This window comes from Melozone crissalis, unplaced genomic scaffold, assembly GCF_028551555.1.
Source record: "Melozone crissalis strain CALT ecotype California unplaced genomic scaffold, PUWL_Pcris_2 ptg000027l_1, whole genome shotgun sequence".
NCBI classification, from domain to species: Eukaryota; Metazoa; Chordata; class Aves; order Passeriformes; family Passerellidae; genus Melozone; species Melozone crissalis.
In genome coordinates, this window is record NW_026535805.1 from 3,912,388 (window position 1) to 3,984,476 (window position 72,089).

The 72,089-nt window shown below is 38.8% G+C and overlaps 1 protein-coding gene across 1 annotated transcript; it reads right to left on the reverse strand.

Annotated features, from left to right (window-relative positions):
• Positions 1-20,678: 20,678 nt before the first annotated feature.
• Positions 20,679-54,385, reverse strand: CENPF (centromere protein F). Its single transcript, XM_054280140.1, has 19 exons — positions 54,224-54,385; positions 52,694-52,890; positions 51,275-51,390; positions 50,169-50,260; positions 47,536-47,803; positions 45,828-46,030; positions 42,956-43,081; positions 41,195-41,323; positions 39,788-39,910; positions 37,049-37,184; positions 33,120-36,565; positions 30,315-32,612; positions 29,626-29,766; positions 28,427-28,603; positions 27,523-27,684; positions 26,065-26,251; positions 24,883-25,362; positions 23,394-23,587; positions 20,679-20,880 (listed from the first exon to the last, which is right to left on the reverse strand). The coding sequence occupies exons 1-19, from the start codon at positions 54,383-54,385 to the stop codon at positions 20,680-20,682; spliced, it is 8,838 nt and encodes a 2,945-aa protein (XP_054136115.1). The 3' UTR covers position 20,679.
• Between the last annotated feature and the right edge of the window lie 17,704 nt (positions 54,386-72,089).

The following is a 72,089-nucleotide window of genomic DNA, read 5'->3' on the forward strand; positions in this document are numbered from 1 at the left end:
CCCATCAACATAAACTTCCTCAGAGCTGTGCATGGAAGGAACACAGCAGGTAAAAAGAGTTGAAAATTTTGGTCATGTATCGTTCTTGTTTGCCTGGTTAAAAGTAAGGTTCTGTCAAAGAATGGTGAGTTGTGAGAAGCTTTGCAGTACACATAAATATGCCCCTGTGCGCTTCTCTAGTCTTGGGTAACACATATCTACTTCCAACCTCTGTATTTTCTTCTTATTATTTTATAATACTTAATATATAATATATTACATATTAAATTCTACAATATGCTATATAGCAGTAATGATTATAAGAATAAGTGTTTTTATTTCCACTCTCACTTGCATATTTTCAGGAAGATCAGAAGGTCATGAAATCACCTAATGGTTTGGGTTGACAGACATCTTAAAGATCCTCTGGTTCCAATCCCCCTGCCATTGCCAGGGACACCTTGCATTAGATCAGGTGCTCAGAGCCCCACCCATCCTGGCCTTGGACACTTCAGATGTGGGTCATCCACAGCTTCTGTGCCAGTACCAAAGGGCTGAGTCTGTTTCTGTTCATTTTGTGTGTGGGGGTCTAACAAGAGAGTCACTCTACTCTTCTCAGGCTGAGTCTGACCAGTGCAGAATGAGGACTTTGTTGGGATTGTGCCTGCACAGACCACAGTGCAGCCTGACTTTGGTAACTCAGCTCTTAGTATGTAGACTTGAATCCTTACTCAAATGTCTCAGCTCTTCTGTTTTGACCTGTCTCAGCTTCTGTCTAAGATAGGGGAAAGGATGCACAGGGTGGGAACAAAATGTTACCATGCTCTTTTATCCCTCCAGTAGCTCATTACTGACTTTGTGAGGGATGTAAAGGAGTCCTGGCTCATACTGATTTCAAATTCAGATGCGTGCTGAGCATAGAAGCAGCAGGAGCCAACTGTAAAGGGTAAAATGATTGTCTTCTCTGATTGCTGCTTCTAGGAGGAGACAGAATAGTCTTTAGTGGCCAAAAATAATAATGAAGAGTGATACTCTATGACCTGATCATTGACTTAACAGGAACAGACTGTATTTTCATATTTACATGTACAGACAAAGACCAGCAGAAAAGAGACAAATTCAAACCCTTGATAAATACAAGAAGGATCTTGTATGTGATCTTCCTGCCTCACCAGTCAAGTGCAGAAGTATTTCTCCAAACCAGCAGAAGGTATGCGATGTTCTGACAGTGTAAGACCTGTCACAGAGGTGGCATTGAGCCACATGAAAAAGCCCATTTTCCCCTTAGTTAGCCGTGCTCTGTGGTGTGGGGAGTGCCTGTAGCACAGCAGTTATGTGCAGGTTTGTTCAGTGTGGCTTTTTATAATCTAGTCAAGCAGAGATAATATTTGGCTCTCAGTTTTGCTACCTGGCACCTGTCCTCCCACTGAATTGTTTCTGTCCCTACATGGCCTACAGTGACAGGTATCCATGTTATGCTGTGTGTATGTGACTAAAATGTGTTCAAGAGAACACAGTGTTTTCAAGAGAATGATATTCCAATATTTTTCTATGTATTCCCACGCTTTGTGTTGTTTTACAGTATTCCCTGAATTTTAGAACATTAGTTATTGGTAAAACCAAGACCCTAAAATAATTAATCCTATTTCTAGATATTCTGCCAGAGACCAGAAACTGGAAAACCCCATATTAATGTGAGTAAACATGTTCTTCACCAAATTCTGCCAGTGGACTTCATCTCAACAAATTCTTGCAAAACATTTCATCCTACCACAGTCCAGTGTCTCTCTCAGGCAGAAATTCCTCAGCAGACTACATTTAGGTTGTAAGACTTTCTATAATTTGAGAATCATAGTGGATTTACCATTAGATTTCCAATGATATTGTTTACAAACATCATCCAGTTCAAACATGCATTATTATTTTTTTTTTGTGAAATCTTTCTCCCAGTGAGATGAATAGCAATAGATCACAATTTCACCTGGGGTATTTGTGAGGAAAGCAGTGGCTCTGTTTGACTTCAAACTCATGAGATGATGCCGTGCTCACACCTGCACAGGCACACAAGGAGAGAGACTGCCATTGAGCCATCAGTTCCATAGGCAATAATACACAATGCCCCAGGAAGAAAAAATCTCCTGTTCTCCTTCTGTCAGCCCTGGCAAGGAAAATGAGATTTTTGTATTTTCCCAAGACTACTTGTTATTAGAAACCTCAGCTTAGTAAAGAGAAGAAGGGAAAGGAAACGAGGTAAAGGACTGGTTAATTAGCTCAAGCACAGTGGCAGGATGGCTTTACAGACTAACCAGCAGCAGTGGTTCCCAGAACTGATCAAGTCAGTTACACTTCTTAAAAACAATCGAGCCACCTTGAAAACAGGTTCTTAAAATTCTTCCTGTGTGAGCTACTTTGTTGGAAATAGTGTCTGTAGCAAATTTTTGTGTAATTTTTCTGTCAGTTTTGTTCTTTAACTTTCAGATCTGGGCACTGTTGGAAAATGGTCACCCCCTGTCTGGTCAGAGCAACTATCCCAGGACAAAGAGAGAGCAGCCCCTCTCTATATCATGTCAGAAGTTCACTTCAAGGACTCTGAGGCTGGCTCCTGCTGCAAGGAAGGCTGTCCCAAATCCTGCTCTGTGTGCTTTGTCTCACACCAGTTCACAGTCCTGGTGCCCACAGATCATCTCCTTCACCCTTCCTGCAGCCTCACATGCCTTTGGGCAGTCACAACAGGAGGAAGGCATTTCAAAGCTCTGTTCATAGAGCCTACTCTGGAACCTTCTTGACAAACACGCAACTTACTTCACAGAAAAGAAGCAGTGTTTTACCCTTGAAGACATCACATCTACCTTTTCTTGTAAAATATAGGTATTATAATCCTCCTTCCAGAAAAAGGAGCTCCTCCCCGGGCAGACCATCAATTAAATCAGCAGGCACCAACAGCAAAGAGAGAGGCTTACACAGGTGCTGACATCAATGCTAAAAGTTACACAATTTTGGTTTCAAACACAATTTGAATTATAACTGTTTCTCACTGAACTTTTAATCTTTCAGATTTTTAGAGGATGCACATATAAGACCACATTCTGCTCGTTTTCCTCAGCAGCCAGTTGAGGTTAGTGTAAAGAAAAAAGGGCACAAAACACTAGTCATACACAAAAGCTGTCCTGGTTATGTTGAAATGAAATGGATAATGGAGTCAGTGGCTTTGGGGAATCTTTGTTAAGAGCAAAACCAAAATACTCAACTGTCTTATGAGAAGTGACTAAGGTTGTTATTGAGAAATCCAGCATGCAGGGCCAGACAGGGTCAACAGGCATCAGTGAATAAAACAGGAGCAGGTAGAGTAACTGATCTCTCTGAGAAACACAAATGAGACACTGTGATGTGGAAAACAGTGTATCCCAACACAAATCTGCTCTTCTGAGAGCAGACCTCTTTCCTACTTGACTGAACTCTTGATTTTTGGTTGGTTTACAGCCTTTCATTCCATCCAAATAGTAACTTGGAGCCCAGAAATGTCCAGACAAAGCGCTATTCACTCTGACTACAGTCACATGTCATGCAAGATTTTGTCTGGAAATTGCACTCCGTTAGTCATCTGGATTTTCAAGATGAATGGTGAATTGATTTAGGAAATTTTACTGCACTTAAAAATAAGGGTTGCTTAACAATAGCCAAAGCCATGCATGATAGAGGAGTTTTGTATAATTTCTTGATGCCTCTTTACAGCAGCCATGCTGAATTTCTACACAGCTCAGCCAAGGAACCACAGGCATGATATGTGATAGCCTTGTGCTTGATTGTACTATTTCAGTCCTTGTTCCAGCCACCAAAACCTTCATTAACAATGTGAGCTGGACAAGCTCCTACTTTCATTTGATGACCTGATCTGATTTTCTATGTCCTCTTTCAAAAACATAAATGTATTTTGCATGTCCTTCTGAATAAAATGCTGTTGTATTTGTATGGAATCTGTAAAGATTTTCAATTTTGACAGAAATTCTGATTTTCTTTGTATTTGCTTCCTTTCTCTCAGGTTATAGAAGCTGATTTCCATTTCTGCTAACATGAACCTACCCAATAATAATACTTGTTCATTATTTTCATGAGTGATTGACATCCAAGACATTTATTTCACATGAGCTGGAATGTGATATAGTTGTGGTTTTGATATGTTGTGGAATCAGATTATTTCCCCTGGTACTCTGAATGGAAATAAATAATGATAATCCAAAGATAATCAAACAGATTATTTACTTTTTTCTCCTTTTCATTTTTGTGGCAGAAACATGAATTGTGGAGTCATGATTCTGAAATGCCACTTTCTCCAGGATTACAACTTGAAGAAGTGTAAGTCAAATGTTTGTTTGTCCCTTTTAACTATTTCTAAGCTTCATATCAAAATATTAAAGTAGAAATCTAGTGGAAAATTGAAAACATGACACAAGAGCCTATTACCAATGGCTGCATGCAGAGAGTAGAGGGATTCTATAGGGAATAAAGGATTCAGCTACTTGCTTGGGAAATGTGGGATCAGAAAGTTGGAAGAGCTTTTCTGGGTCATGCTCTTACTGTATTAGTCTTAACATATTTAGCTTGCCTTTTACTGTAGGCAAGCTAAATATGTTAAGACTAATAAATAAACAATATTAAAATTATCTTCTGGTACCTTTGTTCACTGGAAACATTTTTAACTGATTATTCACAAAAGGCATAGATCTTTTAGATTAATGAAATTAATGGATTGGAGTATTTTGGGAGTTGATCAACAGACTTGTCAAAATCAGTCATTTTAAAACTTATAAGACTGATTGGTAAAAATGAAGACTAGTAAATAGATTAAGCACTCTTGTTTAATTACTCTAAAACCAAAGCCTCTTTAGTTGGTATTGTAAAATCTTGTTTGTATTCTGTGTATGTTTAAGAAAGACACTGACAATTTGAGTGTTTACAGAGAGAAGACGAGTACCTTTGTTTTCTCCAGGATCTTACAAATGATATTTTGATTAGAAGTTGTTACCAAAAAGAGTAAGTGCTTTGACTTTAATATTTAATTCTTTGAGAAACAAAATTTTGACAAATCAGTGTAAAGGATTGATGGTTTTAATGACAGCAAAGTGTAACTGATTCAGTTTAATTGGATGAACACTTTTGTGACTGCACTGTATGGGAGTCATGATCTAAATTGAGTAGCTGAACAGAAAATAATCTCAGCCAGCCTCATATTTCCCACTGACATCTAGTAGAAACATGGAAATATCATATTTGCTGACCCTGTTCTCAAGCTCATTCCTTTTTACAGGATGGTGATGGATTTTATTGTTACAACTGTCTCATTCCAGCTCCCAGCCAAACTTGAGCTAGCAACCCATGGAGTCTTCTCCAGCAAAGTTCATCAGAGCAAGAGTCTGTGTTTAGAGTTCTTCCTCCCTCCTATCAAAGCAAAATAAATAAATGCAGTGATTGCTTTCTTTAGGATATGTGCAGTCTCAAGTTAATGATCCACACAGATGTCAGAGCCAAACACACCCCATGCTGCTGGTGTCTAAATGCAGCAACTTTTTCTGGGCTCATGTTTTGTACATTCTAAGAGTAAGTCAACACATTTCTAATATTTAGAGAGCTGTGATAAACCACAGAGCCCTTTACAGCCCTGCTAAAAGTGACAAAACTGGGCGCCCCTTTCCTAAGCAAATTCTTGCCTGCATCTGAACTGGAAGGAACTCCTCCTCTGATAGAGGATTTTATCTCAATGTTTAAGATTTTAAGTAGTTGATGCTAGAAGGGTGCCACCTCTCCCAAATCAATTCACCTCAGACTGACACCAAGGTATTTCTTTTTCAATTTAGAGGATTTGAGTTAAAATTCTTAATCCCCTTAAAAAAAAAAAAAAAAAAAAAAAAAGTGGCCAATGACACAAGTTGTTAGTTTGTTTTCTGAGTAATCAGTTTAAGGTAGGCATTCCCCTCCTTCCTTCTAGGTATTTTAGTTTTCAGACAAACAGAAGGTCCAGATTAGAAGTGAATTTTCTGGATTCACTAGGAGGAACACTAGCAGATTTGAAAGACACCAATTCATTTACACTGAAAAGATCACAAAGCATGGGGCCAGCCCATAGATACAGCAAAAAAGTTAAGGGTCTGTGTGTTTGTGTCCCTGCTCAGGCCTGCAGGGTGAGAGGACTACTCTGCTGGCTTTAGAGAGAGATGGTTTAGATGCTGTGTACTGCTCCCTCAAAAATAAAGTTTAGTTAAAATATGTGAAAAATCATCCATTGCTGTTCTCAGGTTGCCTCTAATAACAGAACTTACTTGCTCTGCAGAAGAAAAGTGAACAATCAATAATATCCTTTCATTTTAAAGCACAAGATTAATTTCTATATAGGTTATATGTCTAACTAAGAAAGAGACACAACTAGTGACCTTAGCTATCCTGTAGGATTAATATTATAGATACATTTTAAAGTTTCCATTTATTTAGGCCAGCATTCTACAGATAAATCATGAATGCCCTATCAATTCTAATATACAGTATAAAACCAAACCAGCTCTGCTGAGCCCTCCAGCTCATTGCAGACATTGCTGAAAATGCAACCATTGGGTTAGATTTAATTATTATTGCAGAACCTGGAGACCTAATTTCCCTAGTCAGATAGGTCTTTATTTTTACCAGTTCACACATCTTTTGCTCATAGCTGATCATGGCTCTAAAAAAGTTATTGAGAGAACTTTCTGAAGACATCTCCCTTTCCCTAGTATACCTATTAAACAAACTATGAGCATGGAAGTCCAACCTTCAGTGTTTCCTTAAGAAGTTACTGAAAAGGAGACCCAAGAACAAACAGATCGTGCAAATGACCTTCAGAGTCTAAAAAGTGGTGGCTAGGGGCAATTCCAAAGCCCTCTTTGAGTAGCACCACATATTGAACAAAGGAACAAGAGCTATAAATGAATCTAGGAGGCTGCTTGCAGGAGTGCCCAGCACCCCAGTACCCCCAGCATTCTCACTCAGTCAGTGTGGTGGGACAGAACTTGGCAGCAGCAAGAGAGACTTAGGCCCCACCAAAACACAGAGAGGGACTATTACATTGTGATGGGGAGCACCACTACTCCTATATTTTATTTAAGTAGAAAAAGAAATTAGAATTATATACACAAAAGTCTTTCCCTAACAAAGTTCCTGCCAAACAGCATGCACTTGGAATGACAATATCCAACAACCTTAAAAAGTTTGAGATTTTAGTTTTTAAATCTGCTTACAGGCAGATGGGGAGGGGAGGGAGAAAAATTGGAAGGTTGGGATGTATTTTAAGTGATCTGAAAAACAGGCTGAGTAGTCATTTTTCATTTTGAAAGTATATGGACCTTGAACAGTTGAGTTTTTTTGCACTGATGTTCCTTTTTATTTTTTTAAGGGCATTAGAAGATGTATTTCAAATGCACATTAAAAGTAAGAGGCATAACCTTGATGAGGTGAGCAAAAAAAATTCTAATATTAAATATTCTGTCACCTCCAGTGGAAATGCTGTACATCAATGCTGAGCAACAATTTATGGCAGATCAACTACCACACAATTTTAATAAAAAGCAAGGAGAAATTCCCCCTACCAAAGCAGAAGTAAGGATGTTTTCCATGAAGGGCTAGTAAAGAGAGATTTTTCTGTACATTTTTGTGTATTGCTCTAATAATGTTTCTAAAAGACAGATAATGTAGTTAGCATGCAGAATGGCTTTAATTACATAAAACCTGTTCACAAAGAACATTTGCTGCTGCACCTTTTTGCTGTGACTGCTATTTTCTGAAGTAGACCAGCAAAATAGGCTTGGAGGCTGTGACTAGATCCAGTAAGAAGACTTTGCAATTTAATAGCTTGAGTTTAGGAGTTTGGTCACCAGAACAAAATGTAAAACTCTAAGTCCACCATTAAGGCTCCCCAGGTGGTGCCTGCTGAGAATTATACATCTCAAAATACTTGTCTGGACATCTCCCACACTGGGAGGGAAGAGGCCTGTGGAGAAACAAAAAGAAATACCAAGCACAAATACACAGCCACAGTCCTGTCTCTCCTGTCTGCAAGTCTGGCTCCTTATCTAGGATGAGCAAAAGCACATTTTCCTGTGTTAATCCAGGGTTTAGGGTCCTCTCCTGAGAGCAGATTTTGTAACTTCCCTTTGGAAAAATTGGAAAGAAGACACTGTTTTCCTTATAGAAGTCATTCACAGAGAAAGTGGCTTTAGTGGCATTGCCATTGTCTTTGCTGTTACCCCAGTTTGGTTGAAGCACTTGCCCATGAAATGGGGAAGGCAGACTCCAAAAGGCTGAGAAGACCCAAATCCAGCACCTCAACTGAGCTTTTGAACTAATTCCTCTAGGTTAAACTGTAGGAGCAAAATGGGGGACACAAGCACTGCCAACTGAGACTGCAGCACTGATTTAAAAGGCTTCCCAATAACTGATAATGTAAATTCCTTCTTCTTTACAGACTCTGAATTAAAGGGAAAAAAAGAGATAAAAACACATTCCCAAGGGGCTGCTGCAGAGCTGTGGGCTCCACAGAGGGTGCAGAAGTTCATTCACAGCCTTCCTTGCATTGCCTGCTAATTGAATGGGCCCTGCCCAGTGCACAGGGCTTGGGGCTTTTTCATCCTGTGCTTCTCCCATGTCCCACAGGGACTGAGCCTGCTAATTCCAGCCTTGAGAGGGATCTGATGCTTGAGTTCCTCTCAAGATCTTACTTTAAAGGTCTCTGCACAAAAAGACATTTCGTTGGGTCAGATGATCCAAAGGTTTCATGGTCAAGGACTCAGAGATTGCATTCTAAAGCTCATATTGCTGCTGCAGCACAGTCAGGGGGGAACTTTTCTGAGAAACTGTCAGAGACTGGCTTTTAAACAAGCAACCTTGACTTATTTTTTTCTGCAAATTTTTAACCATTTAGAATTATACTTCCTTCAACACTAGGCATGTGGGAGTTGCACATGATTTGCACATTGAATAAACAAAAATCAAAGGAATTATAAAAATAATTAGAATGCAGAATGTTATTTTGTCTTTTAAAGTGCTACAGTTAGGGGAGAGGTGTTGTTGTAGTAACTGTTTAGTTGCTGAACTGACAGGCAGTAGGTGGAAAAAGTGTTTAGGGAATTATCTGAGTTGAAATTAGTGAAATTTAACTTGATTTTGTGGGGAAAAAATCAGCAGCTGCACCTCAATTTGAGAGGATATGTATTTTACATCTGACTAGAGGATGCTGAGCATATTTGTCAGGTCAGCTGTTGCCTTAGAGATAGAGCTGAGAAACCTTTAATAGGAAACTGAAGGTACATGATTGCTTCCAGAAGGATGAGTTTGTTAGCAGTGGCAGATTTCCACTATGTCCCACTGCAACATGTTTGATATCTAGGAACACATTGTTCTGCACCTGAGCTGAGCTTGAGAGTCTCCCCCTTCAAAAATACCGACTAAAAATTTTAAAGAAACTCAGAAAAGAGGAATAAAATTGGCTGAGAACTGATGTAAAGATTGTTGTTAATCAAATATTTGCATGTTTAGCCGTGCATCAGTGAAAGGAAAAAGAACCAAGCTACTTCTGTATAACAGAAGAACGCAGCACACACGGGAGAAGGAAGTGCTCTTTGGAAAGGTTAAATAAGAAGTGCAAGCATAACTTTCACCATGAGAATCTTGTGAGCAGTGACATTTATTAGACCAGGCACAGTTTCCACAAGAAAAGTAATGGAAGCTGAATCACTTTGAGGCTTTTAAAAGTGAACTGGCCAGTGATGGAAATGAATTTCATAGCGAGTGGACTTTTGTCCTACAAAAATATGTTTTTTATTTTGTTGTCTTCAAACCAAACTCTTTTTATTTCCTATCACTGCTTTCTGGACCAGACAGACAAAATACGAAGATGGAAACACATGCCAAGGTCCTTGCAATGTCTTTTTTTTAGCCACACTGGATGCCTCCCAAATTGTTATTTGGGTACTTCCTTCACTGGGCTCTGCTCTTCTGTGTACTTGCTATCCAAAACCAACACTCTCCCCTCCAAGTTCCTGCTGGCATTTGCTCCAGCACAGTGTCTGAGATCCGTTCCCTAAACAACCTCCACTTTGGTCTACTGCCTGCTAAACATCATGAGGGTGATTGAACCCACCCAGACATGTTGCCTGACCCACCATCCATGTTTCTCCACACACCATGTCCAAGCAATCCTCACCACTTGCTAGGGAATTCATTGCCCTAGTACCTGCAGCCTCTTCTCCAGCTTTCAGGAAGAGAGTAGCACCATTGCTTTTCCAGGGAAATGGTCACACACTCAATGGGATGTTACATGGGGACTGAGGGAAAGAAGAATGCAATTAGTTGCCTAATTCAATTAGGAAACCAAGACAGATAACTTTTTGTGCTTTAGAACATGCAATCTCAAACAGCATGCCCAGGAGAAAGCATGCACCAATGCTTCCAACAAAATTTTTTTCTGCTGTTCACAGTGTTCCACTGCCTCTGCAGACTGCATTCAGTGGTCTGCTCAGAAGTCTTCAGCTGAAGGCTCTTTTCACCCAGCCAGCTCTGGATATTCAAACATACTTTTATGATTGAGTATGACAAATTTTTTTCTACCATGCAAATTAAGAAACTGAAGAGTTTTTCCACAAATTTTCACAGAGGAAACAGGTTCCCCATTTTCTGTAGTAATGAAATGGTCTCCACACAAGAAAGCTTGTAAAAATTGTCTAGCCACTCAAATTGCTCAAATCCACCATCAGTTTTGTACCTTCAGAAGTGCAAGGATGACATATCTGCTGCAGAACCTGATCCATACTCAGATACATTTCGAGAAGCTATCAGTTCCATAAAAAATATTTCCTTGAAAAGAAAAAAATGCTGGTCCTTGCTAAGAGGTACAAGTAAAAGGGTAGCTCTGATAATCCAGGAAAGTGGAAAACGTATCTCCTGGGCTGGAAATAGCCACTGAGATGGGTCTGTAAGTGCATCATTTCAGGAAATTGATGGGAAACTAACACAGCACCTGCAGGGGTGAGGCATCCAGTGCCCATCAGTCTTCCAATGAGCAAACTGTTCCAAGTAAGTTATTTCTGGGAATTTTATCATATAAAACCAAAAGCTTCTGAAGACACAAAGTAATATCTTACACTTGTTTTATGCCTTTGCTTTTAGGAGGATCATAAAGTGTTCATTTTCAAAAAAATACAGTGTAATGACACCAAAAGTTTTATCTCAGGTGAGGGGAAGATGGAAGACATCTGATAAATGGCACCCTGCAGTGTTACCAAACATTTCAGGACAGGAACATAGAACAGCACAGGCAGCTGAACATCACAGTGGTGTGGAAGCTGAAAAGCCACTTTATTCAATAAAATAAAAAAATTCCTTTGATTATTGTGCAAGTCTGGCCTCGCTGATAAGACCTGGCAGAAAGTGTCATAGGGTCTTTCACAGCCATTAGAGGAAAGGTCTATTATTACATTTCTAAGGGAGAAAACCCCCTCTTTTTGATGTACCACACCTCAGCACTATCTTGAGTCACACTGAAGCAGACACAGGAGAAAGCAACCTCTGCTTAATCCCTGGCACGATCCCCTACAAGTCCTTGGCCCTTCCCTTCTCAGAGTGCCATACCCTTCCTACTTAGCCCTCGTGCCTCGTGGGATTGCCTAAGGAGGAGACACATCACTGAGGACTGTGGTTTGGGATGCTAATGCAATAATTAGCGGCTTAATCATCAAAGTGAAAAAGCAACTTGCAAACAGTCCCTTTCAGCCCCGTGCACTGTTACCATTTAAATACAGCATTTTGTAAGGGACCATAATTAGATACTGCACATGGGAAAGTTTTAAAACTAAACCAGTAAAAATGAAAATGACTGCTCTGAGATGAGCACAGGACCCAAGTTTATTCTTCTCACAACAGAAAATGTCAGTCATCTGGTATGTGGAAACTTTCTTCCAAACCAGTACTGACCCAATGGCCCCAGCACAGCCAGAAGGGGAAATGTCCTGCGAAACAAGTTCTCTTACCCATGTGACTTAAAGTAGGAATATTCTATCTTAGCAAAATTTTAGAAATTCCAGCATGAATAGTTAAATTTCAATTCCTTCAATTTCTTCTGAAGTTTCAACTGGATGTACTAATTTCACTGCCTGCTCTGGCCATTTATACAGCAGAGCTCATCCCATTTCAAGTGCACATTCAGTGGTGTGCCTGCAGGGGCAAACAAACTTCAAGTTACTCAAACCTATGTAAACCAGTTTCCAAACATGAAGACAACTGGAAAAATGGGACAAGTACCACCCAGACATGATCCATCTCACTATCAGAGGACACGTGTATGGTAGATTCTTCACACCTGCATTGGTTACTTTGGCCACTGAAACCAAGCCTAACCCAGACCATGATTTAGTTATAGGTCACCAAGCTTTAAAATGAGAGGGGAAACTCTCATAGGTAAAACACACTTTTGTAAAACTAACACTCACCGAGTTAAACACAGGATCCAATCAGCTAGCTCAGAACTGTGCAGGCCTAGCCACAAATTCTCACACTTCCTGGCCTTCCATAGCCTTGGATGCTATTCTGGATGTTTTCCTTTTGTTGAAGATTCACTTTAGCAGTCAAGTCAGCAAAACAGAACACAGAAGATATAAAATTGCCTTATAATATTTACAAAGAGCAGCCTTGCAGATAGGTTTGAATAACTTTTATATTAATTCAGAAATTTTTGTGACAATTTCTTTAGAGTCATGGAAGAGGTTTTAAAGTTGCTCTTTTCACTTTCTTGGGTATTTCTTAATGTCTATCATAATATATTAAGGGCATAAACTTTTCAATAGAAAAAAATGCTGAATACTGCAAATCCCATCAGTCAGTTTGACAAAGCATGTGCATGACGAAATCCACTGGATCCCTATCACAAGGAGTTTGCTCCATATTTTCTGAACACTAATATTCCAAGCTACAAAAGTGACTTATTTTGAAGCACTGGATGTTTTGTGCTTCCACCTCACGGAGAGTGTCCATTATCTTTAACATGTTTCAACAGAACAAGTAATTTTCTCTTAAAGTGGTCAAGATTGAATGCTTGTTGTAATAAACTTCAAATTGAACCAAAGTTTTAAAATTTTCCCAGTAAGCTCCTCAGAGTCTTCCCATTTTTCCCTTTCTGTGTGACAGCTTCCAGTCTCCATTCCATGCCATGAATACCCACAGGTCTTCCTCTGCAGAACAAGAGGCCATCGTGATTATTGTCTCTTACTAAAGCAAAGTTCAGTGAGGGTGCTCCAGGAATCCTAACTGATTAAACCGTAATCCATTTTCCCCTTGATTCATTCTGACAGTGATAGTAATAATTTTCTCAGTCTTGAGCAAGTCAAACCACACTGGTCAGATGCTGTCAGTCCATTCTGCAATCATCTGCCATTCAGAATCTACTCTTGTACTTTCCAAGATAGGGGAACTGTTTGCTTGCTTACTAGCTACCTGCAATCCAGACTGCTGACTGCACATTTCAGCACCACTTTCGCTTCTCCCAGTATGATTATACTGGATCACTGATGGTTTTTAATTCCAATAGTCTTGGTTCTTTGTAAGGCTGAAATAGAGAAACACATGGGGTCACAACAATATATGAAAAAGCACCTGGTTTTACTCAAATGAATTCTGGATCTTTAAGCTAGTGTCTCACCTATGAGGAACCTGAGCACATGGTAGGCATAACCTTGGGCTACATGCAGTCCCAAGCTATGATGTAGCAATCTTCCACATTATTCCCACACAGAAAAGGTTAATTTGCTGCTGCTTTATGCTGTGTGTTCCATGGAGCACTACTCCATGGGAGCTTATTATAGGCAGGTACTTCCCATAGAACATGCTCCACCAAAAGAAGTAAGGTAACTTACTCTTAAAGGTAAGAGCCAAGTGCTTTCTAGCAGTTACCTGCTCTGCAGGTGCCTAAGGCAGCCCTGTAAAGGCACAGAAGTACCACATGATGCTCAAACACTGCTCATGCTGCAACAGCTGTGACCTGGAAAAGAGGTTCTTGTTTCTAGCCTTTTCTGGTATTTAATGAATGGAATAGATGGAAACTGCATCTTTCAGAATGAGATTTTCCAGGAGAATTTAGCTAAAAGATAGATAATCTAGCAAAATGGAAGATAACTGCAAAATTCCTTGCAAATGGAAGACAAAGTCTCTGGGACTTGAGTGAGCTAGAGGAAATAAATGAATGAGGTAGTGGGGACAGAAGTGAAACACCTACTTAACTGAAACCTCATTTCAGTAGTTTGCTCCAGTTAATTAAGTATTGAGGAAAATGGATGCAGAAAGTACATTTTAAAGCAATCAAGTACTGCCAGAAATCAAGCCAGCAATTTGAAAAGAGAACAACACTGCTCTCTGGCATCTGACAAAATAAGATATTTGACAGGGAACAATATGTGCAGTACTGGTTAATTGGGAGGCGAGGAGAAGAATAATCATAGCTGCATTACTGAATTTATAGAAGTGTCTCCAGTGTACCACAGGGACGATGTGAATTTGTGGAATCCTCCTGCCTGCTACAGCAAGCCAGCAATCACTTACATTCCCATCAACATTTTTTTCAATGTACCCTAGACAGCAATGCAGAAATAGCAACTGTGGTGGCTGAGCCCAGGAGAATTGCCTTTAAAATGACTGTAAAATCCCCCACTTTCCTCTATTGATGAAGAGATATTAGATAAGAAACAAGTGGGGAAGAATTAACCCTTGCTCTCCTATGCTAAAGCTCATCAGAGCGGGGTACAACCCTTTCCCAGTTATTAGAGTATGGAATATGGCTATTCCAGCATCAGTTCTACAACAGGTTAGGTTGACTGTGTGTTTTTGCAAGGCATCATCTTTGGAGCAAAGACAAGACCTTAATTTCCCTCTCTTTTATTTCTAAGCTGTAGCCCAACACCATGGGAACTCAACCCATAAACTCAGCTACATTTTGGAAGCTCTGGCAGCACACTCAAGGCTGTATTTTCTTCCCTGCAGCTGGCTCACTCACCTTCCATTTTTAACATGCCATTTTGATCACATTTTAATGATGCTTTCAACACAAGAGTGCTGATTTGTCAAAGAAGTCAGCAATGGGGATGGAGACACCTGAACAAACCAATCATTTGATACCCTTCCCAATCATACTTGGAGCAGTGTAAGGGGATGTGCACTTGGTGGGAGATGATTATTTAGATGCTTTGATATAAACCAATATTTTCATGTGTCTCAGCAATAAATTTGCTGGCTTGAAAACAATATCAGGAGCCAGATACCAAACACTTATATAAAAAGAGAAGTAAAAGAGCAGCTAACCAAGTAAAACAAGCAGTGAAGAAAGTAGGAAATCTGGGAATCACAAAATAGATTCTTTCCTCTGTAATTTTTCACTAGAAATTGAAGAGAAGGAAAAATCCCAGAGGATGAAGTATCAGTCTTCTCCATTACTACTTTTAGCCTCCATGATTGGAATCTAAGGCAATTACGTTCATCCAAAGTTAAGTTAATCCAAACTCTGCTTCCCTCAGAACTAAAATCTTCAGTCCCTCAGCCTGGCAGTGTCTAAAACCACACATAAGTTTAAATATCAACAACTGTGCTGAAAACAGACTATTTTTCAATTTGAGGTCAAAAGAATACAGGATACTTCCCTTTCTCTACACTGAAAAAAAGGAATTGAAATCCTTTTGAAGTCCCCAACCACAATGAATAACTTCCAACTTCCCATTTTGCCTCTAGAAGAAAAAAATGAGTAGTCAGATGTGGATACACAGCCTTCATGAAAATGTGAATCTTCCTTCACAAGATCAAATGCATTTACACTGTATTTTATGTGGTACTCAGCAGGCCACCTAAATAAAGGAGCCCTGAAATAAAGGAACCTCTGTATCTAGCGCAGAGCAGATACTCACTAAGCTTCCATCTGTTTAATTTATGAAGCACAGTAGCAGAAAAGCAAAATACAAAGAGCTGCTGATTTTTCTATGCATCCATCAGACCTTTCACTGAAGTATTTCAACAGCTGTATTGTCAATAGAGATCGTGATTTGTCTGCTGTTAAAAAAGCTTCCAGGAATAAAACCATGCAAAAAGCCAAACAGATTTAGCTGTTACATAGCTACATCCTGTTTTTCTATGTTCCACAGAGTTTTTCTACACTGAAATAAGTGCTTGGGTGTGCATATAAGTATGTCAGAGAACATCCACACACACAAATATATATATAATATTTATATATTATATATACATCAATCTATCTATTATATATACATCCATCTATCTACTATGTGTACATCTATCTGTCTATCTATCTAATCTATTTACAGAGATCATCTCCTATCTCCTGGCCCTGGAACTATAGATAGACTAGTCCATATATCAAACAAGTTCACAACATTGCCTTTGAACAGTGCTATTGTAGTCTGCTTTCACCACAGTCCACCTTGCATCCACTTGTCAACATCATTAATTTCAAACAGCTGTTTTCAATTGCTGTTTTCTGCAGAAAATTGCTGGCAGCCTTTTGTAATTTATGGCTATTTAGGATAAGATAGCCAAAGCAGAGGGAGGCGGAATGATTTTAAGGGTTAGACAGCTGAAATCTCAAACGGCAAGAACAAGGCACCTGAAACTAATTCTGGGACAAATCAGGAGTGTTCTCCAGCACCTGGGCCACAGTGGCACTGGGGTTTTTTTTCCTACAGTGTTTACATTGTTCAGCAATGTTACCCTGTGTAAAGGGAACTTGTTTGGCATGTGTTGCATGGGGTGTTGCACACCCCATTAGATGTGTGTTGCACTTTTTTCTGTCATCACTTTCAAGGTTTTAGGGCACTATTTGTTTGTTGTCCAATACACACCTCTGAGACCAGGCACATTTGGATTCATCACTGGTATTTTTCTTCCTGCTTAAAAGTGTATTAATTTGCATCAACTATAGGGCACACCAAGAAAACTAGCTGGATAGTGAGAGTGTGATTCTTCTTTTAGCTCCATCTCTCCCTCCCACTGGCCATCACTGAATAAGCAGACTCCTCCAAGTGGTCCCAGTGAGATGACAAACATAGAACTGACAGCACTGTCCCCAAGGGTGGAAATGCAGGGCAGTGCAGAGAACTTGTGATCACCCCTGCAGCCAAGGGGGCTCCACAAATCAGGGCAGGATCTGATATTTAAATATTTTAAATTCTGACACCTGAGAGATCAGTTCAAGCATTGGCCCTTAATAATAAGAATCCAGGAAAAGCAGCCCACAAACAAATCTCCTCTTATGTTTTTCTTTCATTACTAGGTAAAAATGAGAAGAATAGTTCAAAGTCTGAAGAAAGAGTTGAACATCACAAACCACCCAGACCCTTCCATCACCTGTGTGAGAACATGGCAGAAGGATGCCAGCATTCCTGCAACGTGCTTTTAAATGTACAGCTCTGGGCATTTCAGGGAGCATGTCCATTTGGGACAGCAAACTAGATTTTACAGCAATCATAATGTAAACCTTGGGTAAAGAGGAAAATGAAGAAGAGATCCAGCTAATGCACCTTCCTGTGATGTAACACTGTATCACTATGGCAACAACCAAGTTAGCATGCTAAGAACAATAGCAGAGCACCAAAGACATTTTTGCAGGGACTTTTACAGTCAGAGTAGAAAGCCACATACAAGTGTCCTTTCATTCATTACAGAGAGATGACAAAACACTTCCTATGCAATCCTACTAGGAATCCTGATGAGGCACTCTGATTTTTTGTTCTGCGTGTTTGATATACATGTAGGTTGGAAATTACGTTCTTGATAGAGCTTTCCTGTGTGGATTGTGACCTGAAGTCTCATCAGTTTGCAAGGGAATGTAAAATATGAAGTCCCACTTTCAACAGATTCAGGCATTAATCAAAGACCTCTTTAAAATCTTAACCTACAGCAAAATACATACATACTAGTACTCCAGTACATACTAGTTGCTAAAAAATCCCCAGACATTGTAACATTTCAAAATGCAAACATCTCACACTTAAGGAAATATAAAGGTTTATAAAATACAAATGCAGGCATGTAGGAAAACATGTAACAACTAAAGTCTCAATGCATTCTTTTACTGATGATAGTCACTTCTTTCACTATAACATAGTTGTTCAAATTTGTCTGGTTAAGATTAGACAGCTTTCTAAAGATAGATGTTTTTTCCACACTCTTCTCCAAGTGGGATACTTTTCAAGGCATCAGATTAGAATAGAAAAACAGTGATTTGGCTAAATAAAACACCAGTTTTGTTTGGGTTTTTTCTATTATCGGCTACCAAAGCCTCTTCATACCCATGTTTCTATCTCAAGAGACTTAATTTTTTTTTAATTGCTAATTCCATAAATGATTCCTTTAAGATACAAAACTTGGTCTGAAACAATTTAGCTTTTATGAGTATAGTACATCTTATGTCAGGATACTTTGACAGTATCCTGATATAAGATGAGGTAATAAAATGCATCCTTTAAGATAGGTCCCTTTCAGTCTACAAGGATTGTTTTAATTACCTAACACTTGAGTTAACAAACAACTGGAGATGTTTAAGAAAAAGCCACAAGATCTATTGCTGTGACCCCAAGCCCTGGTATATCTAGTTACTGAAGGATAGTTTGTGTGGCAAGATTTTGATCTTTTGAATAAAGAAAAATATTTTCATTTGCCTGATTCTGTTACACATATTTGATACAAATGTTGAATTTCTTTCAAGACGTTTTGGTTAGACTGATGAGTAGATCATTTGTTCTCCTAAACTGACTGCATTCTAACAGACAGTACTGTAAGAAAGGCAGAATAATGGTGTGTATGTATATGTAAAAAAGAGAACTCTGCTTTGAGGGTGAAACTAACCATGAAGTAGAAGGTATCACTATATTTTTAAAGTTCAGCTTGAAACCTAAGTATTGTCTCTTAGTTTAAGGAATTTTTGTTCAAGATGCAGAAAACATTATTACACACTTTTGTTGAAAGAAGAAACAACATCTTTCTGACACAGTAACAACAACAATGTGAAAATGCCTCTCTGCTGTGTATCTTGGAGATTTAGGGCACTACTGCTCATGTTCAGGAGCTTGATTTCCCTAATACCTGGCCAGACCAGGTGAGCATAAGCAATATGAATTACCAGCAAGTCATTCTTCTTAGATAATGACTGATATTGATGTCACCTTTTTCTATAGTGCTAAATTGGTCTCTGCTGCTGAGCAAGCCCAGTTAGACCTTTGCAATCCACAAGCTGGGGTGAACATTTTTGTAATGAATCATTCTAAATTCAAGTGCACTGTCATGAACTGGCTGGAGTTATTTCTCTTGTATTGATGATACCAGAATCTTATATGCTATTTCCACAAAAGTCACTGTCTTTTGATATCTCAAAGATTTTTCCTGAATGAAAAGGAAGTAACTAGAGCATTCCACACACATTTCTTGACACCTGAATGTTTCCCAACACATCCATTCTCCTTACATCAGATACAGCTCTTCAATGATTTCCATAGAGACACATTTGAGGTTAAGCATTGTCAAAGTGAAGAGTAACCTGCAGCAGAGCAGCAGCCAGCCCCTGCTGGCAGAACAAAATTGTTATGAAAGGGTCCTTTCTGACCAGGTACAAAGTGCTCACCCCCATCTTGCTGAGGTTTACTGGCTGGCCAAGGGCCAGTTGCCAGATGTGCAGATCAAAATATGACCTTCAGCTAGGGAAGTACACTGTCAGATGCTTCATTTCAGGGAAACAGGCAGTCCTCTTTGGCTTTGTTTGAATCATGTCTCACGCCTATTGCAGTGTTATTCCATCAGGAAGAAGGGATACCAAGACACAGAACACAAGCTAGGCCTGTGCACTGGATGCGCTTTCTATCTGGTTCTATATTTTAGTGTTGCACTTAGAAAATAAGTCATTGTTTCATTTTGAATCATATAATAGTGTTTGCCACATTTTTCCTAGAAACTATAATTTTTAGATACTTAAGTAAGTTTATTTTCCATTAGTAAATCAACCATTGGTACACAATAAAAGCGACAACAATTAACCACATGGCAAAATGTGGCCACTTTTTCTATATTTTAATTTTTTTAACAGCTTTATAAAGAAGTATTTACAGAAAATTCTACAATTACATCTAAAAGGAGGTTGTAGCCAGGTGGGGGTTGGTCTCTTCTCAGTTAACCAGACACAGGACAAGAGGACACAGACTCAAGCTGCACCAGGGGAGGTTTAGGCTGGCCATTAAGAAGAAGATCTTTACAGAAAGAGTGATTGGGCATTGGAACAGGCTGCCCAGCGAGGTGGTGGAGTCACCATTCCTGAAGGGATTTAAGAAAAGACTAGATGTGACACTCAGTGCCATGGTCTGGTTGACAAAGTGATGTTAGGCCATAGGTTAGACTCAATGACCTCAAAGGTCTTTTCCAACCTAATTGATTCTGTGATTCCATAAAAAGATCAGTTATATCTGTTCACTATTATTTCAAAAGTTTGTGTGACTATTGCTATTAGTAAATACTCACAAGGAAGCTCTGAAGAACCTATACATCGTTATTCATTGGAGAAGAGAAAATGGTGCCCTTTGTATAGTCCTGGTATTTATTTTACAAACTGGTTTTGATCACCAGTTATTCTGAGTACTGACTAATTCAGATTTACTGCACCTTACAATTTTCTTTTTGCTCATCTTGTTCAGATAACCCTTGCTCATTTAGGGAATTTTTTGCTTTGTGCATCGTGCGACTCTCCCTAGTGTTATCAGAGAGAGGTTTTGGGGATTGTTTCTGCAGGCAAAGTGGTGACCTTGGTGTAGAATTCATTGGTGGAAAAGCTTGGGACCGCTGCTCATCATTTTCCTGTAACACAAACAAAAACATCCTTGTTTTACCGGTAATGGAAAACCATATTAGCTTTCCGCCTTGGGTTGAAAGGCTTGCTGCAAAAGACTAAATATTGGGAATTTGCAAAAGACAGACTTATTGGAAGCAGAAAAACATATTTTTAAGGCACTTATCATTCTGAATACACAACACAGGAAGGCTTGATAACTCTTGTTTTGTTGTGGTATGAGATGAAATATCTGCTACGCTGCTGGCAAGCTATTTTCCAGGAGCAGAAAACAGCTACACAAGGAACAGACAGTACTATTAAGCTGTTTACTAAAGTACCTGGTAGTGTGTATCAAGAGCTGTATTTAATTTTTTCTCTACATATTCTGCAAATGTAAAGCACAGGTGTCACTTTTTTGCTGACATCTGGGCAGAAACCACTGCTTTCACATTTTGACCGATGTGCAGTCAAAGCACTCAATTTAAATTCTACATTAAATTCACACAGAAAAGTGAATAAATTTGCATATGAACATGACAGGCACTTTTTAAGCACCTTGAGAAATTTGCAACAGTTTAAAACTAGGTATTTGAAATAAAGTAGATGCAAGTATCTGTCAAAGAGAAGGAAACAAGGTTTACTTCACTTTTAAAACAAGACACACCATTTGTATTAATATAAAGCATGAAACAACATGTTTTAGTGGTTTCAACAAATGATGAAACAATATGAGCAATTCCTCCAGAAATTCCCAATGCACATCATCTTGAAATAAAACCAATACACATTCAGCAGTGTCTGAGAGAAGGGCACAAATTCCTGGAACTGATGACTTTTGCATATTTACAGTTGGGGGGAACAAAACCAACACTGAAATGTTAATAACTGCAATCTAGCTGAAGGTGAGGAGTAGCCTGTCCTTGGACCTAGACAATACAAGTTTAGACAAAGAAGAGGAATGTTTGGGAAATCCCTCCTTCAGTTAAATGAGAAAATATTATTACTGATTAATTGTTTCTCGCTATAACCCTGACTATGGTCAGCAAGAGTCTACAACAAGCTTATACCATGCTGGCAGGTGATTACTACACAACTTTCTCTGACTGAGGCTTCCTTTCTTTTTTGCACTACTCAGATTCTTTACAAGCAACACCATTTGTTTCTAAGGTTATAGGGAAACAGACAGGAGTATAAATAAAATTTATTGGCATCATTTAATGAAACAGTAAGAAAACACAGACCTCCAGGCAATGTCTGTAAGAAGCAGCAACTCTTGGCAAGTGGGGTAATTATCACTTGAAACAACATACACAAATTCAGTGGACTCACTTTCACTGCAAAACACCAATTTTCTATTGCTGTATCTCCAAAAAATTATGGGTCTGATCTGATTTGTCTTCCCAATGGTGCTTTCTGGCCTCAAAAGCTATACATCCACTAAACTATGTGGCATTTGCCTTTACTTACTTTTGGTATCTCGCCACATAGTTTATGTGCGAGAACACAAAATAACTGGATTAAAAAAAAAAAAAAAAAGAAAAACCCAAAAAGCAATGTGCAAGATTCTGGTGATTGTCAAGAGAATACTTTTGTGCAACCTGGCAAACTGGAAGGATTTTTATCTACTGACATATTTCTGTGTAGCCCTCATACAAAGAGCTACCAATAACTACTCTTTTATTGCTCAACTTGAGATAACATGGTTACAAACTTTGGAGGAAGTTTTGGATGACAAAAGGTTCATTTCTGCCCTAAAGCTGGAACAATTTTCTATAAACTGCAAACTATTTGCATCATCTTAGAAAGAACACATTGCTCTGATATACTGTGAAACATTCAGCAATGTGTCTATTACTGAAAACACAAAGCTAACGTAAACTTCAGTTACTAACTTTTTTTTAATAACAGTCCACTTTCAAAACATAATTGTGTAGTATTTTTTTGTTTTGATAGCATCAAAATCTGGTAAGCATGACCAAGCTGGTCTAGTGGAAGGTGTCCCTGTCTGTGGCAGGGAGGTTGGAATTAGCTGATCTTTTAATGTCCCTTCCAACAAAACCCACTCTTTATAATCCAGATGTTCCCTATTTACACATTTAATAGTCTCCCTTATATCTGTAGTTATTCTAGAAATTCCAAGAAGAGCTGTTTGCAGCAAACTTCAAGATCAGACTCCTAAAGGTTAGTCTTTTTGCTGATTACTTTCTCTGCAACCTAAGAAGTCACAGTAAAAGGAATATCTGCTCTTTAATATCTGTTATAAGAAACTGAAAACATACCTGCATTGAATTTACATTTCCCACTGGTTATTCCTATGAGCTCACAAATAAAAGCATATGAACAATTTGCACATTGATACTATGGTAAGACCTACGTCATGTTTCAGTCATTCAGTATTTATGATCTTCTCTCCACTTTATTGTTGAGGAACATAAAGAATGCTATGTCCTCAAATTCACTTGGCAAGATGAATATATTTAGTGAATGCATTAAGTCTTCCCCATGACTTTCATACCCAGATAAAATTTTTCCAAGTTACCTTTTGTGGTTTGCTGCCACCAGGTGTCAAAGAGCAGCGCTCACCAAGATGGTCTGGTCTGCACTTCTGTGAGTCCTGTGCAGGCAAAGGCCTCTTCTCACATGAGGAAGCCACATGGGGACTGGATCTGAGGTGCAGTGTTGTTCTACGTAAAATGTAAGGGCTGACCTTGCCCCTGGGGATGTCAGCAAACCCTGAAAAATAAACAGCTTCTATAAAAACCTAAAGCAATCACACTTCCTCAAATGGATTTCTTTTTCCACAATAGGAATAAAATAGCTGATTGAAATAAATCATCTGTTCCATTGGAGAAAATGGAACAAAGAGATTGCTGAATAGATCTTGCATATTCCAAAATTCAAATGCAAAACTTGTGTATCACAGAAGAACCACTGAATTACAAGAGCAATTCTATAGAAAAAATAAAAAATCAAAAAAGTGTTTGGTCTTTTTCTTTACAAGTACATTATTATGTGGAGAGTAATTTCAAACTGAAAACCAGTACTAGTTAATTCCTGATACCATGGCATGATGCTCTTGATTTTTAATACTTTTCTCTGTGTAGAACTATTTATGTATAGACTGGTTATTATCTCTCTATCTAGCCTAGAAGACAAACATGAACTGGCACATATGTCCTCAGAACAGGCCTACTTTTAGAAGATCTAGTAATGCTGGTAAGAAAGTGAAATGCAAATAATGTTTAGCTTTAGAAATCCTGACTTCTGGGAGTGACCACCAAAGTTGAGGCTATTCAGTATCCCTATGGTTTGTCCTTTAATGACAGCAATTACATTAATTATAAAGGGCAGGTTAATGGGTAGTTGAACTCACAAGACATTTTTCAAGCCCTGATTCGTGCAGTCTTCTCAGTTACCCTCAGCTGCAGCAAACCCTTATATAGAGTACCAGGCTGCCTAATTTCATGGCATTCACAGCAGACAAAGTGAACTCTCATGAAGATAAGAGTTAATTAATTAATCTTCTCACAAAGATGAATGTCTTACTGCTGTGGGCAAGTCAGTTTCAACTCAGGGGATTTTAGTTGATTTAATGTTTTGCAAATTAACACACTTTAATTATTGGTATTGAAAGAAATAAAAGCCCACAAATAAGCAAACACTTGGAGAACACACATGGGCTTCCCTCCAGACATCACTCCTTCCCAGTTTCTGGTCTTCAGTTGCCTCCCTGCACACCACACCTGTGAGTGAGGTGATGGAAGCACAGGAGACTGCCAGGACCACTTAACTCTTAGCAGAATGGGAATTATTAATCCAACAGAAATGTATTCTGCTGGCTAACACTGGCACTCCACAAAAGCTAACTTGGCACCAACTGCCACATCTCTTATTGACTCCTTTCACCTTCCATCACTACCACCAAAAATGTTTGCCTGGTCACCAATTCAGAGTGAAAGCCATTCAACAAAAGAGAAAAGCACACCTGCTGTACTCAGAGAACATTTGTCTTTACAAGACATAAATACCTTTTTGCACTATTTCTGGAAGCCCATCCAGCTCACAGTCAGTGTTGTCCTGACCCTGCAGATTTTGAGAGATATCACACTTCCTTTTCTTTTTCAATGAAGTCACTGGAGCAGGAGATCTTGGTTCTCCATTGTCTTTCCTGCTGTCTTTACATCTTTGCCTTTTACTTGAAAGCTTAGTGGTACCTTCATCTGACCTTCTGTCTTTGACAGAGTGTTTGCTCTTTTGCGTTAATGACTTCTCTGAATTCAGCAAAGGAGTGCTGACAGCATCACTCGCTCGCTGTTTCAGCTGAGTACTCAACAAACTGACTTGTGTTTTTAGCATCTCATTTTCTTCCTCTAGTTTATGATATTTAACAATAAGAGAGCAGTATTTCTCCAAGTTCTCATTTGCTTCCCTGGTCTTCACTTCTGTAGATTCCTGCAATTCTTCCAATTTTAATTTAATTTCTTCTGTAATGGCATTATCATCAGCATCTTTTCAAAGAAAAACATGATTATTCATATAACTGACATAATAAAATAAGCATATGTAAGAATTTATAATGCAATGGTCACACATCTTTTAATTACACGTTTTGTAACACTGCAACTATAAAAAAAAAGACTGTGAAACAAATTCAGTTATATGATAGGCATAATAATGTCCCTGTTAAATAGAGCACAAATACATAAATTGTGAAAAGAATCCTGACCAATGCATGGGGAAACATTTTCCTTCTCATTTTGTAATTTCTGAACACTCCATTTGTACCCTTAACTTGCTTTAAGTATCATTTGCAATACAGTGCATCTCATGAGGTGAACTAAAATATTAAGAACAGAGCATGAGAATCAGAGGGGAAAGCTTGCTGGAAAATGATAAAAGAATTCACACACACAACTTCATAAGAAAAACATCCCTTTTCTTCCTCAAGTCACTTACACCAAAAATGTAACATTTAATAAATTTATTCAGAACCTAGTGTTGTTTCTGAGAAAAGAAACAACACCTTTAAGATAAAAAAGATTAGCTAGATTTTAAAAATGTTTGACATTTGCACTTGTAACTTTTTATGCTAGTTAAGAATCATGCTCTGTACTAGAGCTGCAAATGCAAGCAGACATTTTAGGGAACAAGAAAGTTTTACAGATTAATGCACCACTATGAAAGCATTAAGACAATCTAGATTCAGTTACCTTCTTTATTATGCTTCACCATAGCCACATTTTCCTTCTTTAGCAGCTCATCATGTTCAGCTAGTTGTTTCTGCAACTCTTCCTTTTCCTGTTCCAGCTGCTTGCAGGATTTCATCCACATCTGCACTTTACTGTGGGCATATTCATTTTCCTTCTTCAGCTGAATTATAATGTTACTATTATCAGCCTAAAAAATAAGAAATTCAGTTATTTCACCAAAACATAATTCCTCCTTTTAAACATCATAATATCAAACAGAGTAACAGTAAAAGATCTCCAAGATCATCAAGTCCAACCTTTGGCCAAACACCACCATGTTAACTAATTCATAGCACTAAGGGCCACCTTGAGCTGTTCCTTCAATGCTTCCAAGGGTGCCAGCTCCACCACTTCCCTAGGCAGCCCTTTCCAATGCTTTACACTGTTTTCTAAAGGAAAGAAATTCTTCACAATGTCCAACCTGAACCTTTTACCATGCCATTGATCTGGTACCAACCTGCGTGCAAATACCACACAGTGAGCAGAGCCAGAAGCCTTCTCTGCTACACTGACACTACCTTGGGTATGTTTTCTGGCACACATCCACAGGACTTTTAATCCTTGGACTGCTCTTATTAACCAAATTAACACCACAGTGGAGGGCCCTAAGAAGAAAGAACTCTTGAGCAAGATGAGCATTTTGTAATTCAGTGTTTACTTGCATGTAAATTGAATTGACTGTTTCTTCAAGAGTGCATTTATGAAGACAGTAATTCCTAAAGTGGGAGTGCTGAGCTGGAGCCAGAAATCAATCAGACAAAATAGATCAAAACCACCCAGAAACCAAGAAAAATGCAGGGATAGGATTATTAGTACAGAAGTAGAGTGTATGTACAGTGAAGCTTCACCTGTGCTACTAAAAAGCAAACCAAGAACATGAAGAGCTGTTCCCAGTCATCAGTAGCTCACAGTATGTGGAGCTCATATTCCAGCATCCCTGAGGACAATTCTGTCAGAGAATTACACTAGTTAATACCTGTAGTGAGAATTCCATATAAAATGGAACTGAAAAAGCTGAATCAAGAGCAATCCATCAAGACTAGTGCTTAGGGATAGACCATGGTACATTTTACCATCAAAGTAATTCACAAACAAAACAGAGGCACTGCAAGTCTCTCTGAGTGAATTCTAACCACATTTTTGCGCACCTACAATGCTCACTGTAGTCAATGGACTGCTGTGTTTAGGTCACACAAACCAATTCTAGGTGATCTCAGTCATGGCACACAGAGCAGAATTTTTCTAATGCACATCAATAGTAACTATGTTTTCTCCAGGCTCTATGTTCTCTTTAGTGAAACAAAGGCTGCACCAAAGTCAAGCCACAGTTTTGGAGCACTGGTTCCCAATCCTATGTTTATTTTACTACACAGTGCCTGGAATCTCATGCAATTGGTCATACTTCAGGGTTTTTCTTACCTTAGTTTTTAGGAGTTCTCCTAAGGACTGATTAGCTTCTTTAAGGGAATTATTTAGCTGTTCTTTATTTGACTTCAAATGCTCAATTTCCAATTTTTGCGAGCTGATAAAGTGCTCCAGTGAACTAATCTTCTCATGACAGGCCTCAATTTCTACTTCATTCTAAAGAAAGAAAATGTGCCTAATTACTATGATACCAAAAAGGACACTGAGTTTCATTTTAAAGATGTACCTAACAGCATATCACAAACCCACAGGAATTCCACAGCAAATTTAATAATTATGTTTTAAGGAGTTGAACATTAAAAGGGTAATTTGTCTCAAGTACGTATTTTCAATACTAGAATCTTGCCTCTAAGAAGACTGTCAGAAGAAAACCCTTATATTTTACTATAACTTGCTTTTACATCTACTTTATATTAATAAGAATGAAAACTATTAAGAAACAATTATACTAAGTTATTAGCCTGTGTTCAGCTGGCCTCAAGTTCACAGACATTTCTGCAGTAAAGTTGATGGCTCTTTGCATATAGCACATCTGACAAATGTATTTCCAACAAATTTGTCCTTATATCTTGAACTGGTTAAACTTTCTTCCCTCTTCCTACCAAAAAAACCATTTCCTGGATTAAACATACTGTTGTTTTCCCTTTTTCAAGGTTATAGTCCTAGTGAATTTTTTTATAGATCAAATGCGTACTGAGTTCTGAGATAAATTAACTTTTTAGAGCTTGTCATGTGGAAAAAAGTTAACACATACTGAGCTCCAAGGTAAGTATATGTAGATTTTGGAAATATTGTTAGCAAAGATAAATTCTTTTGCAATAGGATCAGCAAAACTTAGTAAAATACATAGAACTCAATTAAAAACTCACAGCAGTACTCTTCCTATTTTCTAACTCACCTTTTGGTTTGCTTCTGTCAGAGCATCCTGATGCTCTTTCTCTGCTTGAAGTAGTCTGTCTTGGTATTCTGATATCTCTCTTTTAATTTCCCTTTCTTTTTCTTGTAGTTGATTCTGGACCATCTCCAAACACCTGGCCAGTTCATTTTTTTCTGAAGTTGTGAGATGCAGCTGAACCTGTAAATAGTAATAGTACATTCTTTGGTATTTGGAGTTATCTCAATGGAGGAAAAGTTAACCCATTAAACTATTTGAATCGGAAGCATTTTTGAATTTTCCAAAGTTTGGTAAGAAAAAATATTCAACAGTGGCTAAAACACAGTGTAATCAAAGAAAAGAACATCTGAACACAAAAGGTAGGACAAGAGGCAAGGGAGGTTCTCTTAAAAGAAAACAAGTGCAAGTTTGCCAACAGCATTAAATCAAGCAGCACTGCCAAAATCAAAGCTTAACCTCTCCAAATGTTGCTCCCTCTGACTGTGACTTGAGAGGTTAAGGGTCACTTCCTCACCCTCTTTAAGATGACAAAACTTTCTAGGCATTTTCATCCATTGTTATAACTACTTTTTGGAGAGCTGGCTTGTATTTCCATTTAGGATTTCTAAAAGTTGCAGAAATATCTGTTCTTTTCCCATCCCACTCAAAATCCTCAATGCCACATTAGAAACAAGCCCCTGGTTATAGAATTTTTTAAATAAAGTTAGCAGGTCAGATGATCACATAAACTGGTTTAAAGACATACACAAATAAGACCTAAAGTTTTCTAGATGATAAAATAGCCTCTAAGAATGAAATACAAACAAATTATAAACAAAGGCTCCAAAAACTGGTTCTTCCTTGACTATGTCCTGAATTAAATTAGCACTGAAAGTAGTTTTGAGAAATGCTCTATATTTATCTGCCCTCCTCAGTCTGATGATTGAAAACCTGTAGTAGAGAATTTCTCAACACTGAAAAATGTCTAGATGACCAGCAGTGGCCTTTATGCTAAGAAAACATAGTTTGGATGGAAGGAAGAGGGGGAAAAACTACTAAGTAATCATTTTATCTCAGAAAAGAACATTGGATTTTTTGAAATTTGGAAGCAATAACCTCTAATACTGTACATTATCACAGATCCCCTTGACTAGCCTCCAGACAGATACTATACTTGAGCATCTGGCTTTGAACACAGAAATCATGCAGATAGAATAACTTACTTTGTTCTTTTCTGAATGTTCTTGAACACATTGCATTTCTTCAGCAAGCTTATTTCTTTCTTCCTGTAATTTGGCAATCTCCTGTTCAGTATTATTTAGCTTGACTTGCAGCTCAGTTTGACTTTCAGCCAGTTCATTTACCTGAAATAAAATTTTCCAGAATTATTTTTAATGCATGTGTCATGACTGCCAAAGAATCTACTTATATGTAACAGTTTTTAAGATGGATTATTTTATTCCCATAGTTGGTCAAGTTTTAAGCAAGAGTCACAACAGGGTAATGATGTTTTCACATGGCAAGTGCATTATTGTTACTTCACTTTCTTTGGAGCTTCCAAAACATGTATTCTTGATATGAAAACTCAGTCATTCAATACCAATTTGTTCTTCCTCCTTTTCTTCCACAGGAAAGAGGAAACTATTCTGCATTATTTGATTGCTTAAACTTCTACTTTCAAGCTACCTTCTCATTCATCCTATGCAAAACAATGCCCTGCTTTCCAGCTCTGTAACTTCAACGAACATTTATGATTGTACGGAAAACGTAATTTTAAAAATAGGATGTTTCCTGCAAAAGTCTGAGGTTAAAATTATTTTAGGATTTAATTTATTAAGGAAGTGATAAACCCAGAGGACACTTTATCCTTCCTCCTACAAAGGGAACTCTGCCCTAATGGAAATGATATTACCTTTTTACATAGAGTGTTCTTTTCACAAAGCGTAGATTCCAGTTCCTTCTCAAGGTCCTTATAAGACATTTTTAGAACATTCAGGATATCCGGAGAGGTTTCACCATCAGAAAAACATTGCTCCTTCAGCTTCAACTCAGCAATCAAGTTCTGCAGCCTCTCTTTTTCCTGGTGCCAGCATTTAAGTTCACGCTGCATGTGAGTCAGCTGCAAAGACAGTGCTTCTGTATCTTTCACCTGCTTTTCAAGAGCACCATTTTCCAGCACCTTTTCATCGAGTTTTTGTTTACAAGCCATCAATTCTTGAACAAGTACTTCCCTTGCTTGATCCAATTTGATGTTTTCATTTTTTATTTCCTGACATTGCTGTAACAGCATTATTTTATCTTGCTCAAGACGAGCTACCTGATCAATCAGGACTTGTTCTTTGGCTCTAGCATCTGCTTCCTCTTTGCATGAAAACTCTAACTTCTCACTCATATCTTTGAGCTCAGATTTCAGCAATGCCACAGTATTTTCAAGCTCAGCTTTGATTTGTATCTTTTCTTCCTCTTTTTCTTCCAACTGTTTTGCTGTAGTCAAATTTGAAGACTCTAGTTCATGCAATCTTCCTTGCATTTCTTTTAAATCTTTAGCCAAACACTCTTTTTGTGAGGTGAGGACATCAATTTGTAAGTTGGAACATTTCAGCTTTTCAGTCATCTCTTCCATCTCTGTTGCTAATGTTTCTGCCTCTGCTTTGGCAGTCTCCAACTCAATAACTGTATCTTCTAGATTTTTCTCTGACATCTCCAATTCCCTTTCAAGCCTCTCTATTTTATCCTGAAGAGAGTCAGCTTTCCGTTCATTGTCTCTCAGCTTTTCAGCAATGTGACGTTTTTTCTTCTCATCAGACTCAATTTTTACTTTCAGCTTCTCAATTCCACATCTCAATTGGTCTGCTTCTTTCTGTGCTGCGCTGAGTCTTGCAGCAAGTTCTCCTTTTTCCATTAACAAGCCTTCCAAAGATTTGGAAAGCTTTGAATTTTCCATTTCTGATGAACCTAATTTATGCTGCATCGTTCCCAACTCTCTTGCAATCAGCTCTTTTTCTTTCTTTGAATCTGCTGCTTCATTCTGGAGTTTTTCTTTTTCTACGGTGAAAGATACAGCATCATTTTCTAAACTTTGCAGCTTCTGAAGAAGACTGTCTTTTTCACTGGATAATTGATTTGCATCAGATTTTGCAGCCTCAAGCAGATTTGCTTGTGTCCTCACTTCATCCTCTAACCTTCTAATGAATTCAGTAGAATCCATTTTAGTTAACTCTAATTGTTTCAATTTCTCTTGTAGCTTTTGGTACTTCTGATCCAGTTCTTTTTTGCTTTCAGACAAAATACTCAGTTCTTGGCCAATATAGTTTCTCTCAGCTGTGACTGAAACAAGGTGCTCTTGAAAGCTAGAAATAGTTTTCAGATTAACTTCCCTCTCCCTTTCTAATTGCTGACATTTCGCCTGGAGCATTTCAATATCAGGCTCTGTGAACAAGGCATGGTTGTCAATATTACCTCGCTCAGATTTTGGACTCCCCCGCCCATTTTCAGCTGCAAGAAATTGTTCCTGATCAGCTCTCTTGGTCATTTCTACATCATCCAACATGACTGCTGCCTTAGGCAATCCAACTTTACACATCTCCAGCTCAAACTTGAAGTTCCCAGGTTCTTTTTCTGATGAGACTACATGAAGAGATAATTCCTGCTTATTGGCAGAAGCAGATCTGTGTTTTTCATTTATGCCACTGTTTTCTTCCTTCACAGCTACAGTAGCTTCCTCCAGTCCTGCAAAAGCTGAGCTATTTGAAATTATTTGTGCCTCCTGGAACTTCATTTCCGAGTTTGATTGCTCAACTCTTATTTTCAAGCCTACATGGCTTTGCTCTTTTTCTGTCTCATAGATCAGCTTCAAATTTTCATCAGTCTGTTGTTTTGCCTCTTCCTGAAGCATTTCAGTGGTGATTTGATTTTCACAGAAATAGCCAGCACTCAAAACCCCACTACTGGAAAATGACAGTGCACTGGCATGGTCTGAAGGGCTGGTTATTTTTCCTGACGTATTTCTAGACTCATGTTCTCCAGAAATTCTCTCAGTGTAATCTTCCAATAATCTTGCTTCCACAGTCTCAGTTTCATTTTCACACACAAAGGCATCTCCTGCAGCCATTTTCTCAATGGGGATTATTTTAAGATTATTGTTTTTCAGAGCTGAGTTTTCAACAGGCACTCTTAATTTATAAGGAGTATTGTTTGCTTGTTCTATGTTCTGCAAGGGGTAAGAATCAACCAGTTAAAAAAAAAAAGGAGAAAGAATTCATATAAGAAAAAACAAGGTAAGTTTTAAAACTTCTCTTGAACTAGTAAAGCTCCCGCTCTTGTGCAAAATAGATACCCCTCCCTACTTCAGTCTCCTTTCTTACAGAAACATTTGACACTTGTTTATCCACACATCTTTGGCCAAAAAGGTTTTAAAGGTATTGAGGGAGAAATTTTAGTTAAATTTGCTGAAAGACTATGTGCAAAGATACCACATCCCTCTGTGTTTTGGGAAAATAGGTGTCTACATGACAAAGTGAATTACTATTAGCATTTCTAAAAGTTCAAAGACTACTTCTCAAGTATGGATTATTTTTCTTCTTCCTCCAAAAAGTAGTACTGCTTCTGGGAGGCACAATTTTAAACAGAATTTTTGCAGTAAAAAAAAATAAAAAATCTGAGTGACGACAATCAAAGGATTTACATAAAACTCATTTGCATGACAGCAATTACTTACATTTTCAATATCTGTGCACAGCAGCGAATGAGAACTTAAATCAAGGACCTGTAGTTGGAGTCTTGCTGCTTCCAGCTCCGAAGAGAGATTCTCAGTTTGTTTTCTTTCTGCTGCCAGTTTGCACTCCATCTCCATAGTCACATTACTCAGCTTCTGCTGCCATTCTTCCTTTTCAGATAGATTTTGCTGTTTGAGATGATCTATTTCTTTCCTTTCAGAAAGTATAATTTCTTTCAGCTCTTGTATTTCCTCATTTTTCATATTCTCTTGAACATGAAACTGATCTTCAAGCACCTTGATGGACTTCTCATATGTCTGACAGAGCATCTGAAGTTCTTCAATTCTATTTTCAAGGTTGTATTTTCTTGGAGTAATACTCCTGAGCTCTCTAACAGAATCCAAATTGTGATCATTATGACGCTTTTCAACCAAAACTTCTGTTGCATCCTCTGAAATTACTTCTACCGAACTGTCTGTCTGATTCATTTCCTCTGTCCATTTGCATGAACCACTGTTATGAGAATCAATCACCTCACTTAGTTCTAATAAATGGGGATTTACAGAAAGGTCTGAGGAAGAATCTGTGGCCTTAGTTTCATCCAATTTAGGCAGCGTGTCATCTTGGCTGGATGACAGTGACACCTGCACAGAATCTGCATGAGCACTGCTCTGACTTGTCGACAGTGAAGAATTTTCTGCTTTCAGTATTTCAATACAAGACTGCAGCTCACATATCTTTGAGCTCATACTGCTGTGCTGTTCATATAATTTTAGGTGTTCATCTTGGAAAGTCAAAAGCTTCTCTCTTACTTCTGCAAAGTGTACTTTAACTTCTTTGCTGGACAATTTTAAATCTTCATAGTCAGAAGAACTGCATTCTTTAAGTCTGAAGGACAATTCCTTATTATCAGAACACATTCTCAGGTCACTGTTATCACTTTGATCCATAAGTTCATCAGGAAAACCAGCTTTCTCAGCTTTTAAATTGCTATCTGCAATCATTATATCATCTGTCTCCTCTTCCTCCTTATTAATACTTGTGCTACCATTGGTTTTAGCATCTTTCAATCCAGAGGCCAATGCAGTGTTTTCATTCTGCAACCTCTCACACATTTTCTCAAGCTCACTCAGCTGGTTTATTGTTACCTGCAAAGAGGATGCCAGCAACACTGATGAGGGACTTTCATCTATTCCTCTTTTGCTACAATCCTGGGAAATGTCACTGCAATTATACTCCAATGAGTGGCCATCTGCCTCTAATACTGTAAGCAAAGAATCTGCAGTTTTCGGTTCTTTAACAGACAGTAGTTCTTGCTGCAATCTCTCTTTCTCTCTCACACTTTTCTCAAGTTCTACTTCCATGCCTTTTAAAGCTGTCTCCAGCTGCATCACTTCTAACCTGCAGTTCTTTAGAGAGATTTCGCTATCCTCAAAATCCATTTGAAGAAGCTCAAGTTTAACCTGGTATTTATTCAGCTCAATGTCCTTTTCTTCCATGGACTTTCTCAACTGTTCTGAACAGAGTCGTTGCTCACAATTAACATCGCACACTAGAGGTTCATTTTTTATGGGTAGTTCCTTCCCCAGTTGCTCGTTTTCTTGAAATACAAAGCCACATTTCTCTTGCACCGTATCTTGTCTTGTGCTGACATTTAACCTTTCCTGGCTTAAACAGTCAAGCTCCACAGAAGACACATTTTGGATGTTGGAAAATTCTGACTGCAGTTTCTGAAGTTCATGAACCAAGTCCTTTTTTATTTCTTCTGAGGCTATTAGTTTATGTAAGATATCTTTGTTCTCACTAAGTACCTGTTCCTCTTGTTCTAATTTTGCTTTTTTTTCATCTAATTCAATTGTCTGTTCACTGAGAATGTTCATAATTTTTCCATTTTCTTCTTCTATTGATTTATACCTCACCTGCAAAACTTCAAGCTCTGTTTTGATTTCTTCGGTTCTTGACAGAATACGCTGTCTTTCCTCCTCATGTTTTCCAGACATTTCAGAAATTATTCCTTCTTTTTCCTTTAAACTATCATAAATATTTTTATTTGCCTCCAGTAAAGTTATTTGTTCTTGCTTTAAAGCACTGCTTAAATCCCTAAGGGCTGTATTTTCTTCAGTAAGTTCACCAATTTCTTTACTGTATGAGCAAATCATTGCAGTCATGTCCTTCTTCTCTGAATCCCATCTTTCAGACATGAGTTTCAGCTGTCTTAGTGACTCCTCAAGCAATTTATTATTGATCTTTGAATCCTGAAGCTCAGCTTCTCTGTTTTCTAATCTTTCATTCAAAGTTTGCAGTTGCATGTCCTTTTCCTCAAGAATAGCTGAAGTTTTTTCAACCAATTCCTGACGGGCTGAAATATCCGCTTGCAAATTACTGATGTGCTGCTCAGTTTCTGTCATGAGGCTTGTGTACATCTGTTCTACTGCAAATAACCTTTGTTCTGCTTCACTCTTTGTTTGCAGTAAGTCTTCATACTGCTGCTGCTGATTTGAATTCAGCTGCTTTTGAGCTGCTAAAGAACTCTCAAGAAGAGAGATATGCTCTTGTAAATTGGCCAGATCTTTAGTTTTTCCCATTTCTAGAAGAGCTCCTGCACATTCATGATCCAGCACTCCAGTGTTGGAGTTAGTTGCTGCAAATTGCAAATTCTCTAAAGGAGTCTTATCCTGTCTGCTTTTAACTTCTCCATCTTCTGTCATTTCTGAAGTATCTTTTGCTTTTACAAGACAACAGATTTTTTCATATTCACCAAGCAGATCATGATAGCACTGCTCCCTTTGCAGTCCTTGACTTGCTTCCAATTGTAACTTTTCTTCTACTTCAGCAACTTGGTTGGTGAGCTGGAATATTTTACAGGACATATTTTCTATCTCTTTGCAATACTTTTTATCAGAACATTCTGCTTTCTGTTTAAATTCTTCAAAAGCTTTTTTTTGTTCTTCCAATTCTGCACTTTTACATTCCAGCATATCTTTCAATTCTCTAATCTCTGTGGATTTCCTGTCATTTTCAGTTTGCATTATTCTAAGTTTCTCACTATGCTCATGATTTTTGCTTTGCTGATTTTGAAGGGAACCCTCCAAGTTATTAATATGAGCCAGCATACCTTCCTTTTCAGACTTAAGTTTATTTATAAGATTATCAGTTTCATTTTTCCATTGAGAAAAAACAGTAGCTTTTTTTTGCAATTCTTCACATTCTCTCTGCTTCAATCCAAGAAGTCTCTGCAAAGCTTCTGATTCTCCCTCCATCTTACTTATTTTACAGTCTTGTTCTTTAATATGATTATCTTTTTCCTTAAGGAGACCTCGGGTAGACTCTTGTTGCTTTTCCATGTCAGCTAAAGCTATTTTCAGGTTCTCCAGTGAAAGTGAGCTCTCTTGCCTTTTAAATTTCTCTTCCAGTAACTTCAGCTCCACTTCCAGAACAGCATTCTTATCTGTGGAAGAAAATACCATCAAATCTTTGTCAGTCAGTACTGGCAAGTCTTCTGATAACTTCCCAGATGAGGTGATACTATTTACTTTTACTATTTTCAATTCTCATCCTACTGCAAAGCATCACTCTTAAACTAGATCTCTGGATGAAGGATGTTTATATTACTTTAGGCTATCGGGCACTACATACAGTCAGCTTTCCATAAAGGAACTGCTAAACAGAAGTTTTCTATTTAAAAAAGATTCTATGAAAACAAATTTGCTGATAAGTTCAGTACACTTTGATTCTTTTCAAAACAGCATCTCTTCAGGAACCAAACATGTTTACAGACAAAAAACTCATTTTCATTGACAACAAACTCAATGTTCTTAAAAAACACTAATCATGTTCCTCAGCAGAAACTTTTTACTTAATTCACAATAAAACTTACAGCATTGCAGGAAACATCCAGAAACAGTTCTGTCAATTTAATATCATAACTCACTTTTCATCTCTTCTGCAAGATTCTGGCTTTGCTTTAGAGATTGCTTGATCATATTTAGTTCTTCCTCAAGCTGGTGGATCTCTCGCGATTTCTTTTCAAGCTGACAATTGAGAAGATTTTTCTCCTGCTTCACTTCCTAAACAAAAATCAAATAAGGCCATATTTCATGTAAATTGATAAGGAGATCAATGGACTCAGTTCATTTAAATCAAAGTAAAGATACTCCATTAGATCCTGTTAAGACTTTGGGAATCCATGCCTGGGTTCCTAAGCATTGCTTGGAAACACAAGCTGAATTTTTTATTCTTAGCAAATTGACAGCATCAGAGAGATGCTGCCAGTTGATGCAGTCAGCATCACCTGTTAGCATAGAACAAACAGCTCCACATGATTTCACAGAAAGAGATGAGACAGGGCAGATTCTACAAAATCTGAGCTGATTAAGTCAGGCTACTTTCCCAAAGCAGCTCAGTAAACAAATCCCTGCAATGGCATCAAAATTAATATGAAACGTGTTGATCAGATTTCACCTACCATCTCATGTACAGACAAATTCTCTTCCCACTGAACATCAACAACATGGCAACACTGGCCAATATATATTTAGAAGTGCTTACACTTTCAGATGGTTGTTTTGCAATTAACAGCACTTTCCTTCAAATAGATTGATTTTTAAAAACTCCAAACAAGCAAACAGAACACACTATAACCACCACGAAAAAACACTGTGTAACTACATTGCACCCAGGAAACCAAATTCAAGTTCTTTTAAAAAAGACTCATCCTTGTTCTCCAAACTCCTGTGCTCTGGACAACAGATGCCATGGAACTGGCATGGTCCAAATGGAAACAGACTGTCAATTATTCATCCATTTACTACTAGCAGATGGTCATAGGATTCACAAAAGCCAAGCTCAAGAAATGGAAAGGTCTGAATGGAAAAATTAAAAGCTTGCTGGCATGGCAGGGTTGTTTTTGCAACAACATAAATAAATTACCCTCAGAACATGATTAAAACTGTCACTGTCACTAACAGTTGTCTTCCCTTCTACTCACAGCCTTTCCTATCCACACTTAAAATAAAAAAATCCAGTCACATATAAATTCAATGAATAAGCTTTCTAGCAATCTTAATAAATTGTCCAAGATGTCCAAGCATCTTGCATTCAAAGCTGCAATGCAAGTACATGAATTAAACTAAGCCATTCATTACAAAACCTACAGTAGTCTATGGAAAGAAAAACAAGTTTAAGGAATTAAAATGGCTGAACGGTCCAATTATTTCAATTTGGTGCAAACATTCCCAATATCCATAGAATTATACACTGGGTTGGAAGGGACCTGAAAGGTCATCTAGTTCCAACCTCCCTGCCATGGGCAGGGACCTCCCTTGCTATACTGGGTACAGAATTTTTTCCTAGTGTCTAATACAAACTTACCCTCTGTCAGATTGAAATCATTTCCCCTTGTGCTGTCACTACATGCCTTTGTAAATAGTCTCTCTCCATCTTTTTAATAGGCTCCCTTCAGAAACTGGAAGATCACAATTAGGTCACCCCAAAGCCTTTTCTCCTCCAGACTGAACAAACCCAATTCTCTCAGCCTTTCCTTGTAGGAGAGGTGCTCCATTCATCTGATCATGCCCTTGGTGGCCTCCTCTGGACTTGCTCAACAAGTCAATGTATGAGAGAGAGCCAGTCAGCTGGGCCAAAACCATGCAAAGTGCTGTTCCAGCAACAGTCACATTCCAATAGCTGGGAATGTTCTCAGACATTGCAATCTACCAGCAAAAATGTACCTAAATTTTCACACTACACTAAACCCCTACAAATGTTTGCGACAATCTGAACAAAATCCACTATTTTACTTGAGACTTTTGCTGAGAATTTTGAATGTAATTTTTTGGCAGAGACTATGCCAGGTTATTTTATATCTGCTGATGACAACTGGTAACAAGCAAAATGAGAGTGTTTAACAAAACCAAACTGCGACACGGATTACACAGGTATCCAGCTGATTTTCCTACTTACTGCTGATTCTCCAAATAAAGGATAAAATTTGCATCGAGAGGTCTCCAGTGGCAAAACTGGAACAATTTCAAGTGTAGCTGTTCTGGTTGCCACCAAAGCAAAACAATGTAACTGAGAAGACAGAGGAGACTTTAAAGTGAAAAGGTTTCTGCATGTGTGAAGCATACAGAAACTTCTCTGAAATTACCTTCATTTGGGAGAAAGTTTTTCCAATATTGCATATTTATTGGACTGTCTTATTCTAAGAGAGATGCATGTTTTTAAAAGAGGAAATAGTATTTGTACAAAGTCACTGTGTTTAACAGTATGAATCAAAGCAGCAGTCAATGATTCTAGAATTTACTTTCAAAATCAAACATGTATTTACTATTTGACTTTTATTTCAGAACCCAAAGCAAGCATCTCTTGAAACACAATTCATTTTTTTTAAAAGTAAGTCCAACATGAACTAGAACCATATCATCAGCATTATAGCAGTGAATCCTAACCACACACCTAACTCCAGAAACTGCACTGATTTCCATGATGTTAGGGAAGGCCTCATTTTTTTGTCACAACTAGGATGAGTTATTAAGATGGTCCACAAAAGTGTTTAAAAATTGCTTATGTGGAAAAACACAATTGTGAGCGCATGCTCCAGAGTATCAAGTGTTTACAAATTGCTGATTTATGGTATTAATTCTGCCAAATACTCCTCAGCATTGCTCACCTGAAAGCTTCTTGTCAGGTCAGCTTCCTTAGCCTGGGCTGCTGACAGAGTCTGCTCTGCTCTGCACAGCTTCTGGGTGAGATCACCGGTGTCGTGTTCCAAGCGTTGTTTTGCTGCCATTACCTGGAAAACCAACGTTGTAATCACAGGAACAACTTCTTTTTTTCAACTCCAATTCTTGAACTCAACATTCTGCTACAAAACGAAACTACATTATTTTATCCCACCCTGAACCCAAGAGTTGCTTTACTGGTGTTTAGAGAAAAGTTGCTGTTTGCCTTTCCACTCCTTTGCTTCTGACCAAAAAGATGGGATTTCTCTAAAATACATCATTTTCTAGACTGTCTGAAACAAGATTAATTTATCCAACTTGCAGCTACATCACCACAATGATATCTGTAGTACAGAAATGAGATTGAAATACAATTGGCTTTTTGCTAAGCTATGGGAATCAAAATCAGGATCATAACTGCAATTACAGCTCTGTTGACACTGATTTTTTAAAAAATGAACAGGTTTTAAGTCTTTCAAAAGAGTTCTAAAACACTCCAGATTAAAAAGGAAGGAAATGACACTAGTGGGTCAAAAAAAAGAGATCTATTCCGAGGTCATCAAGTAAGTTACCTTTCTTTCAAAAGGCACTTATTGTCCTCTCAATTTAATCAATTTTTCAGTAAGCAAAAGAATTGCATATAATAAAGAAGCCTCCAGTAAAAACTTTTGACTGAATGTAGCCCCACAGCTATATTTCTAAAATAAAACAAGACTGCAAGAAATCTGTTGCAGTTTTAGAAATGATGTTTTAGTTTAGGATGCCTACAAATGGGGCTTCAAAGTACAACTTTCAAGAACATGTGGCCCTTTTTAGAAAATCAGTTACTCTTGAGCTCAAGGGTTTTTGGAGGCTTGTAAACGTTCCTTTTTTCTGGTCATCCACTCCTGAGGCTTTTTAAACTACTGAAAATTGGGAGTTGGTGACAACTGATGTGTTTTAATAGGTACCTGCTGCCAAAGCTGTGGAAGAGCTCCTTCATACTGATTTTCCTTACACAAGCCATAACACTTATCTGATTTGGTGGAGAACCAGTTCAGGGAGTTAAACTGATAGCAAACATTTGGTTCTGTATACACATATGCTAATATAAATGTAATATTTTCTTTGCTTTTTTATCTCCTCTATCTACTCTCTCTGGGATCACATGAGGAGTGCATGGCTAGGGTATATGTAAATGGACTGTTCTTCCAAAGGGAAATGTTCTGTTTGTTAGTAGCTATCTAATACATACTGTAAAAACATTAATACAAGACGCCACATGAATTTTTTTTTTGCTTTATGTATAATTACAGTGCTGTTGAGACAACTAAATGCCACTCTAGCAGTGGACTTTAATGCTAAAAAAAGCCTACTTTGTCAAATTCTGCCTGCAGAACATTGAAGTCATTTTTGGCTTGCTGTAGCTCCTGGTTCAGTTTGTTTCTTATCTGGTTGCACTGCTGATCCAGGGTTTGCAAGGCACGCTGCTGACAAGAGAGTTCCTAGAAAACAGTGGCAGAGAAGCAAAGAAATAAACACATGACCACAATAAGTCTCTATTTTGGTTATTGCAGAAATAACAACTGATTTTTATCAGCAGGTACTCCCTGCTCAGGGACACTTGTCTTACACAGCAAACAGTTTAAACACAGCTTTAATTCATGAGGCAAATGCCACATAGGCAAGAATGATACTAACCCAATTTATGTCATCTCTCAAGAACTTAATTACTGTAATATTCCTGTCACAGAAAGGGAAAAAATTGAATCCAAAAGTAAGAGAAGCAATATTGTTAAAAATTTTCATACTAAAGGTAAATTTCATATTAGAATTAGATTACAGTACAAGTAGAGAAGTTCATCTCTGCTATTACTTACCATACTATAAGTTAGGGTTTTTCCCACAATGTTGCACAAATTTTGTTGCAAGAAGATGCAAAACAGAGCCTTTAAATAGGACGTGACAAACTAATATTATAAATAAATGAACATTAAACAAATATTTTATTAACCTGTAACAGCTCACAGATCCTAACCACTGCAGAAAAAAAGTTCTTCTTAATTAATGGCCTTGCTGAACAATTTAGAATGGCAGTATGTGGGCTAACATATTAATTTTATGAAGGCCTTTATTTAGATAACTAAAAAAAGGAAAAAACCTGGGCATAAGCTTTATAGGCCTTCAATCCATCTTTTGATTAATATAATGATGCTACAACTATTCAAATGCAAAGATCAGTTGTCCCAATTTACCACTTCAGTATCAATTTGAGATCCTGAGGTAGCATCTTGACTAACAGACTTTGTAAAAGCACTTTTTCATTCAAGAGTGCTGGTAGCAGCACTGTTTATTGGCTGCCCCACCAGCACTTCTCTGCTGATTATTTTATCTGTCTGGACATACCTCAGAGATAAGGTTTCAGGTTAAACATTTGACACAACAAGCAGTCTTCCTCAGGGCAATGCCCTTACATTCAATCCCTAAAGCAAACTTAAAATGCCCATCTGAAATAGCACTATCGCTTCTGAACCTGTGTCTTGGATTTCCTAACACTGATTACTTTATTAAGCTTAAAAAGAAAAATACAAAGAGTTTAGCCCTATTCCAAATCAGTATTAATGCTGTTAATACTAACTATGACTTCATTGCAGAAAAATTCCAGGCATAGTGCTCTACTTCTGTCTGCAAGAGCTGGCATGAAGGAAATGAAAGACACTTATGTTAAGTGACTATATTAACACCTTATGAGCATGAACCAAAATTAGAATAATAGAGATATAATACTAAAGAAATTATTTTCTTCTGTGTGAAATGCATGCAAAATTAACTCAAATTCCACAGAAATAATTGAGTTGGTTACTAAGTTTGAGCTCACATATACATAATTTTATGAAGAATGGAGCCTAGTTTCTCATGGATTTGCATTTCATTCTATCTCTCACACATGTTCTCTATTTTCCAGGGAATACTATCCCCACTATTGCAATGTTTGTTTTCCACTTTTTCAATTCCCTCTGCAACTTGTACCTCTCTGTCAAATGTGATTGCAACTAACAGAAAATCAGATACACAGCACAAGCCAAGTAATTTCATCTCCTCAAGAAGTCAAAGTTAAAAAGTTCTCCTTGTCTTACCTGTTGGTATTCTTTTTCCTTGGCCTTTATTTTCTGTTCCAAAGACTGACGAGCACTCTCAGCATTTTGTCTCTGGCACTTCAGTTCTTCCGACAATCGCTTCACCTTTTGCTCCAACATTTGGACCTATAATAATTTAGTTATCAATCATAAGTGTTAAAGGTGCAAGTGATGTTTCTTTTAAATACATAAGTTCTCATACAAAAAATTCACTGCTGTCAGCTACGACAAATGTTCTAGCATTCATATAACCACAGTAACTTCAGCTGGTACCATATAAATTCTTAGCAATCCAAAGTACAAAACTCATTCATTCTTCCTTATGTTAGTGAGAAAATGTGTGTGTATGCATAGAAGGAGTATATATACTTTAAGAAATATGTATTAAGTGTGTATGTGTATACATGAGAGTACTCACACAATAATAAATACAATGTGTATTTTTTAGTGTACACACACAATAATAAATACATCTTTAGATGATATCCTTATATATATTTAGATAATAAGAAAATCAATTTTTGACAGTCTGCAGAATGATGCTACATCTGGCACTAGGAATAGATTACATTTTCAGTACCTCAGGTTGCTACCAACTAAAGAACAACTGCTAACTGTTAAGCAACTACATGTTTAGACTGAAAATAAATGGATATTCCACCAGATTTCAGAGTGATTCAGCAAGTTGATTTGGACATAAATAAGAAGAAATATCTTAGTTTATAATAACAGTATTTTTTACAATTTAAACTTTAAAAAACCCCCAAATACCAGCAAGCCATGTCTAGGTTCACCTCCACATAAACTTGTTATTTAACTCAGTTGATTATGTCAATATCATGTCACCCAAGAGAGTGAAGCATTGTTCACCTAACTTTCTGAACAAAAAAATGTAAACTTTAATCCAGACCAAATCTGTTAATGCAAAATAAGTACTTTATTTTCCCCAGAGAGTAAGAAAAAATGGCAAAGGGTGAATGGGACTTTCTTTCTCCAGCAACAAGAGCTGTTTACTGAGTAAATGAAACAGTAGAAATAAGAACACAAGAAGCAGGGAGTTGTATTGGGATGTCAGGTATTAGGCAGAAACTGCTGGGACTCTGAATTTCCATAAGACTACATGGAAAGGTGATTGCAGAAAGGCTGCAGATCTCACAAGGAGTGAAAATACTTGAAAACACAGAGGTGCTGGGCTTGAGGTCTGGGAATAGTAACAGTGACAGAGAAGTGTACAAGGGAGGCTGCCAGGATTAAATCCAGGCTACAAGGCACAAACTAAATCTAAAATCTCAATACAGTTCTATTTTCAAAGTCCAGAGTGGGCAGGCAGAGATGCAATTCCAGTGCAAGAAAGAAGAAACAGAACAGAAAGGAGTCACCTTCAGATGGCAGGACCAAAGGAACCTTCTGGGAAAAGATGCACTGCACCTAAAGGATGGGCTGCACATCAATTCCCATGGTGGCAAGTCCCACTTCTCCTTGTCCTTCCCCAGACATGTTCACTGCTGTGAACATGCACCCCCTTCCCTTGGGCTGCTTTTAATGCCCTTTGATTCTTTAGTAAAACAATTCCACTCTCTTAAACCCATAGAAATTAAACAAGGGAAAATTAAATACATAATACCCTAATATTTAGGAAGTTGAATCAAATAAATTAAAATTAAGCCCTTTTCAGAGAAACTGAGCTGTCAGACTGGGTCAGCTATGTCTTGTCACAAACTCACCATGATGACAGTGCCTTTATGAAGTCAAGGGACTATATCAGGTGTTTGATTTTCCCTCACCCACTTCCCCTAAACTAGTTCCTCACAGAATTATCAACAGGCAAATGTTGCTGTCTCTCTGAGAAGGCAGAGTGATCAAGGTTTACATGCAAAGATTTATTTTTTAAGGGCCAATACAGGAGTTGTGGGAAACATTAGCTCACCAATGTACTTAAGCAGCATGCAGAAACTTGCTGACAAACATGGATAATTATTCTACCCAGAGAAGACACACAGAAACATTTTTTCCCTATATTGTAGATTAATCACTAGTAGAGAAAAAAAATTAAAAGATAGATGAAAACATGAAGATTCAAGGAACTATGACATCTGTGCACTAATTTCAAATTTGTTAAGTGTTGTGAAAAGGAACTTTAGGAAGGTAATGCAACTTGATTAATCAACGAAAACACTTACTTGTTACCTTCTGCAGCTTAAATTACTTTAAACGCTGGCATTCTCCTTTTGCACATGATTACAAGCAAAAATCTGAACTATTTCAGATTTTTATGTGTATTTACTTACATACACTCTGTAAATTCTTGACTAAGCAAGTGTATTATTCTCTTGAGTTTTATTATGAATTCAAACTCCCTAGGATTAGGCTGTGAAATCCCATTTAGAAATTGCATGTGTTCTTAATCTTGCATTGCATTTTTACCCAGACATTATTTAAAACAAGCAATTTACAATACAAGGACTGTGCCCCCACAACATCCTGAAGTATAAGCAGCAAATTCTGATTTTCAGCCAAAGATGTGACAGTCTTTTTCAGGCCAAAACTTGCCACCAGATGTCATTGTTGCTCTATGCAACTTGATCAGGAAATATTTTTCAGAATTTGAGTCAATCTTACCAGAGTATGAAAATTATTTCTTCAGGTGGTGTAAGAACCTTCCAGAAAATGGGCAATTGCTTACATGCATTAATGTTTTTACATATAATACATATTAAATTAGCATATACTTCTCAAAACTTGATCCTCAGTAAACTCTCGAGAAACTTAGTCTGAGAACCTAGTTTCTTACTAAATGGCTGCAAACTGACACATAGGAATACTGACAATGAATTGTAAGGACAGTCAGAAGATGTGTGAGACACCATTTTACCTGAGTGGTAGCTTGATCAAGTTGTGTACTCGTTTGAGTCAGTTTATCTCTGGTTTTGTTCAGAATTTTATCCTTCTCGGTTAATTCCAACTTCAATCTGTCCAGCTCCAGTTCAGTCTCTTGATGTTTATTCATATGGGACCTCTTCAGTTTTTCTTGAGCTTGCAATTGCTGTTCTAGGTCTTTAATAATGGAATTTAGTTCTGAATTTAAAAAACAGTAAAGATTAAGGATACTTTCTGCTTTGGAAGGCACCTCTTCCAACACACGTCCACTTCCTATTTAAAATGTTTGATAACAGCCCAATTTCCTGGCACAGGCAGACACCTTGTACAATTTTCAGCAAGTTAAGACAAGTTTTAACTGTCTCCTACTAAGACATCAATAACAAAAACTATCAAGACTGAAAGACAGTTGACTATAAATCAGTAATTCCTACCTCATGAGAAAGAAACAAACATGAGAGCTCAGGAACAAGTGCTGCAAAGGCAAAGACAATTTGTTCCTCCTGCTGGCTTATTTTTTTTTGTTTTGTTATTGTTTTTAAACATGCAGAAACATGTCGCCTGAAATAACAATTACATTTTTTTATAAGTATATCCACTACGAGCATTTCCTTAGCACAAAATACAAAAAAATACAGAAAAATTTTGTGCTTCCAAAATACTTTTCAACTATTTGGTAACTGCAAATGTCCCATTTTGTATTTTAATCTTTTTCCTGTCTCAAAACTGCATACATATAAAACTAGACAAACTAATATTCTCACAGTATAGATCAGTAAGAGTTTATCTTCCAAAAATGACAACACAGTAGAAACACAATTGACAGTAGAAAATATAAGTCAGCTACAGGAAGTATTATCCAGAATTAATATTATCTGGCTTTGTGGGTTTTTTGTTAAAAGAAGTCTGGTCTTCCTGATTCTGAATTTGTATGGCTTCCAAGCTGAAAAAGCCACCAGAATTGAAGCTCTATGTGAGGTATTTGAATGAAGAGTTTGGAGACTTGTAGAACAGTGGAAAAGCTCTCCAAAGGGTACAAGTAGCAGGCTCAAGTGAATGCTCAACAAATCCACAACAAACCAGCTATTTCCTTTCTTAAAACTATTAGGTATCAGGAATGATTATTTCTTCATGTCAGTATGTGCAATACAAGACCATTTCTTGGGTTTTGATTGTACTTCATTTTGCGTTTCCAGTAGCATCCATCATGGACCAACTCAGTTATGCACTAAGCATGTTCAATCATCACATTTTGAAGACATTACTGCTCAGTCAAAAGTATCAATAACATAGAAAAATAAGGAAAAAATATAATTAAATTTAACCGTGAGATGCAATGAAATCCTGAAGAGTTTTTTAGCTGTTTTAAGAAGATTGTTCCAGGATTAATGGGATTAATGGAAAAAAGCATTTTTCCTTTTAGATAATGTCCCCTACTCAGCCCAAAAATACAAACTGCTCCCTTCTAATTTTCATACTCCTTATGTAAAAGATATTACAGCTTGTAGGTAATCTCTGTGTATGACTGATCACTGAAAATACACCAGCAGTCAACAGGGCCAGCTGCCAAAGGCAACAGCAAGTATCTTTCTCTTTTCCTTGCTAAAGCACTAATTGCAATAGCCTGCTTCTATCTGCAAACCAGCTTTCATGAAACCATACAGGAGAACTGCCTCTGGGTGTTAAAGAAATGCATCAGATACCTTGGTTCTGTGCCCTTAGCTGGATCATGAGGGAGGAATTTGAGTTCTCAGCAAAGCTGCTGTCAAACTCATTCTTCTCTGATAGAATACTTGAATTGGTTTCTTTATCCCAAGGAAAGGAGGATGCTGCAGAACTTCCCCTTGCAGGTGTTTCTGGGTTTCTAGAAGGTGCCTTTTCCTGTTGCCATGAAAACACAGATGAGGAAGCCTGATGCCGAGCAATCTCTCTGTGACTCAAAGAGCTTTGAGGATGAGGCTGGTTTATTTTCTGTGTCCAAAAAAAGAAAAGAATGTACCTTTACACAGTTCCTTATCAACATAAAACAAAATAACTAATTTAACAGTAATAGCTAATAGGTCATCATCATTCCACATAGTTATAACATCGCAGCACTCACCAGTGCAAAGCTCTGATACATGGCATTAATTTTTATGCTATGTAAATTAAATAACTTCAGCCCAAGATTCCAAGCATAGCTGCTATTTATAAATACAAACCAGGATGTCAAAAAAAGAATTTTGATCTGTGTATCTTTACAAGTAACATGCATAAATTTTTAGTTTTTTAAAGAGGAGTTTTTAAACTCCAATATTTTAAAAAATCAAAGCCTACATTTTTACAGGCAAGTGAAGACAAGTAAGTTGCAAAAAAAAAAAATAAAACATAGAGAAGTCTAGATTAACATATCTCATATTTGACCAATATTTAGTTCTACTGGAGAACCACAGGTAAATTCAAAACACATTTAAATAATTAAACTTACAAACAGAGTATTCCAAAATTTCTATAATAAAATCTGCCAGGTACAAGCTTTCAATATTTCCCCATAGAAAAATTAAACAGAGAAAAAAAATGACACTTTTATCCTCCATAAGTGAAAAAAACCCCAAACAAACAAAACTGCAAACAATAAAGCCCCTATTGCTTTTTTAACTGGATTTTGAAATGCAGCTCATTTGAATTACTTTTTCTTAAACTAAATCCCTAAACCATGTAATACCCAGTGTGACTTCTCAGTCAAACCAGAGAATATGCTGTTATCTAGGAACAGCTGTGCCAAGACCAAAAATCTATATTACATTGTCCAGAATGCTGTGTCCAATCCTGTAAAATAACTTGTTAACAAAGAGGAAAAGAAAACTAATCATGCATGTAGTAATCATTTCCCCTACATGCCATTTAAATTTACAGTTTGAGACAGAAGTTTGAATCCAGAACTAGCCACAATGACAAGCAAATGCTTCCTGGAATCATAGACTAGAAGTCTGAACGTATCGGGTATACCTTTTTCAAATTATGTTTTCCTGTATTTTAGGAATAATACATCCTGAGATGTAATATTTCACTATTATTTTTTAAGCTGAATTTTACTCACCATCTTAATTATTGCAAGTGTTACAAAATACTGTGTGGTATTAAACTCTATTATTTAACTCTTTTTCAGAAAACTAATCAATATGCTGAATAGCACAGGTCTCTTTACTAAGCCTTTTCAGACTCCTCTGTTGACCATTCCCCAGTAAAAATGGACCATTTCTTGCCACTCTGCATTAAATCTTTTACTTAAAATTTACAAGAACTCCCTTTATCCAATTTTTTCTCTTTCATTAGCGTATATCCGACATTACACTGAGTTGCACTTGACTTATGCATTTTCTGATTTGTTCTTGAAAGAAAACCCCCAAAAGGTCTGAAATATGAGGCATGATTTGCCTTTATCAGCAAATGTTGACCTTTTCTCCATACGCCTACACATGCTTCAATAAACGTATCGTGTCATGTTTCTAACAATTTGCCCAGGACAAAATGTTGGCCTGACTAAACTGTATTTCCAAGAAGCAGCATTGGAAGTGTTTTTCTCTAATGTCATCATCCTTGTCCCCTTCCAGTGTCAAGGGAAGAATAAGGCAACATTGCATTGCACATCACAGTGATTAAACAGTCCCACACTGCAGTGCCCTATCAATTAATGGGAAAATATTCTCTGTATCTGGTGATTTTTTTTAAATTACTATCCATTTTATCAATCTAATTTAAGACTACTTCTGACTTCCAATTTGAGGCTGTGCCACAGATTCAAAAAAACGTTCTGACATGGAAAAATATTTAAACCTTTACATAGTAAGTACCAAAGATAAAATTATTTCACATTTTCTGCAATGGCTTTTTTCCTTGAGGGCTTTCACATCTTATTCATCTTGTTCTCAGAGATTAGCCAACACTGTTCCTCCTTCATATATGCTTGAAAGATTTATGGGTTTCTATTTTCTAGGTGTGAATTATTACTCACAATATTTTTCAAGGCTATTTTATTATCATATAGTATTTAACTTGGCATAACTGACACTGTTTTATCTTGTCCTTGCTTGCAGGAGACTTCCAGTTTGTAAAGGATGTGTTCTCATTTTTAATGTCCTCCATTCCTTTGCTATTTAAAGAGGATGGCTTTTCTGAATTCTCTAAGATTAGTTCTCAACAGCAGTTCACACAGATTAATTCTCTCTCTTTTTCTTTTGAAATTATATTTTATGTGATGTATAACATTTTTCACTAGTTTTCCATTTCATTTTCCAAGTTCACTCAGTGGTTACTTTCTTAGATATCACACAAACCATTCCTAAGAGATACTTACCTTAAGCTGGATGGTTCTCAGTTGTAACTCCAGCTCTTTATTTTCTTGTACTTTTTTCCTGTATTTTTCTTCTAGTTCTTCAAACTTAGCATCTACAAAGACATGATGAATATCTGCCTTAGTCCAACCAGTTTTTCACCCAATCCAGCCCGGTTTTCTTACCCCATGGGTCCCTTCTGACTTGAAATATTCTAGGATGCAATTATCTTAATAAATTTAAGACTCTAGCTTTCAAAGGAAAATATCTCCCTAGAAACACAATTTTGAATAAATTTAGATAAACTTTAATCTTTTAATCATTTAATCGTTTTAATATTTTCCCTGTTTCAGGAGTGCCATGCTTAGTGGAATGCTTGACATTGCCACTAACTGCACCCCTTTACAGACATGCATAAAGAAAGTAAAAGGAACAAGAGCAAGAGATTATCTCAGATTTCCCACTGGAGTAAGACTGAGATGCCAAACTCACAGAACATTTATTCATAGCACTGAAAGAAGTAACACATACAATATATTGAACACATCAAAGTTTTTCAGCATAAAGAGCATAAGGGTGTCTGACTACAGAATTCTCCACTTAAGGAAACTTCCTGTCATTTTTCCAGTTCATTTAAATATTTTTGATGTCCCTAATTTGAAGATAGAAGTGATGCTTTGAAATGGATATAGAGCATTAATTGTGTAGATTATCATATACAGTAACAGTCTGTGCAAAAAAATCCTCTCCAAATAAATAGCACATTTAACTATTGACTGCATTTTAGCTAAAGTACCTGTGGTACAGGGAGGAATTTGTTCCCCACAACATGAAGGGAAGAGCTGACACCAGGAACAGGCATACAAAAGATTGCTGCAGCCTACTGAAGGATATTTTATTACTATTCCATGTCCATCCAGCATTGAAAAAATGCAATGTTTGTGATGTGTTCAATCTGTACTAATAATTTTGAAATTTAAACCTAGGGTGCTACAAATTAGATGCTTTCATAATAACTTACATAGGAGGGGCTAGGCAACTCAGTACAAGTGTAGTGTTTAAAATAATCAACCTTCCAAGAAAGCTGACAGTCAACCATCTGTGCTGGAAGAAGAAAAGGATCATTTACCATTATTACTTTGAACTGGGGTTAAAGGAGCAGTAAAACTTTTCTGTGGAGTGCCACTGAATGATACATCTCCTGCAGTCAATGTTTGCTGACTTCTCTCAAGCTCACATTTGCATCTGTTTAGGAAAGAAGCAGCAGCAGAAGTTAATAATGGAAACTAAAAAGTTAATTATCTATTTTTAACAGCCTGACATACACTAACAAATTATATGAGTCTAAGGACTTAGTTTAAAGATCAAGTCAAGACACAACCACTGAAAATTTTTAGGTGGTGCAACACAAAAATATAAATTACATATTTTATTTAGAGTTTCAATATAGTTAATCAATTACCCAGGAGTCATAGCTAAAAAACAAAATCAAACCCCAAGTAGAAGGAAATCTGTTAGAACTTCTTGAGGTCTTACTGTATGAAGCTGTAGTTCAGCTAAACACCCAAATAACTGTAAGCACTGAGAATATCAAATCTTACTCTTCAGCGAGCATCTTTCTGGCAGGAACACAACTTTCAGTTGTGCTGATACAGCACACTTGCAGAAAGCTATGCATACTTCATCAAAATGCAATGGAATACTCTCCAGTCAGCAGTGTATTTGTCATGTGTTCCATTTACATCACTACCCAAAACACCACAGCAGACAACCCATTTGAGGGAATTTTGGGAGCTTGAAGATACCAAGGCATCCAATGAAACCATCTAAGGAGTTCAGAGGCCATAAAGTAACTTTTGTCCTGCTCAGTGAGCACAGGTTGATGACAGCCCCAGGCTGTAGCCCACTGCATCAGTGACTCCACATTTGATTTTTATCTTCCCTCTCTTTTACAGGTCAATGCCAAGAGCTCCTCTTCCAGAGGACCATCAGTTGGGATGAAGGGGCAAATGATCATGTACCAAACAAAAGGCAGACAAATGCAAAATCACAAACAATGGCCAAGAATGAGGCACATGCAATAACAGATATTTTGTAATGAACAGTTATGTAAAATAATATAATAGGAAGGGGAAACTCAGCAAACTAAACTTAATTTTGGGAATAGATAAATGGAACACATATATCCTCAGCTCACAGTCTCTTTATCCCAACATTTGACAGCAGATAGAGAAAACATTAGTGGGGTTCTATCAACCCTGTTGAATCTCACTAGATTCTTCACTGATGGATCTCGACAACTCCTTACATACAGTTGGTATTTCTACATGCTATAAATTGTGTTGCATTATTTGTCACAGCAGCCAAATACCTCAACTCTCTTTAATTTTCACAAAAATCAAAGAGGAAAAAAGCAAAACAAGAAAAATTGAAAGAGAAACACAGCTTCCTCTTTATTTGCTTTTATTAGGACATGTATGAGGCATGAGGAAAAAAAATTATGAAATAACCATTGTAAATATGCTAGAGACATACAGCAAGTCCTCACCTTTTCAGTTCTTGTTCTAGCCTTTCAATATCCTTCTTGCAGGAATTCAGCTGACCTGACTGAATGTTGACCTGAGACTCTTTTACTTGAAGATCATGTGAAATTTTCTGCTTTGCTTTCTCAAGATTATCACACAATTCCATCAAGCTCTGGTTTTCTCTTTTGAGTATTGCAGATTCATTTTTTTCACTTTCAACCTAGTTGGAACACAGAGACATTTTTGAAGTTATCAACTCCTCTCTATAGTTTGGTGCATTTATTATTTTAGGAACACAAAGCTCATATGTTCGTGGTGGGTTCAGCACAATGCTGTTATTTTCTTCCTAACACTTCTAAATCCGGACAGCTCTAAAAACCTCAAATGTACACATTGTTTAAATATTCCTGGGTGTGAACAAAACCCTCATTTTCCAAAATTCAACTCAGTGAGATTAACAGTTTCTATTTATTAATGAGATATGAGCTCTTCAAAAAATTAAACAATCTAATAATCATCATTAGTCCACATTCTTCACTGATCATCTCACTTCCCTTTCCAGCTTATCTTTAGCAGCCACAAGACCTTGGCTCACTCCACAAAGTGTGCACAATAATCATTAAAGGTCACAGCTTTGAAGACAGAGTCTGGCAGGAAAGATGTCCTTCTCCTCCCTGGAGGAACATCCAAGGGGCATCATCTTTGGCACGGTGTTGTTCTTTTGACTGACAATTGTATTACCTGCTGTTTCTGAGAGTTTTAAAGCACCCTTTCTTTTTGTTTGGGAACCACAGCAGTTCCTTGGAATGGTTGAAACAATTTCCTGAAAACTCACAAGAAGAAACTCAAAGAAAACTGGTAGGCTAAAGATTTCCTAGAAAGTTGCAGCAATCTAAAGGGAGTAACAAGCAACCTTTGTAAATTGTCTCTGAGCTGTAGTCGAAGAACACAAAACAAAATTGAACCAAATGGGTCACTGCTGACCTAAAACTTGGCAGGACCCTGACCAATCAGGTCTTTAGTCCCCTGGTTAAAAGGCTGACAGGGTAGAGTTAGATGAGGTGTAAAATTATAGTCCAAAAAACTAAAAGGAACACAAAATCCTAAACCCCCAGTCTCTAAAAGGAAAAAACTAAGGAATAACATAAACTAAGATAATAGGTACCTGTAGACAAGGTGAAATAGGAAGACGCTGCCAACTGTGCAGCTCTGGTATAATAAAATAGACCCATTATCATGGATTTTAACAAGTAAAACAATAAAATGTTTATTTTCCTAATCATAAAGAGGTGTAGAAAAACCTCAAAGTACACATAAATAACTAGAAATGGACAGTCATGCCAAACAGATAGGAACCAGACCAAAAAGAACTAAACAGAGGGAAGAACATGATGAGTATTAAGTAAGATGAACATAGACAGTTTATAATTCCGTGCTACCTTTCCTTTCAGCCACGGAGAAGAAGCAAAACACTAATCCATTCCCTAACAACAACTACCAGAAAATAAACTGTTATGACAGTATTTGGCATGGAGGATGGCATTTTGGGTTACCTTCTGCTTCTGTTTCTGCAAGGCTGCCTCCAAAGTCTCTAGCTGGTATTGCCTTTGCTGACGCTCCTTTTTAAACTTATCCACTTGGCTTTCCAGCTCATGGATCTTCTGCAGGACTCTGGGGGACAGGCCCTCTTTCCACTCCTCCACAGCCCAGCTCATACTGGCCAGATTCTCGTTTCACATACAATGGAGTATAATGCCTGAAACACAAAGACAACTACAATGAGACCTTCCAACAGGTGAACTAAGCGTCCCTTTTAAAGAAACTGCATCTTTTAAGCTCAGCAGCAATTAGAATACAGCATTCCACAATCTTACAGGCTTCTTGATCTAAACACCAAGGAGCACCTTAAACCATTAGGTCCTACTTTGACACACTTGTATGCAGTAAAGAGCAGATCATAAAACCTCGCTGTAACAAATCTCCTGGCATAAACAAGGTTTATACTCTTACAACTGAATTTGACAGCTCTGCCTCAGGCGGCGTCTCCTCGACAAAACACACGGCTCCGTAGGAAGCTCCAGCAACGCTTCTATATTTACTTTCAAAGCAACGCGGCTGAGCTCGGGGTATCTCAGAGTACCCAGAACTAGAGACCAACGACAGCGGGAGCGAGCCCTCGCAGACAGGGCGGCTGTCTGCCACCGTCAGCCCGCGCCCGACCGCTCACTCACTGTTAAGCCACGACCGGAGTCCGGTGACGGCTGCCGCCCCAGCCCGATACCCGCAGGCAGCCCCGGTACCCGCAGCCCTCAGGGCGGCCGCGCTCCCGCCGCGACTCAAACCCGGCGCCGCCGCCGCCCTGCGGCCGTTTGCGCCCGCCCCCGCCATGCCGCGGCCCCGCGCGCTGATTGGCCCGCTCACCACGCCGCTCGCTACGCGGCCGCGGCAGCGGCCCCGCGGCCAATGGGAGCGCAGCGCTGCGCCGCCCGCCGTTCTGAATGGCTGGTTCGGAAGCGTTCAAACGCCATTGGAGGCGGCGGCGCAGGCGCGCGGCGGCCCCGAGGCCGTTGCCCTCAGCTGGGCGGGGCGGGGCGGGGCGGGGCGGGGCGGGCGGCGGGGCGGGATGGGGATGAGGGCGGGATGAGGGATGGATGAGGGATGGAAACGGCACGGAAACGGCACTTGTGGGACGTAACGGTGGGGTCACATCTTTATCCAAACCCACTTTCTCGACCCCAGAGAGAAGCTGAGTTTTAAGAAAAGGAACGACACGCTGTCCCGGTCGTCACCCGTTCACTGGGAAAGATCATCGGCAGTATCCCCAAGTGCTTTCGCATTCTGCTCCCGGGGATTGGGGTTCCTTTCTTCTTCTTTAGTTTTGTTTGTTTGTTTGTTTGGGGTTTTTTGGTTTTGTTTTTTTTTTTTTGAGGCGAGGGAGGCAATATAGCCAAATATTACACCGTTTTCTGCCCAGAAATACAAACTCAGTCAAAAAGCCCCAAATATTTGGTAAGTGTGGTCTAACTCAGAGCAGAGAATGGACATGGCAACAGTGGGGGCAGAAGGATTCTAAGGTTCCTGTGAAGTTCCCTGGGTACCCGTGACTGGTTGTTCAAACCCCCAGGTATTCCCCTCCCTACCCCCCGCACCGCCTCTCTGAGGGGAGTTTCGGATTTGAAGCACAATGTTCCTTTCCATCAGAATCCGTGATTTGTGGTTCTGTGATCTGATTGTCATTTTACCTATTTAAATGTTCTGCCTCTCATAATCGTTCGAGAATATTTACTCAAGCACTGTTCCTTTAATCATATTTAGGAAATCGAGTTAAACAAATCTTCCGTGAGAAGTTAAACAGCCCAGCAGTCAGCTGGTGAGAGCTCTGATTATAAATAAACACGGTACAACAAACCCACCAGCACATTGTTAAAAAATCTCCCAACTGTCTCCTGAACAAAACAAGCCATTGCAGTGATGGAACTGATCCATCACAAATAATCTCTTCACAAATAATGATTAAAAACCCCAAAGCAACCAGACAGACTAGAAATTTCCGTGGTGAACTTCATGCAGGTGTTCCTGGGGGAACAGCACAGAACAGCAGTGGAGCAGGAACTACTTTAGAAGAGTGGAAAACCCTCACACTGCCAAATAATTAATGAAATTAGTACTGCCAAATAACTAATGAAAGCTGAGAATCAGTCTGAACTGAAGTGGATCCTCTGCATGCTGGACAAGGGGCAAATGTTCTGTAAGAATAAAATACTCATTATATGCTACTTTCAGCAAGTGTTTCCCATGGGACAGTAAAAAATACTATTTAATCAATTGTAGAAGTTGAAGAGTTTCCATTTTCTACAGATGATATTACAGTGGGACTACTGATGGACATGAACCCCTAGCATTAGTTCATCATGATTAATCCTTCAGTGAAACAGCTTCAACTTCCATGACTGGTGGTATATTTTTCAGAAGGGGATGAATGAGTACAGACAGCCTCTAGTGTTCTTACCAGGTATGAAAAATGAAAAATCAGCTGGTGTGTGCAGAGCTTTCAAGATGCAGTCTGATTAATATCTGGATAACTGAGACTAAAGGAAGGGAACCTGACCACTGTTGTCAACTTCAATATGAGAAAACACTTTTTCTGAAGCTGATTTCTAAGAATGGTCAGGTTTGTACTGGGTTAATGATTTACAAAGTAATTCTTTCATATTTGAAAACCTTTATGTAACTATTGCAGGAATTAACTAATTATCATGAAAGATAAAAAGACTCGTAAAGAGTACAGAAACTTGTTTTTTCTTTTGGCACATCAACTTATTCTGCACAATACCTTTGTAAGTGTCAACACATTAATTACCAGAAGTAAATATAAGAATAAAAATATTAGTAAATGTAAGATTGAATTATGAAATACAAGAATAAGATCAAATACTCTGAAAAAATAATAACAAGTTATAAAGGATGTTAATAGCAACCATCAGTTCATCAAACTTGTAATTATTTTCATTATTCTCTGCCGGCTAGAATTCTTAAAGTCTTTCTAAGGGGCTCTCAAAATTCCCTATGTTTGATTATATGATTTTGAGCAAAGTCTACCTCAAGTCTTATGAAGTAACTTTTCTCTGTCCTTGAAATTCCATTCAGTTTTTGCCAAATGCCAAACATCTCCATTTGCATTTTTTCACCTGAATTCCTTGCTGCAATTTCTAGTAAGGGGCCAGAACAGTAAGTAGAATACAAAACCCACTAAAGGTTAAATTTGTATTGCTACAGCTTATGTCAGAGCATGTTATGGAACAAAACCAGAAGGGGAGAAAGGAAAAGAAGTTCTGATGAGAAAATCTCTCCATTCTTGAATACAACAAGAAGGGGAAACCAGATGGAGCTTCTCCTCCGTATTCCCCCTCACTGGACTCAGAGTCCATCAGGAAAGGCCAGATTCATGTAAGTGTATATATAAATAAATATGCACATCAAGGAGCACTTGAGGAGCTGGAGCAATCCCATTCACCCAGAGAGAGATAAATGGGCTGGGTGCTCTGTGTCTGATGGGCTCCCACCTTCCCAGCTTCCCTGGGGAGGCACCAGAGGCAGACACTCTGCCAACCTGGCTGTGAAAGGGAAGATGGAGCATTTTCCTCTGCCTCATCCAAACCCCACCCTGTACTAAGTGATGCCTCTTGCCTCTGGAAAACAAAATTCCCCATCTCTGCCAAGCAGGAAAGTAACTGAGAAGATGGTGGCAGTTTAGGTGTCAGTACTGCAGCTGCACAGTTAACTCTGCACTAATAGAACCAGTGAGTTACTGTTGGAAAATACAATGTTTGATTGTTTGTACACCCGTAGATTCCCTGTTCTTCATATGGTTTTTCACAGAACACATGGCTTGTTGGGTGAACAGAATGAAGGTTAAGGTGGATGCCATTGGGATGCATAGAGAACCTTACACCTTTGATTTCCCAACTGCCTTTTGCTCTTAAAAAAAGTTGAAGTGACCTGCACGATCTTTTTTCACAGTTTATTAACAAAATCAGGGACCACAGCATATCACAAATTGTGGCTCTGTTCCCAGTGGAGATGGGGCTGTTTCTCTAGTGAGTATTACAGTATTTTTATGTACCAATTGAAACTCTTACTGAAGCACCAATGCCTACACCTGTGCTAGGGTCAATTGGATGAATGTATTAGTGGATCAAATACCTACAGTTGCTCTATTGTTTGGGATCACACTGGCCAGTACAGCCTACTAAACACCAGTGGGGAGGTTTCCTGGCACTGAGAAGGTGACTGAGCTTACCTGGCTTGTCTAAGGTGACGCAGTGGATCACATGCAGGTGCTGGATAGGGACCACAGCTGCAGCAGTTTAAAACACCTCCAGGCAATGTTGCCACACAGCCACCCTCCCTTCTGTCCCCCACCTTGCCACTGCTCCTTTGTGACAATTTTGGTGCTGATCTGAGCTGCCAGGTGAGAAGGTTAAACAGGTAAGGGGTATTATGTTAAGCAAAGACCTTTCTGGTAGCATCACATGTACACACATACATTGGGCTGCAAACTGCTGCATTGTGGGGTGAGATAAATGCCTGTTCCAGCTCAGCAGGTGGAGCAGGGATATGCAGGAGAGAGTGAAGAGGGCTGTGGGGACACCAGCTCAAATGAGTTAAAGCATCATGTAACAAGACCCTGAGTCCCTGTGCTCTAATCTATATTGTAACACCTATCTGTCACAAATGATAGTAAGAAACCTTTACACAATAAATGAATTCTTGGGATTTATAACCAGCGTGTTTTACAGGGATAAAACTGTCTTACAGCTCCTGCTTTCATTTAAGTCCCTGATATATTTAGGACAATTACTCTGAATAATTTTCATCACAGAAGAGTATTCTCTGACCTTTACATGCAGTGTAGTATTATTGTGATTTTTTTAATAATCTACAAACTTCTGCATAAGTGTTAACCACTGGATTTAAAGCTGCTGAGCAGTTACAAAGATAGACCCACTACAATAAAAAATAGTAAATTATTTACCCATATAAAGGATTGAAAACCAGGGTGCTTGTTAGTTGATGTTAGTAAATGTTAGTTTTGAATGTAAAAGTTACTTGTTTAATGCTTGTTAGTATATTGGAAGGGTGGAGGAAGAAAGCAGACATCTAAAATGAAATGTTTTTCATGTAAGTGAACACATGCCCTCCTACCTGAAGATGGGTTTGCAACTCTAGCAATAGTTACACTAGTGAGAAGGTATTCATGTCTTTCTTTCCTGTTCTAAAAACATTCTTTTCAAACTTTAACAGCCATTAGCATAATGCTTAAAGGGCTGATGTACAGTTAAGAAAATTATAAATAATTACAGCAATTACATTATGATCTAACACATCAAGTCCATATTGTCGAGGGCTTCAAATTACCAGTTACTAAACTGTAAATAACATTGGAACAGTTTTTTTCTTTAATGGTGATTTCCCTCTCTTTATAGTTCTGTTGCCAACCAGAAATGATAATACCAAGCAAATGTTTCACGCTACATATGTTAACACAAAAAATACATCCATTATACTATCAAACACTGTTATATCTTATGGGCAATGAGTTATCAGATTTCAAAGGGCATTTGGTAAGATGGGAACATGTATTCTTCATGGTCCAATCTTCCCTAGTTTCAATGGATGTATAGCTTGCATCTCCTTTGGTCTCCATTTTTTTAGAACTGTATACTTAACCACACACAAGTACATCTACTGTGAATATCATCCTCTTCTAACCAGAGAGAAAAGCAGTTAAGAGAGAAGTGTACTACATAAAAACTAAAAGACATGTACTTTTTTATAGCCATCTCTGACTCCTGCCACCTTTTCTACCACGTTTTTAAAATGGGGTATTTAGAAAATGCCGGCTGGTAAGTTAGGTTACTTCTACTTCTTGTCAGACCTCACTAAGGTTTGCTTTTTCTTTGGCTTATATTCAATAATTTTTTCCCTCTATCACCTTTAACTACTTTATTAACTTTTCTTTTTCACTACATTTTAATTTCCCTTTTCCTCAAAGGCCATCTCTCCCAGTAGTACCTGTCCATGATTTCTGCATGATTGCCTTCACAAGCCTGAGTTTTGCTTCTTTGTTGGCTTCTCTGTTCTAGGTTCATGATCATTTATCATAGCTGCTTTTGCTATGCTTAATATTCAGTCTGAACATCCCCTTCCTATAAACTACCCAAATTAAACTGTTGAGATCATACTTTGTTTCTCCTTTGTTATGATCTGGAATGCACACAAGAATTCAAGTTTTGTTGCTTTCTAATCACTGGTCCAAACTTCAGCTTTTTGTCATGGAAGCTGATTTGTGTTTCTATTATTTTTTGAACATCCACGTTGCCCAGGAAAGATACAAATCCAAACCCTTTGGAAACACCAGTTCTGACAGTAATTACTTTCACCTCACAATACACAGTATTGTATAATTTAAAGAAACTCCAACTTTCCACTTCATTCACCCTTAAATAAATTCTACCAACCAAGACTGTGTATGGCATGGTTTTTCCTTCTGGCCAAACATGACCCTGACTGACTGTTGACAAATGGGTGTTACCTTCTGAAGTACTTGCACAGTGGGTCTCTGCTTTTGCACACATCATTCACAGAAGCTGAGGTTGTGCCCACACACTAAAAAATAAACGAGGCTTCTAAACCAAAAACAATATGGACTTTTCTGAAAAAAAAACCCCAAAACATACCAAACCTGCAGACAGGGGTTTTTGGTGGGGTGGGGGGAGAGGGGGTGGGTTTTGGGTTTTTTTCCCCACAAGTGGATAAAGGCAGCTGTGTGTAAACTTCTGCCTCATGGGTTGTGCTCAATGGATCTCATCTGGATTTACACAGGACTGCTTTCTATTTGAATCTGCATGGGTTACCTAGAGCCCAGGTAATTCCTCAGGTACTGGACACTCTTCTCCATGGCATTCCACCTGCTTGGGCACACCACTAGATCATCTTGGAAAGAATTCCTTTCCCTCATGCTTGACAGGAGTCACCAGAACACTCAAGGACATGTTCAGCACACTGAATTCTTTCCTATATCAGATGGCTTATCTGCCAGTATCTCCTGTTCAGCTTCCAATTCTTGCTCAGTGCAAGACTCAGAGACTGAGATAAGCCTTTCCATTCATCATTATCCCTGTTAAAAGGTGAAGTCTTTACCTCATTTCAGCCCTGCTGACTGCTTGCCATCTGACTTAACCTGGCCACTGACAGAGGGCTTTAGGTCCACACTGTGTCTGCAGCCTGAAACCCAGGATCTAAGCTGAAATATTGGCCTTCTGACAACCAAGAATTCATTGTGAGGAAATTCCACTGTTATTTATTATACACATACATTTGTTATATATATATATAAAAAATTATATGTACACATATATTTAATGCGTGTACTTATCTGAGACTCTACACTTGTTTTGTGTTGTGTTCACTTATTGGTCAAACAATTTATTAGACAGTGAGATAATTAAGAACATCCCTAACACCATTCATGACAAAGTAATCAAATCACTTATTAGTCTCTACCTATCTTAATGTTGTCTCTAAAATCTTCCAGTGTTTCTCTGTGAAAAGTTTGTTTATTTACGACAAAAGTACACTTCCTTATCCTACCCTCACCATAACCACCCCAACATGAGTTCTGCTATTGTTACAGGCAAGCTCCATAGTGAGTTTTCAGTCACCCAAGTAACTGTAGTAGGAAACCCATCTCAAACAGCCATGGTTTGTGAGCCACTAACTGAAACGATCCAACAGACTAAGTATGGAAGGAGGAAACAATTGCTCTCCACATTTTAATGACTTTGGTTATCATTTTATCTCCTCACCTCTTCCAAGTCTAAATGTCAACAGTTTTATTGATATTTCCTATACTATTTTTGTATTAATCCTTTCCAGGAATTTTTTTATGTATTTCAAGTCTTTCCAGAGCATCCAGCTTATCATGCAAAAGACAGTCAGCATAGAAAATAATATTTCTGTATACACCTCTCAGCATCCCAAACTGCTCTAACTCAGAGCAAGTTCCCTGTTTGTTTTGACCAAAAGTGACAACAAGAATCAGAGCTTTTTTAGAAATAATATACAGATTCCAAAAAGCTGAAACACATCTAGCTGAGGTTTTATTCTTTTACAGTACACTTCAGAAAATAATTTCAGAAAACTTTAAAATCTGGAGTGTCAGAGGGCTCTCATATCCAAGCATGGTCTTAGACCCCTTTCACAGAGATAAGCAAATATTAATGGTATCATTCAAGTTACATAGCTTTGTGACAGTCCCAAACCCACATTTTAGATTATAACATTAGCTCTTGGCTTTCTCAAGAAACCATTTATCTCTGAGTGGCAACAAAGTATTTTCAATGGGGTGTCCACAGTCAGACACATAAATCCACACTGAGATGCATGAAGATTATCAGGAGTGGGCAGCCACTAAAGCATCTACAGATCAGTGGTGTATATTGACTTCAAGGCAAGTTGAAAAACTAAGTTCTGGTAAAAGCTAGTAATTTTTTTTTTGTATGGGTTGCATTGTTTTTTTCATTTCTTTTTCAAGAGGCCACTGTTTTCAGAAATTTGAAGACCTAATACCATGCTAAATGGTACATTCAAAAGTATCCAAATTGGTAATCCATGAAAATTGTAAAAATGTTATTCATTCTGTCATTGGACAGCAGTAACAGTTGCATAGTAAGCTACATTCATCATCCCAAACCCCTCTGGAGTACTGGCAACCATGGAATCAAAAGTTCATTACTTTATTCACAAATACTAAAAATTTTTTTGTTTTACTGCCATCACTGGAGACCTGAAAAGAGATACAGGTATTAAACATGTCCTCAGGCAGAATACAACCCTAAGGAAACTAGAATATTCAACACAGTGTAGTTTATTTGCACAGATAATCAACCAAGACTTACTACAAGACTGGGTGCTGGCTAAGTTGTGATAAGCCATAGAGTATTATAACATGTTAGCTCATGCTTGGTGGCAACAGGTTTGTTTTCCAAGGTTGTGTAATCCAAATTCCTTTTCTAAGAGATGATTTTGAGAAGCACTATTAAATGGAGTAATTAATGAGAGCACTGAATACTTGAGAAGTTGGTTTGGTTTTTTGGTTTTTTTTTTTTTTTGGCAGTGAGCTTCAAACATTTAAAGTATCAATTTATAAAGAACTAATATGATTTTAGGAATGGCAATTTCTGCTAGTGCACTAAATTTCTGCTTACATTACAATAAGGTCAGTGTACCCAGCTGTAGCACATGACAGAGATTTTAGGAACACAGTTAAGGTCACATTTACAATACAAATCGGGAATGTGTTGCAACTGCATTCTTTGATTTGATTGTAATGTAGATGACTGTAAAGCTAATTAAACATCATCTACTGCTCACAAGAGAAACCACCAGATGTTGCTTAAGTGCATTTTAAAGACAGTTTTGTATGAAACAGGTTATGACATGGTTTCACCAACCAAAAAGGACTGAGATTTTTCCATGTTATAACAAGATTCTTTAACACACTCAAAATATGTTTAATACAGGTTTTGCTATCAAGGTGCTAAGGCACTTCAAAATTCCTTGTACAGTTTCATGACAAATGTCTTGATTTTTTGACATAAAGTCAGTTTTCCTCTGCTGATAGTTAACCATTTGATCAAGCTGAATGGTGTTGGGCTTTATTTTCATGAGGGTTTCAGAAAACATTCAGGCCTACCAAATCCAAAATTTGGGTTAAAAAAAAAAAAAAAGTCTCTCTCCTTTATGTTGCTTTCATCTGGAATCAAAAAGCACCTTCTTAAGATCATTATCATTATCTCAGTTTTCAGACAAGAAAACAGACACAGGGATGTGCTGCCACATGCCCAACATCAGCCAAAAAACTGGTAGCTAAGGTAACTAAAGTACAGTCCTATGTCAGTGAGTTATTTCCCATTTGTTGAGATGTTTCTATTTGTATGTTACTTAGATATTTATTCTATTTTGTAGAGACTTAATACAATAATCCTGGTGATGCTGTACAAGGATACAGTGTAAAAATTTAATTATACCAGAGCAGCAGAAATATTCTTGAGATAGAATCCCTAAATCATTACAAGTCGCTAAAATCTCTAAATATAATTTAGAGGTGCCGTGTTTTCAGGTAAAAAAAATTGCTGTAAAATTCCCTAGCAGCATAGAAAGATAGTACCTAATCCAACTCGCATATGACTTGGTACAAGATTAACCATCAAAGTTTGCTGGATGGTTCAAATTTGAACCAGCACAGGCATCTGGAACCAAATCAATAATTCGTATCTTGTAATCTTTGTAATTTGTAAAAATAATTTTTTACCTCGAATTCTTGAAACAGTTTAAGTAACATCTAAGCTAGTTTTAGTCTCTTATTAAATCACTCCCCAACTAGCAGATAAGAAGAGTTAGTTTTAATTCATATCCTAAATTCATATCCTAAATTCATATACTCCTGACTGCTCTTGAGGAACAAAGATATACATAAAGATTGGAGGTTTTAATAGTTCTAGAAAACTGTAGTAGCACCAACACAACAGATTTGCATATGGAAACCTCTGCGCAGGAACTGGGAAGGTTGGTGTTTTAAAGCACCTACTGCTACAATCTCTGAAAGTCTAATACAGATATCAATCACTGCATTAAGTAATCTCATGAAAAGAAATGATCGTCACAATTCCCAGTTTTGGGACTTGTTCTCTTGGTTGGGTAAGTTTGCAATGCATTTTAATTTGCAGAGTTTGTTGAGCTGACCTTGCTCTTGCTGAGAAGCAGTATGATTTTAGTTATTCTAGTTACTTTCATCTCTTCTAGGGGATACGGGTGACCAATATTCTAAATCTCCCCCCGGAAATCTTCCCATCCTTCAGCGTGTCAGTGACTCTTGCAACATTGTTCCTTTTGCAATTAAGCTCCCTAAACAAGTTTATTTCAAATGCTGAGAGACCTGAGAAAGTGAAAGCGACCAGCTGCAAACCAGGAATTCGACTAAAAGGCTTTAGGGAGCCAGCTCACCACCTTGAGGCACAGATGCAAAAGTCAGTATTTACTCTGTTAAAAACAGCATCCTTACTTACACCTGGCCCATCATGGGGAGGCCAGGACAGCAACCAAACAAGTTAAATCCTAGTTTTGATGTGTACTACCCTCATTTGTAACTTTCTACTCAATAAGGTAATCCCTTTTTTATCAGTTCAGAGCACAGCAGCTCCATGATCCATTTTATCATCTCATTCTGACACCTGATATTTTTTCTAGATTGTTACGCTAAGCTCTCGTATCTACACAGGGTCAAGTACAATTCAAGTTTAAGTCTTAAATGGTGTCACTTCTTAGTGCCTCAGTGTAGCTGTATGTAAAATGGGGATAATTACTTCATTAAGGTGTGGTGCTTGTAAAATGCTTGAGAGTCTCAGATGAAAAGAAGTGCTTGCAAAATGTAATTATAATATTATTATGCCAGAGGTAAAGCATAGACTTGTGATTCCATGTACAGTGTTTAAATACAATTACTTATCTATCAAAATCAAGAATCTGTGCTATTTCTCTTTCTCTCAGCTCCTGATCCTCTTACCATTAATAATCTGAGTAATCCTGACTCCAGTGAATCTGCTCACTTACTCCTTCAGTAAGGTGTACAAGAAACAAACAGTAACAGCAACTCCAACGTAGTATTAATTCTGAATTATCACTGTTTTTAATATTTTCCCCTGTTTGCAAGAGTCCTTAACTTTCTCAAAGTGTCACAGTTGTTTTAAAGGGATACCTGCATTTGACATTTCTGTAGGTGCCCATTGGTACCAGAGGTATTTGTACACACTTTCTAGAATGTGGATTATTTTTGGGAAGTGGATAATTTTAAGTAAAGTGTAGTTTTTCAGGCAAAAATAATTTTGCAAATTGTCCATTAGCTATGATGCACAACAGTATCTACACATAATTTCTAATATTCACATTGCTCTTAAGCCTACTTGATTTGGTGTGATATATTCAACACTATTAGTAGCCTCAGTTCCTGACAGTATTGCTACAGCGTGATGTGTTCCCTGCTCCTTTTGTCATTTACACCCCGAATCAGATGGGCTTTCCCACACCTGCCAGGTCCTGGGCATTTCGTGTAGTTACAAACGACAGCGTTTCAGGCCAGCTTCAGGTTTTCTCCTGCTTGCTTTCCAGCAAAGCACAGAGGCATGACGGCGGCATCATGAGTGTTTTCCCATCACGGGTATTTTACCCTCTGTGCAGCTGGAGGAGCAGGGGTAACCACACTTCCACAAGCGAAGGTCACACAGTAAGCAGGAGACCGAAAGGGCTGGGATGGGAAGAGCAGAAGCAAACACAGGGAGGAATGGAGAGAAACGATGCTCTCGCACAAGGCTGCAGGAGATGGACAGGGAGTTAAGGAAGGGCAGAGAAGTGGGTACAGGGAAGCAGGGCGGCACCGCGCCTTCGTACGGGAGGGCTGGAAGGAGGATCTCGAGAGCTCCCAGGCCCACGCGTGCAGAGCCTGTCCCAGCTCCCTGCCCGCCCATTCCCAAAGCCTGTCTGGGGGTGCTTCCCCCGAGCGGGCCGGGCCGAGCCGTGCGCGCAGCCCCGCGGCGGGAGCGCCGGGCCGGGGCCGGCCCCGCACCTGGCAGCTCTGCCCTCCTCGGGAGAGCCGCCGCCGGCACCCGCCCGGATTGGCAGGAGCCTGCGCCCTCCTCTTCCTCCCTGCTTTTCCCTCCTCCGCGGGGTGGGTTTCGCCCTCCTCCGCCTTCCTTGGGGAGGGGGTAAGAGTTAGAAAAGAAAAAAAAGAAAAAAAAAAAGAAAGAAAGAAAGAAAGAAGGAGAAAGAGAAAAGAAATCCCAAGTCGCGTCCCCGACGTCTCCGGGCCCCGCGGCCGCAGCGGCCGCCCCACATTCCTGGCATTCCTGGGCCGTGACTCCCCGCGCCGCCCCAGTCCCAGCCCGGCCCCGGCCCCGCCGCCTCCAGCTCGCCAGCCCGCCGGCCCCGCTCGCCCCCGCGGGACAGCAGTCTCCTCCTCCCGCCCTGCCTCCCTGCTTCCCGCACCCCGCGGTCGGCAGCAGCAGCTCAGGGCGCCCGGCCCTCCGCGCCGCCACCGGCGGCCGCAGCGCCCTCCCGGCCGCCCCGCCGAAGTTCCCCGCGGTGGCCGGGCCGGGGCGGCGGGAGCCGCTCTCCCTCCGCAGCGCCGGTGCCGGCGGCGGCCGCTGCCCGCGGGCCGGGACCGCGCCTCCCGCGGGCGCGCACAAAACCGGAGCCGCCGCTGCCCAGCAGGTAAGGACCAGCGCCGCCGAGTTCGCTCGAGTTCGGGCGCGTCCCCGCGCAGACTTTGAAAGAGCCCGAGCAGCGCCTCGCACTCGCAGTGTGCGGTCGGCAGCGTTCGCATGGGGCTGGCTGTGCGCGGCAGCGGGCTAGCGCAGCTCCGCCGGGGGTGCCCGCTGTCTGTGAGCCTCCAAAATAGCCATGCTTGGGTCACAAATGCCAGTCGGTGACCTGCGATAAGCGAGCCTTGGACGGTCCGGACAGCCCGTGAATTTAATCTGTTAGACACTCAGATAACACGGCATTTGTCTAGTCGAGAGGTATTTGTAAATAGCGAGGATCGGCTGTTTACAGGGCTCCGTGCTGGGCTGCCTCTATTTACATCGCGGCATGCCCGTGTCTGCCTTCCCTCCGCCCGGGGCTTTACCTCGCTCTTTGTTAGTTACAGTCAAGCCTAAACTGGCCGTCTTCGGCAAGTCTGTAACTCTGCCGAGTGCTGCAGCAAAGATCGCAGCGAGGCACAGAAGAGTGACATCTGCTCTCGTTTCTGATGTGGCAAAGTCGATGAATTGTTAAGATCTCAAACCAGCTCACTTTATTGGGGTGTATTTGGGACGAGCGTTACATAATGTATGTGGGGTACGTGGATATGATGTGTGCGGGAGCTTTCCTATCGAGGATGTTTTATCTCTCTGATTCGCATGAAATATTCATATGTTTCCATTATAAGCAACTCTTTGGTTGTTTGTAACTTTAACAAGTGGGAACAGTGACCCGTAAAAGGCTCAGATTCGATATGTTGTTGCCCAAGAAGTTTTCTGGGATTTTTGGCACGTAGCCTGAAACCATAGAAGAAATGCTTTTACTAGAAGCTAGTTCTTTTTTCTTTAAACTCTATGCAGATAGTTGCTACAGGGTTTGGTTATTCCAAAAGCATTGTTACATGCTGCAGTTCTTCAGAGTTTGGAAAAATATCCATAAAAAATGGCTCCCCCCTGCAAAATCACAAGTCACCACCTGGCAACTTCCATATTATGAGAGGAGATAGCTCTTTTTGAGGAGAGATTGAGGGGAGGCAGTCCCAGCAGGGACTGTGTTCTCATTATCCAGCTGAGAATGTCCCATCAAATATGAGCGGCAAAATACAGATTAAACAGCTTTTGCTCTTGGCCTCTGGGGGTTTTGTTGCTGACATCTAGTAGTTGTTATGTGGTATAAAATAGAGCGTGTGTTGACATTATAGTAATGCCAATAAGCTTTAGGACCTGTTCTGTTACTGGCACTACTTGAACTCTTTCTGGTATCTTTAGAAGGCTGTGCCAGAGTTGCTTACAGACAGAGGGCACTTGTGTATATCTCACAGGTCGTGATGCAAAACTTGGGAGCTTTGCAAACTTACGGGCTGAAGCACAGCCCATCAGCTAAAAGATAGTCCCTGAAATCTGTGGCAGAGCTTGTTGGCCGTCTGTTCTGCCGGTGCATTTGTGTGTGAGAAGCTGTATAAAGTATGTCTGCCTTGATGCATGCTCAAGGAATCCAGTGGTGCATACCAAGGCCAGAGCGAGGGCTGCTGGGCTGATGTCTATACTGAGCAATAAGAGCTTTTGTATGTACATTATATTTAGAGTTTTACACGTGCCTTTTAAATGTTTCTGTAATAGTAGCAGAAGTAGCTTTGGTGCAGCGTTGTTCATGAGGGTTAATTAGCAACCAATGTTAGTACTAATGACTGACTTTTCTCCTGGTCATTCTTGTCCAGCAGAAGCCCATGAGTCAGTTATTGTAACTTAGGTATGGAATGGCTTTCTATGAAATGCATCTACTCCTGTGCACTTAGCAAATTGCTTTGGCCAATTGCTTTGGCTCCTCCAATCATGGAGAAAGTATTTTACATATATACACACAAATAGAGTTGTGTGCATAGTTCTGATAACTCTATGGCTTCCTTTTTCTATGTTTATAGAGCTGAGCCAATCTGCTGCTCTTCATTCTGTTTCTCATCATATGCAGTGAGGCTGTGTTTGATTAATTGTTACTTAAGTACTCATTTTAATATGGATTTACATTTAGCATAGGTATATGCAGTATGAAAAGTGTACTTGAACTCCATCTCCTCAGCTGGAAGCAAATCCTCTGTTGCAAGGGTTTGTCAGCTGAGGGGGAAACGTATGAACTGCTGGCAGTGTACAACAGGTACAAAGTTTTCAGCAGGCAGTGCTGCTCAGCAGCATAAACATCCTAGTCCTGCAAAGACCCATCCATGTGTTTCAATTTACCTTTCAAATGCCTTTGAAACCATGGGGTTTCTTTTATACGTAATAATAAAGGTGTATACAAGTCCTTGCAGGAGCCAGGCTATAATACTTAGTATGCAGTATATTTGTGCGTGTGTATTTAGCTCAGTTGTAAGAAGATTTCAGTAAAGGCCTAATTTTTATGCTGAGCAGATGCCATAGATTTTTTTTTATGTCTAATTCCACTGTGAAGTACAGCATACCTTCGCCTATTATGCTTTGTGGAGTTCCATTGGAACAGATTCTGATCTTTGAAAATAAAGCACTACCATGTAGATTTTTCTCCTGTGAGGAGGGGGAGTATGGTGCAAGATTGTCCACAAGATTCTCTGAAGTTTTATGTGAAAAAGTCAGGTTCCTCTTTTAAAATCTACTGGTTTTCTATTCAGAAAGCTGCTGCATCCACCTATGAAATTGTTAAAAATATATATTAAAAAGCAAAAATTAAAGAGTAACTCCTAAAGGAATGGAGGTAGACTGGAGCTAAAGTCCGTGTTTGTGGTAAAAATGTGATTTTGGTTTCATTATCGAGCCCCTATCCTCCTGTGTCTGTGCAGGGGACCTTAGAATTCAGTGGGCTGGTGCAGCTTCCTCTGGCAGTGCTGGATCCAGTCCATGTCCAGAGCACGTGTAGCCTGTCCCATGGGGTGCCCCTGCTCTCCTTAAAGCCTTTTGCTTTGCTGTGGAGCTGAAGAGGTGACCGGTGAGGAGACATGTCACACCCTCTGAAGGAGTAGGGCTCCTCACCAATGTGGAGATAGCCCCAGGAGAAGGAACTGCGCTCCATGACTCTTCCCCTTTCCTCTGGGCTGTCAGCAGGAATGAGGGGAAATCAGGAATTTGAAAGGAATTAAGGACACAAAATTATGGTGCAGCACAAAATATGTAAAAAGAAGTGCATATTTGTTCTAAAATGTATTTCCTACCTTATCATGGCTGCCCTAATAAGCAGTTGAACATGTTATTGTCAGCTATGTGTGAATACCTAAGTGACTGTAAATTTAGCTACCATTAAGAAGGTTTTCTGACCAAAGGAATTTTCTGGAGGATGTTAGGTATATGACATAATGGATGCATGCTGGCTTGGGAAGAAGAGAATGCTGGCCCCTCTGATGTCCTGTAGCCATTGTGACAGTCCTATTTTCTGCTCATATAAAGAGTTTAGGTACCAAACTTTGCTCAACACCAAGCACATCTTCTGGAAACTGCAACTCTTCTTTCTAATTCTCACTCAGTCTACCTGTCCCTATGACTAAGAATACTTTTTTATTTTGTCAGTAACAATGTAAACCTAAAATTACATTATGTGATGTATAAACACCTCTGAAAAGAGGGTGGTGAACATGCATGTTGGTGATCTAATAAATTAGATGAATGATGGTGTGCCAAAACTTGCTAATGATGCAAAAGTATTTGGATTAGGCAAGATTGAAGAAGACTAAGAAATTGTAAAGGGAATCCAAGAAAGCTGGGTGAAAGGGAAGCTTAGCAGATGATGTTGATAAATTCAAGAATATGCATGTAAGATGGAATAATCAAATTACTTGTTCATGTTACTGGATTGTAAATTAACTATATTCATTAAGGCAGAGAGGAAGATTTCAACAATATTTTATTTGAGCTTGTGCACCTTCTTAATGCTTAGTGTTGGGCAGAAGAAAAATGCCACAGCTGTTTTGCAATATTGTGTTAATGACACAAAGGATGTTATTAAACTGGTGCTCAAATTCATCTGGAATAATCAGTTTGTGGTCTCCTATGCGATTGAAAAATATTCATATGATGCTGAACAGAAAATATTCCTGTGAGACTCTTTCAAGGGGGTCAGTTAGAGGAGGTAGGATGTATATGTGCAAAATAGTGCTTGACCATTACCCTTTGATGCAATGACTTGTTAGAGGGAGTAGTTTGAAAGACAAAGTGTATAATGCTTCTAAATCACCATTTCCGGTGTATACACCACCAAAGGAGATCTTATAAACCAAAGCCTGTTAGGGTGAACGGGATAGGTGTTCCTAGGGACAGGAAGAACAGTCATAGCTACAGTGAAGGGATGTTAGCTGGCCTGCTCTAGGGTGTAAATCAGCCCTATCTGAGGGACTGAGAAATTTCTCTTAGGACAAATGATGCTATATGTGTCTGCTCTGATATTTTGTATGTTTTCTTACAGGGTAAGCTGCTCTCAGAAGAAGGGTATTGGGCTGATGATTAGACACTCTATATTAATTTATTTTCTCTATTGTACTGTGAATGATGCTGATTTTAATTACATATTCACGCAGGGAGAATTGAAAGATTAATTTATTTGTGT

What these genes read in the sequence shown, in the direction of transcription:
- CENPF (XM_054280140.1), bottom strand. Translation starts at nt 54,385, where the DNA reads ATGAGCTGGGCTGTGGAGGAGTGGAAAGAGGGCCTGTCCCCCAGAGTC. An exon ending in AGGAAAAAGAATACCAACAG is followed by an intron (nt 41,324 to 42,955) that starts GTAAGACAAGGA and finishes ACTGTTTTCTAG; the next exon opens with GAACTCTCTTGTCAGCAGCG. An exon ending in AGAACACTCTATGTAAAAAG is followed by an intron (nt 29,767 to 30,314) that starts GTAATATCATTT and finishes ATTTTATTTCAG; the next exon opens with GTAAATGAACTGGCTGAAAG.